Raw genomic sequence first — 70,957 nt, forward strand, 5'->3', positions numbered from 1 at the left:
CAAGATCTCTCCCTACAGCCTCCAGGGAGAGCACAGCCCTGTGGGCACCCTGATTTCAGCCTTGGGAACCCCTTTCTGGCTTCTGACCCCAAAACTGATTGATAATCAGTTTATATGGTCACAAAATCTGTCATAATTTGTTACAAACTAACATATAAAGCATTATAATTGGTCTCTCATTACAGTAAATATCTGATATCTCTTCCACTCTTAAATGAAAACCATATATAACATCATTTATTAGCTCCTACCTTAAAACTAGCTGGGTGCTGGTGGCTCAATGCCTGTAATCCTACCTGCTCAGGAGATCTGAGGATCCAGGTTTGAAGCCAGCCTGGGCAAGAAAGTCCATGAGACTCATCTCCAATCAACCACCAAAAAGTAGAAGTAGAGATGTGGCTCAACTGATAGAAAACTAGCTTTGAGCACTAAAGCTCGGAATAGTGCCCAGACTCTGAGTTCAAGCCCTAATGCTAGCATGTGCATACGCTCTTGTGCATACGCATTCACGCATGCGTGCACGCGCACACACACAAACTATTAGTCTACTCTGATAAGGAAAAATACAATAGAAATTATAAGTAAATATATTAATTGTAATTAAGTATATAAATACAAATATGCTTGGGTACAAGGACAGTGAAGGTCATAGTAAAGTGGTCAGACATATGCACTTCTACACAGAATCATTATGACAGTGAAGGTCAAAAATGCAAGTTGATTTGGACAACACCAGCACTTCACAAAGCACTGTGGCCTGGGATATGATCTTCTCAAATGGTAAATGTCTCAGTGGAGGTTTGAACAACACAAAGTGTAATCTTTTATATGTCAACCAGAAGTCATATTCCTAGAAAATCAGAAAATATTAAAATACTACAAAATCTACTCTCTAGTGATAATTAAGTTTTTCACTCACCTGAAATGCACATGTGGATACTTGAACTGATATAAAAGAGGCTTCTTAGGACACTTAGCATCTGTGTTCCGTATTAATCAGACAGGAAGAACTAGTTCCCAGGCTATGGGTAAGGAAGGAGACACAAGGCCCTATCATTGTGTATCAGCAGAGATCTGCCCTTTTTAGCACCTCCTTCTGCATCTCTGAGTTTGTTTTGTTTTTCTTTCCCTGGGATCCAAACCTTTCTTGGTGGCCCTGGCCTTGACCATGTGCCACCAACATGCCCTCATTCATTATGACAACCTGAAGTTCTACCCACATTTCTGAAATGCCTGCTACATAGAGGAATTGAGAACCTCCACTGAGAAACTGCTGTCTCTCAGGAAAAGCATCTCTAATTTTGAAAAGATTTCTTACTGCCCTAATGGAGATGTTGAGTGAAGAAGAGAAACGACTCAGAAGGACATGAGCGCTTTCTTCAATAGCCTACATCTTGAAGGATTAAGGAATGGAGTCATTCTGTGTTTCCTAAGAGGTCTAAGTAGGCATCGGTGTGGGTATCATTTCAGGGCAATATGGAATCACAGTTAAGACCATCAACTTGATTTCACAATCTTCATGATCATATTGCTATAGTGGGTCCTTTTCCACTCCAAGAAGTTGGAAAACGTTTCCATTGTTAATGGATCTAGTAGGGATCTAGTAGCTTTCATTTGTGTGTCTAAATAAAGAAGTGTGATAAGAAAGGGAAAGTAATAAGATCACTCAAGTCAAAGGGCACTCAGTCCAAGACAGAAGTTTGAGCTGGGAGATTCCAGACAAGGGAACAACAAGAATGACCACCATGGAACAGCATGTTCATGCTTTCACTGGGTCTACCTATGCATACCCAAGTTACCAATGGCTTCCCCATACTCCCATGCCACCAAACAAGTTCAAGTTCAAGTTCAAGGCAATTGTTACAGGATAGTCTAAGCAAAAATAATGGAGAGAGGAAGTATCGCTGTGGCTCAAGTGGTAGAATGCAAGCCTTGAGCTGAGGAGCTTAGGGACAGCACCCAGGTCCAGAGTTCAAGCCACACTACCGACAAAAAAAAAGAAAAAGAAAGAAAAGAATAGTGGAGAGAACTAATAGAATGTTACAAAACTAGGCGTAGGCTTCAAATACACTTTTTGTTTTGTTTTCCTTTATTGTCAAAGTGAAGTACAGAGGGGTCACAGTTTCATATGTAAGGCAATTATTTATCCAACTTGTTACCTCCTCCCTCATTTCCCCCCTTCCCCTCCCCCCACTTTTGTTTTTTGAGACAGGGTCTCACTATATACTCCAGGCTGCTGCCATGCAGGATTTTCCTGTCTGAGCCTCCCAAGTTTCTGGCATTATAGGTATTCATCACCACACATGACCAAATGGCTTGTTCATGTAAGAGGGCCCCCCCTCCACCCTGCTAACCTCCATCTTGGGTAGAATCTGTTTCTAGATTCCATGTTGCACCTCGCGCCCCCTTCTCCTCTCTCTCTCTCTCTCTCTCTCTCTCTCTCTCTCTCTCTCTCTCTCTCTCTCTCTCTCTTAGAGTTTGTATGCAGGGTCTCATTTGTTAGATTGGCATAATACCACTGAGCCATGCCCCCATACTGTTTTCCACTGGTTATTTTTAGGATAGGGTTTCATTCACACATACCCATCTCCAGGTGTGTGCCTATTGCATTCCAACGACTTTCATGCTTCCCATCATGGCAGGAACCACAGTCTCATACCATTGCATCCAGCTTCCCTTTCATGGTGACAGAATCCCAAGAACTTTCCTGTCTACTACCATGGCCTGCCGTCGTCCCAATCTCAGCCTCCTATGGAGTTGGGAATAACACATTCACAGCACCATGGTGTGCCCAGCTGTGGGTTGAAAAGGGTCTCACAAACTTTTTCTGCCTAGGCTGCCATTGACCCATGATCCTCCTGTTCTCAGCCTCCCAAGCAGCTAGGGGATTAGAGGGGTAAGCCAACTGAAACCTGGCTTGCAACTCCCAAATTTTTAGTTGTATCTATAATATTGTCCTAGACTTTGAGCTGCTAACCTCAGAGACCTTGAGAGAGTCACTGTGGTCCCTCAGATAGATATGTTACATTTCAGGGAATATATACAAGTAGGAAAGTTAAACAATCCCATAGTTTGTGATAAGTATTGACACTTTGGTAAGTTCATGAACCTATATGAATACTTCAGGTACTCTAAGCCTTTGCTGAGAAACTTCCATGCTGAGTCTCGTGGCTACAGGGACCACCACCTAATGGCAAATGAAAGGAGTTGCAAAATTGTGTATCTTTTCTAAGTCCCACATCCCTTTATCCCTAAATTCCACCTCCTTTCTTCCTGGATACGAACCTTTATGTTCATTTAGGACAAGGGTCTATTAGGGTCTTTCCAGCCTATGAATTAATAATGTTTTGTTTCATAATGGTTAGAAAAAAATATTTTGTGACACATGGAAATTACACAACATTTATATTTCAACTAGTACAAATAAAAGTGTATTAGAGGGCTGGGGATATAGCCTAGTGGCAAGAGTGCCTGCCTCGTATACATGAGGCCCTGGGTTCGATTCCCCAGCACCACATATACAGAAAACGACCAGAAGTGGCACTGTGGCTCAAGTGGCAGAGTGCTAGCCTTGAGCAAAAAGGAAGCCAGGGACAGTGCTCAGGCCCTGAGTCCAAGGCCCAGGACTGGCCAAAAAACAAAACAAAAAAAAAAGTGTATTAGAAAACAGCTACATTCACATGTTTACATACTTCTTGGCCTACATTCATACTGTAACAGCAGAGCTTAATTATCACTGTAGAGAACACAGGGCCCACAAAGCCAAAAGCATTTATGCTTTTGCTCTGACCTTTTACACAAAATGTTTGCCAACTCTTGTTGAGACTAATAATAACTGAATGCTTGGCAATATTAAATAGGCCTGGAAGGGCTCATTTCTTCAAAGTACATTCACTGGCTCGTTCATCCATTCATTTCATAAGCAATGTGAAAGAGACAATCAAAGAAATCGTGTGTTCATTTCATCTCACATTCACAATCCAGGATAAGACAAGAATATTCCCTCCTTCATAAATACATAATTACAAAACTTCATCCTCTTACTAAAATAACATGGTGCTAGAGATACAATTCAGTGACAGAGGCCCTGAGTTTGACCTCCTACCCTGAAAAATAAAATAGCATGCTCATTTCTCTCTCCCTCTAGCTCTAAGAAAGATTTAGCTGTAAAATGTTTTTCTACTAAGAATTTTTTTATTGCAAAGGTGATGTACAAAGGAGTTACATAAGTCAGGTAATGAGTACATTTCTTTGTGAACAGTGTCCCCTCTCATTTTCTCCCAGTTTTTCCCCTCCCAGCCCCGCAACCTCCCAAGTTGTATAGTTCATTTCCAACATAACATCTAGTGAGTATCACTGCTGAATTGGTTCCCCCTCTGTCACACCATTAAAAATATGGAACGTTTCACGAAGTTGCATGTCATCCTTATGAAGAGGCCATGCTAATCTTCTCTGCTGCATGGTATTTTAGTACATGTGCTGCCGAAGCAAGCACCTAAGAATTCTTTTTTTTTTTTTTCTTTTTTTGTTGTCAGTCATTGGGCTTGAACTCTGGGCCTGGGCGCTGTCCCTGAGCTCTTCAGCTCAAGGCTAGTACTCTACCACTTTGAGCCACAGCGCCACTTCCAGTTTTCTGGTGGTTAATTGGAGATAAGAGTCTCATGGACTTTCCTGCCTGGGCTGGCTTTGAACAGCAAATCTCAGAAATCAGCTTACCGAGTAGCTAGAATTACAGGCATGAGCCACCAGTGCCCGGCCTAAGAATTCTTAAATTCACTTATTCCATATGCATCTATCAGAATATGTATCAAAATACCAAAAAAAAATGGAGGCCCTGTTTTCATGACATTGGTCATGCAAAGGGGATTATGGGCAGCCTGTAACCATAGATGAAGAGTATTAAAGGCAAAGAGGAAATCTAGGGCAACCTAAGGTTTGGGAGCAAGTTTCAAAAGAAGTATCTGAGAGGGCCAGGAATGTGACTTAGTGGTAGAATGTTTGCCTAGCATGCATGAAGCCCTGGGTTGGATTCCTCTGTACCACATAAACATGGTGCTGTGGCTCAAGTGGTAGCCTTGAGCAAAAGGAAGCTCAGGAGCAGTGCCCAGGCCCACAGTTCAAGCCCCAGGACTGGCAAAAAAAAAAAAAGTAAAGAAAGGAAAACTCTCTGAGAAATAAAAGGAGGTGGGCAATCAGAACTGGGCAAGACCATCTCAGCCTTAAGAACACAACATGAGCAGAGATGTAGAGGTTAAAACACACACACACACACACACACACACACACACACACACACAATGACATGTGTAAGCAACTACAACTGTGTGGGAAATGTAAGGTCGGCTACCTACTTCAATAAGCCTAACATGAACTAATGGAGCACACATACTATACTTTTCTTTACTAAGCCTGCCTAAGGCCTTCTACTTAACACATCTCCTAAATATGAACTCCTGAGAATCTCCTAGTCATCTGTAGAAAGGATGTTAAAGCAGCACTATCCGTAAGAGTGAAGCTGGGAAAAATGCTCAATGTCTATGAAGAATATCTACAAAACAGCTAACTCATAGTAGATTTACATAATGGAACACAACTGAAACCTTGCTATCCAGTATGAATTAAAGGGTGGTATTAATATAAAAGATGATAAAAGACAAATTGTAAAGCATGTATAAAAATCATTTATGTAAGGGCTGGGAATATGGCCTAGTGGCAAGAGTGCTTGCCTCATATTCATGAAGCCCTAGGTTTGATTCCCCAGCACCACACATATAGAAAACGGCCAGAAGTGGCGCTGTGGCTCAAGTGGCAGAGTGCTCGCCTTGAGCAAAAAGAAACCAGGGACAGTGCTCAGGCCCTGAGTCCAAGGCCCAGGAATGGCCAAAAAAAAAAAAAAAAAAAAAAAAGACCTAGGCCAGTCACACACACACAATAAAAAGGCTGCATTTATTTTTTTAAAAAATCATTTATGTAGTTTTAAATCATGTAAAGCAATATTCTGTTACCTAGGAAAACACATGCAATAAAAGTATGAAGCAATGCCTAAGAATGAGAAATGCTGAAACCAGGATAGGATTTAGTTCTGTAGGAAAAAGTTTTAGGAAGAGAGGGGGAGAGGATATCCTAGGAGAAGGAACAAATACAATATACTGAACTATACAATAACATGTGTAAGCCCAAAAGCCTCCTCTCCCATAGCTAGTATGCTCCTTTCCTAAGTAACACTAGGCCCATCTAGTAAGGGCAGTAAATAATCGGCTTCCATCCCCCTTTACCTTGAGATGGCATTCCTTTAGGGCAATTACAACCATATAAGGCAAGTGACCTTTAGGCCTGGGCAGTTGCAAGGCCCCTTATCTACCATTTGGGCAGCAGCCATAAATCCTAGGCTACCATGATAAAGCCCCAGGTCCACAAGTCCACACAGAGGCCCCCCACCCCCACCCCAGACCTCCTAGGTGATATATGTCACTCCAGACAATAGGCACTTCTCACTTCTCCCTTGCCAGAAGGGGTCTTGCCAGTCCATTTGCTGGCAATAAACCTTTCCTTTGTTCTTTTGTACCTGGATGTCTGTGAGGTTTCTGGCAATGTCTAATATATTCTAACAATGTGGTATTTGAGAAAATGAGTATAGATTTAATGTTGTTGAATCATAAGGTCAAAGTAGTGTAGGGAGGTAAGAGCTTGGGAACATAGGAACTTGGAGTTGCACTGAAGCTGGTAGGCTCACTTTAGCTTTTTCCAATAGACAATGAGAGTAATGACTTCTGGATAGAATCCTTGGTAGAAATGTAAAGAAGATGGGCATTGGTGGTTGATAGCTGTAATTCTGGCTAGTCAGGAGGCTGAGATCTGAGGTATACAGTTGGAAGCCAGCCCCACTCTTACCTCCAATTAACTAGAAAAAAAGCTGGAAGTGGAGCTATGGTTCAAATGGCAGAGCAACAGTCATGAGTGGAAAAAACTAAGTGAGAGTGGAAGTTCAGGCCCCAGTACCAGAGAAGAGGGGGAAGGGGAGGACAGGAAGGAGGGAACAGAGGAAGGAGGAGATGTAGAGGGTGTCAGCTTCACATGCTCCTTTCCCCAGGTTGGCCTACAAAGGGCCCTTTTGGTGCAGCAACTGATGACTAGCCTCCATGCTCTCACCTTGATATTCCAACAGCAGGACCCCTCATCTATTCAGGCAGCTGGCATAAATCTTAGCCCACCATAACAGAGTCCTCTGCTCTCACATCCCACCCTGGTGGGTGAAATCCCACCCTTAGCGGCCCTAGATTATAAGCAGCTCCCTAGACAATGACAAGCACTTTTTCTCTCCCTCCAGTGAGAGAACTAGCCTTCTCAGCTCTTCTGCTGGCAATAAACCCTGTGGTTTTCTTGGATTGTGCTTTCAGAAGGTAGTTTGGAGCAGTTCAAGAGGAAGAGACATCTTTGCATGTACGAAGCAGGACATGCTTAGAATCCAAAATAAGACCTATCAGTATGACAGAAATGTGGAGGATACCCACTAGACACTTTTGCCGCGTGCCTAAGAAAACATACCCGTAACAGGAAAATATACCCATAAACAAGAAAATAGGTGGAATACTGTACATAAATGAATTTGAAAGATTACAGTTATTTCCAACAGTTTATGAGAATCTTGATGTTAAGTGAAATAAATCCTAAAATGTTGTAAAGAGGAAATTAAATAAACCCTACAGCCTGGTGTGGTGGTACACACCGGTAATCCCAGAACTAGGATGCAAATTCCAGGCCAGCCTGGGCTACAAAGTGAGATCCTGTCTCAAAGCCCAAACTACTCTAAAGCAGTGTATGTTTGCTGGGGGGGGGGGGGGGGGGGGGAGGGAGGGAGGGCAAGGAAGAATTGAGGAAAGATGGAAAGGAGGAAAGAACGGAATACAAACCCTGAAATAAGTGAAGTCTACACAAATACTGCTTATAAATGTTATGCATACATAACACATATGCTTAACATACATATGACCTGGAAAAGAGAAGGATTAAGGTAAAGGTCATCTATGAACCCATAATGACAATGTATCATGACCAAGAACTGTGTATACCATACTTTGTTGGCAGCCATAAGCACGGAAAGGAAGAGAAATGAAGAGGCAAGTGAATGGATGTCTTCTGAGAGCATCTGCCTCGGTTTTAAACCCACTCTTTGTTCTTTCTCGGGTCCCAGCGCGGAGGAGGCTGGAACTCGAGGCCTCCAGCTCCATCCAGCTCCCCACGTTTTCGCTCACAGACGGCGCTCCACCGCAGGAGCCACGCCCCCGATCCGGCATTTTGCTGGTTAACTGGTCTCGCAGACTGTTCGGCCCGAGCTGCTTTTCAAAAAGTTGAGGCCGTCTCCGACCCCACAGCAGCTCGGGCTTACAGGTTTCAGCGAACGCGGCCGCCGGCCCTTCCTTAACTTTAACTTCACCGTGAAGCGCTGGACACGCCCGGAACCACCCGCCGGGCCCGCCGGATTAGCGCGGAGCCCGGAAATGGCGGGAGGACGGGGGCGGAGCAAACAGGAAGGCGGGACTAAGCGCCGCGCCGCCTACTGCGCAGGCGCCGCAGCGCGCCAGGCCGCCATGGCGCCGGCGCAGTCCTATCGGCCGCTGACGGTGGCGGTGACTTCCCCTCAGGAAGCCGGGTCTCCGCCCCTCCTCCCACCCCGCCTGCTCTGCGGCGGAGGCGGCGGCGGCGGCGGCGGTGTTCTCTGCCTCTCCGCCACCTCCACCGCAGCCTCTCCCCCGGCCGGCGGCGTTGGCGGGGAGGGGGACTGTAGTGTAGACGCCCGCCCCTGCCTCAGCGAAGGTGAGTTCCCGCCCCGGCGGCGGGGGCGGCCCGGCCTTCAGCCTCCAGCGCGGCCCGGCCCGGCCCGGCCGAGGCCCCGCCAAGGCCCCTGCGCGCTCGCCGGGCCGCGCCCCGCCCTGCCCCGAGCCGGCGACATGGCCGACCGGGGCGCGGCCCGGAGTCCTGCGCGCCCCCTCGGCGCCCGCCGCCTCGGAACCGGGGCGCCTGCAGAGCCCTCAGCGTGGAGTGTGAAGGGCCGAGGGACGCCTCGGCTGGGCCGGGGGACCAAGTGAAGCGGCCAAAGCCGAGGGCGTCGGACCTGAGCGCCCGGGACGGGGACGGGCCGGTGAGGGGACACCAGGAGGAGACACGGCCAGGGAGGGCAGAGCCCGAGCCGGGAGGAGAGGGGGCCTCCGTGGAGGTGAAACGCAACATGGAGAGCAGACACCACACCGTAGGTCCACTTAGCAGAAGCGGGGTGAGCGAGGGAGGTGGATCCCGGACGTTACAGGGGAGCTCGGAAAGTTACAGATGTTTTCCAAGGCAAAAGAAGAGGTGAGGGCTTTTTTTTTGTTCGTGTTGTCGGGGCTGGAGGGGGCGTCCCCTCCCTGAAGCTTTTCTAGGCTTTTTTTTGAAGTTATGACCCTGTAGAACAAAGTCGGTAGTGATCTGGGATCGAGTGTGGTAGCTACCCAAGTCACAGATGAAAAGCTGGCGTGTGTTAGATCGGCGCAGACATTTTATTCCGTAACCGCGTATCCAATCGGATCAGTTGGAACAGATTCCCGTCCCATAACCACTTTCCCAAAAGTTGAGCTGTGTATTTATTTGCTCAGAGGTGACTGGGCGTTTTCGCCGGACCACGTGTAAGTATGGAGGGGGAGGGGAGCCCTCCACAATTACAAAGGGTTAGTCATTGTAAATGCAAGTAGGTCAGCTGAGTCTGCTAGCTGGGAATTATCAGTTAGGTTACTGTCCTCATTCCCGCCCCCCACTGGGAGGCGGGGCCCTGTCCCTGTTACATTTCAAAGGAATGCCTTTGGTCCTAAGAAAGAATTCCTGAGCTGCCGGAAATACACGTGCATCTCTAATGGATGTTGGGAAGATTCACAATTGTAAACTCTTTACTATTGAGTGCTTTCTAAAAGCGAAGTCAGTCCGAGTAGTTGAGTTCCATCCCCCAGCACCACTAGATGTGAGCAAAAGAGATCAATGTCACGCGGATGTCGGCTGGAACAAAACCTTGACAGCCCAGAGCTTTTCCACAGAGTGGACCTGGTTTTTCCCAGGGACTTGGCCCTAATCTGCTAGCAGCCATGTTGGGTTTTAGCTCTTTGTACAGGGATTTAGAGTGTTTTTAATAGTTCAACACATTTCCCCAAAATGGAAACGTGCTTTTTTTTTTTCTTTTTTGCTGGTATTGGAGCTCAAACTTCTGGACTCTGTCCTTTATTTTGCACAAGGCTGGCACTCTACCACTTGAACCAGCTCCATTTTAACTTTTTGATAGTTATTGCAGATATGAGTCTCATAGACTTTCCTCCCAGATCTGGCTTAGAACAGCTATCCTCAGATCTCAGCCTTCTGAGTAGCTAGGATGACAGGCTTGAACAACTGAAACCCAGCAAAAAGCTATTTTTTTTTCCAACCTCAGTCTTAGAGACTGTAGAGTTTAGTTTACAAGTGCTACCCTCTGCAAACTTGGTAACTGTGAGATAAGGCTTTAAAGCAGTAATGGGAATTACTTTAAAACATGGAAGGCCATCCAGCTGTAGAAGCTCTCAGTAATACATTCAGACATAATCTTATTTTTAGTGTCTGATGTGTTGCCTTATTCTTGAGAGTGAAAAACAGTAGGAGTCAGAATAGTACAGATTTAGATTCCTTTTTTCCAGGACACCCATTAATATAATAACCGTAAAAGTAATATATACATGTCTCTATATGAGTGTGTATATACACATTACCTATGTATATATGTATTTTGTAGGCCAGTGCATAATCACACATTTCACTTTGGAGAAGTGACCAAGGAATCAAAAAGTAACTCCTTAAAAGATTTTTGTAAGCACAGTATATACATCCCACTCATTAAGAATATTTAATTAGAAATTTATTGTAACCAAATAAGCATCTTCTCTTAGTCTGGATTGCTAATCTTGTTCTGAGACTTGAGATAAAAAATCTGAACGTCTTTGCATTTAGTACCAAACTTTCTGCCTGTAACCAACAAGTATTCCTAAATAAGCCTATTGCTGTCAAGACTACAGTTTTTGGTTCCTATAGCCAGATCGCAGAAAGATTTAGAAACAAGTTCCAAATTTCTTCATGGAAAAACAACTTTTTGGCAGATGTAACATGTGAAGGTTTCCTCTCCCCCCCCGCCCCATGCCTTTGAATATGGGCAAAACACTTTATAAACTTTCTGTAGTATTTCAAAGTGGTAAGATGTAAACATAAAGAGGGGATTCTTGGCTAGTATTAGGTTCTAGCTCTATGATGCTGGGTAGGTCCCAAACTTGCTGGACTTGAATTTGTCATTATGAGGTATAAGTGGACTGGCCTCATGGTTTATCAATACTGGTCAGAAAGGGACATACATGGTAAACATGTATAGGTACATCCCAGGGATTCTATAAACATCCTAAAATGCCTTTGGCAACTCCACATAAACAACTTCAGATTGTCCTCCCCCAAACGGCAGTAGTATTAAGGTTGGAGACCATGCATTAACCAGCCTCTTAAGATCTTGGATAGTTAGAGTTGTGAATTGGTGTAGCAGTTCTCTACTGCTCTTTTCCATGGTATGTCCGTGTACTAGAACAGTAATTCATAAGAACCTGCAACTTCAGCCTATAATGGCCATCAGATAACATTCAAGGAATAATGAAATGGCTACCAAGTTAAGGTTGAGTTCATTAATTAGAATTTGAAAATTACTTGAATTACCTCTTGTCACTTCAGTTTAGTCAATAACCTTCATTAGAAGTTAAGGTAACTGGTAGATATTGGGCATATTACATTATTTTTAAACATTAAAACAGTATTTCATTTTAAACAGTTATAAAAAGCCCTATTGTCCATTATGTCAGATAAGAATATGATACTTAAACAGTGAAACACCATGTTAGGGGATTTTTCCAAAAGTTACCAGATTTTTCATGCTGCTAGTTATACGGTTCCATTCTCACTTTCCAGTCCTCATAGGACTATTAGAACTGATTTCAGACAGGAAACTGAGGCAATATGATCGATCACAGGCTGGAAGTTCAGGACTAGACTGAGCCATATAATGAGACACTATCAAAAAAAGTGCCACATAACTATGGTCAGTCTCCCTTATACCAAGAGAAGTTCTAAAAAACACTATGAAATTAATCTTTTTACTTTGCTAACTGACTAAAATGTAAGTACATGTGTATTTGAATTATTAGCAGGGCCTTGCATTTAGTAGGCAAGTGTTCTACATGCTTCCAGCATGTAGTCATCTTTAATATAAATATGTATTTTAGTTAAGGTCCTACCTAAAATGTTTAGTTTATCATTGTTTGGGACACTTTTTAAGTGAACATTCTAATCTATACACTGAAATTAAGCTTCTTTTGAAGATACACAATAATTTTAAATTTCAAAGTAACTTGGGTGTGCTGATACTGGGGCTTGAACTTACAGCCCAGGAGCTTGTTCCTTAGCTTTTTCACTCAAGGCAGTCACTGTACCAGTTTGGCCACAGCTCTGCTTCTGGCTGTTTACTAGTTAATTGGAGATAAGGGTCTCAAAAACTTCCCTGCCTGGGCTGGCTTAGAACCTTGATCCTCAGATCTCAGCCTCCTGAATACCTGTCAAAGTCATGGGTTTTGTTTTATGTTTTGCAGAAATTAAAACACATTGACATGACAGCAAATGTTAAATGATCTTCCCTACTTGCTTAACCTTATTTCCCAACCCCATTAAATTTTAGTGTATTATCTTTTCCAAGATACACTGCAAGATTAACTACCAAATGACTTCATAGGGGTAGCAGCACAGGCCACTAAGGCTCCGGTGAAGCAGAGCATTATCTGGTCCATGAACGCTGGCTTCCCACACTAAACATGTAGAAGAAAAGAGTTCTGGGACTCGAAATGAGGACCTGGGCACTGTCACTGACCTTTTATGCTCAAGGCTAGTGTGCTACCACTTGAGCAATGGCTCCAATTACTAGAATTCTTCCTGAGTAGTTAGAATTACAGGCATGAGCCACCAGTGACTTGACTAGAAACGTTTTCCAAGTGGATTTTAAAGTGACACTTCACATTAAACCAAAGAGATTTGTGTAGCGTATATAGAAATCAGGGAACTATGCCTCATAGGTTTAAGGCTTGCTTACTATCAGTAATAAGTAATCCTTATCTGGGGATATCCTACTAAGGGAATTTGAGAGAGGTCTCAGCAAATACCATTAGGCTTTCTACTCAGAGGTGCAGATTATCACCTACTCTTCTCCAGAAAAAGAAGTGAATAGAAGATGGGCCAGCTACAGTAACTTCCTCCCTGAATTTAATAATATGTACATAATTTAGTTTTACATGATCATGGACATTTCCTCAGAAAAGACTGCATAAAATTAGTTTTGGTAATTGGCATCTACATTCATCCCTTTGTTACTATGTCACAATTGGGGGATTTGCAAAGAGCTTTCTCAAAGGCTGGAGCATTTTATATAGCAAGGTACTGGCATCTGGTAAGGACCTTGTTTTTGTTTTGAGGGGGTAGTGAAAGCCTTCATTTCATGGCAAAAAGGGAGGGATAGGAGGGGAGATCTCAAGATCAAACTCATTGCCTTAAGCTCTCATAATTAATCAATCCACCTATTAAGGTGATCCTCATTACCTAAACACCTCCCATTAGGCTTTATCCCCAACACTATTGCACTGGGGACAAAGTTTCCGACAGATGAGTTTGTGGGGCATTATTCAAATCATAAAAGCATTTACAAACTAAAAAATCATGTATAAAATTTTAAAAATTGGGGGGGTGTCATTCATGGGGCTTCAACTCAGGGTCTGGGCACTGTCCCTAAGCTTTTTCACTTAAGGGTAGTGTTCTACCACTTTGAACCACAGCACCACTTCCTAAAACAAATTTTAACTGTTAGGAAGAAGTACAGACTTCTGGGGTAGGTGTAGTAATTTTGGTATAGATTGTATGAGAAAAACTTTTAACAAAAACTCTAGAATTTATAAATAGCTTTAGCTGGGTGCAGGTGGCTCACACCTGTAATCTTAGCTACTCAGGAGGCCAAGATCAGCAATCTGAGAATTGCGGTTCTAAACCAGCCCTGGCAGAAAAGTCCTTGAGACTTACCTCCAATAAACTACTCAGAAAAAGCCAGAAGTGGCGCTGTGGCTCAAGTAGTAGAGCACTATCCTTGAGCACCAAGAAACCTAGGCACAGTGCCCAAGCCCTGAGTTCAAGTCCTTTAACTGGCATATACCAAGAAGCCCAGGCGCAGGTGCCCAAGCCTGGCACATATATATATATATATATATATATATATATATATATATATATATATATATATATATATATAGCTTGAACTCGACCTGGGCACTGCGCCTGGGCTTCTTGGTGCTCAAGGCTAGTGCTCTACCACTTGAGCCACAGCGCCACTTCTGTCTTTTTCTGTGTATGTGGTACTGAGGAATTGAACCTAGGGCTTCATATAGTAGGCATGTACTCTACCACAAAGCTACAATCCCAGCCCTATTTTTTTCAATAACATTTACTTGGCTAGCTTTGAGGAATTTATATAGCTTTGTTTAGTGAAAATCCAGAGGTCAAACATTTGTATCAACTGGGAAAAGGTTGCCTATCACAGGTAAAGGTGGTTTGTGGTTCCTCAGTAATGTGTAGTCATCTTTTAGTATCTGCAAGAGATTGGTTCCAAGCCCCCACTGCAAGTTCCAAACCCCACAGATGCCAGGTTCCTTCTGTAGTTGCATATAATTCACACACATTGTCTCATACAATTTAATCACCTCTAGATTAAAATACCTAATACCATGAATAGTTTTTACATGGCATTACTTACAGAAAAGCGACAGAAAAAGATATGTGTTCAGTCCAGACATGATTTTAAGTATTTTCTTTCTGTAATTGGTTGAGACGAAGTATGTGGAACACAGAGGGCTTACTGTAGCTAGAATCGTGTATTTCATATAGACTGCATTTCTTGACATTATGCACAAAAAGATTGGATTTCTTGGGCTGGGAATATGGCCTAGTGGTAAAGTGCTCACCTTGAATACATGAAGCCCTGGGTTCGATTCCTCAGCCCCACATATATAGAACAAGCCAGGGACAGTGCTCAGGCCCTGAGTTCAAGCCCCAGGACTGACAAAAGACAAAAACAAGATTGGATTTCTTGGCCCACCTTACAATATTGGTACCCAGATCATTTCTGTAGAGCCCAGTCTTCTGTGGACACCCCTTCCTTCATTGGTATTTTTTGGACCAAATAAAAGCTACAACCAGCCATGGTAATAAACACTTGTAATCCCAGCTACTTGTGCATCTGAAACAAGAAGATGGCAAACTTGAAGCCTACTGAGCAACTTCGTGAAATGCTATCTCAGACTTTTAAAAGGGATTGAGCATGTAGCTTAGTAATAGAGAGAGCACAAGCATTCTATAGATTCCATTCCCAGAGCTACAGAAGAAAAAAATTTAACTTAAATAGTAAACACTTCTAGATATTTTCATGTTCAAATTTCCAGTCTAAACAGAAAGCTATTACTGTAGAACCTTTGTAATACAGCACTTGGCAAATTAAGGTTTGAGATAATTTATGCAATGATAGTAATGATTAAGTATTGAGGATATTAAATGCCTAATATGATCGTGTCTTACCTTTATTTTCCTCCATAGATACCATATTGAGTAAACAAAGACTGAGCTTTGTATCGAAGGCATCTGTGGAATAGTGCTACAATTTGAATAGTAAAGATTTCACATTATGAGGTAGGTTGAAATAGAGTATGTCTTACAGAAGCTTTTAAATGTAGCAGGTAAACGTCATACATGACATGTTATTTAATCCTTATAGGAACCTCCCAAAGTATGGTATTGTCCTTTTGATGAATGAAACTAGATCAGGGAGGAAGAACTTGACTCCCCTTTGAATTTAAACTTCAGCCTTTATAGCTCTAAGTTCATTTTCTTTTCCCCACATCTTTCACTATGTCCAGAAAGCCCCTATATCTATCCTTAGTTGTAGTAAATAGAAGATAGGTGAAATAAAGCTTGATTGAACAGGAAACAGTAAGAATCAAGATATACACACAGACATTTTTTGCAGGAGTTGAATACCATATATAGCAATCTTAATCTTGGCTTAGCTCTTTTACATTTTTTAAGGCTGAGAATTTGAGGGTTTTTTTTTTTTTTACACTTATTGTTATTACTAAGGAGTTGTATAGATGGATTACAATTCCATAAGTCAGATAATGAGCACAGTTCTTGGACAATGTCACCCCTTCTTTTTCTTTCCCCGTATCCCTCCTGTCCTTTCTGACAAGTTGCATAGTGTACATTGAATACTGCAACTAACTGCTTTTGTTCACCCTTCATTCCTATGCCCTCCTTTTTGTCCTAAAAATACACAAAAAGCCATTAAAAAACAACAACAATAACAACACAAAAGAAAAATTAAGTGTGACTCAAGCAGAGAAAAAGGAAGTGATAAACTCAAGTGGCATTTGAAAAAAAAAGAATTAGAGAATGCAAAGTTTCTAGCTACTATTTCTAAAATCATAGTATAAATGAAACTTGATTCTCTGTCCAATGTTCTTGTCCTGTATATGGTATGGCTTCTCATTCCATATCTTTCCCATATACTGGTATTCTGAGAAAGATTGATTATTATTACTATTGCCAGTCTTGGCACTTGGACTCAGCCTGAGCATTGCCCCTGGCTTTTTCTTTTGCTCAAGGCTAGCACTCTGCCACTTGAGCCACAGCGCCTCTTCTGGCCTTTTACATATATATGTGGTGCTGAAGGAATCAAACCTAAGGCTTCATTTATATTGCCACTAGGCCATATTCCCATCCCTTGAACCTTGCTATTGTCTACACTACCTTAGTCTCTTCCCACTCTGCACCCTTCATATTATGAGACCAGAGCTATTGGGTCTCAAGTCTGGTATTTCTAACTCTGATATCTGGGCTATCAGAAGTGCTAGATACATTAAATGAAACAAAGCCGGATGTGCTGTTTTGTTGTTTGTTTGTTTTTTATGGTGTGTGTGTGTGTTTTTCTGTCTGTCTATCTGTCCATGTGTCCATGCATACCAGTCCTGGGGCTTGAACTCAGGGCCTGGGTGCCATCTCTAAGCTTCTTTGCCCAAGGCTAGCTCTCCCACTTGAACTGCAGCTCTGCTTCCAGCTTTTTGTAATTAATTGGAGATGTGAGTCTCCCACTTTCCTCCCTAGGCTGTTTTAAACCACAATCCTCAGCTCTCAGCCTCCTGAACAGCTAGGATTATAAGCATGAGCTACTGGCACCTAGCCCAGCTATCCTGTTCTAAAGAGCTTGTCTACTTTTACCCATTTGTTAATCTTCACAAAAACTGAATTTTAGTTCTTGTAAGTATAATATTAACATAATTACAGTCAGATTTTGGCCTCTGATTGAGTGGATTCAATTGTCAACTTATTGGACCTCACTTTTCCAACCTAAGATTAGTGAGAATTGATATTTGTAGGGTTCTTTGATATGTTCCACTGAAATTTTTTTTTTTTTTTTTTTTTTTTTTTTTTTGGCCAGTCCTGGGCCTTGGACTCAGGGCCTGAGCACTGTCCCTGGCTTCTTCCCGCTCAAGGCTAGCACTCTGCCACTTGAGCCACAGCGCCGCTTCTGGCCGTTTTCTGTATATGTGGTGCTGGGGAATCGAACCTAGGGCCTCGTGTATCCGAGGCAGGCACTCTTGCCACTAGGCTATATCCCCAGCCCCTCAGACATTATTTTTTGATCGGTCTTATAACCACTGAGGTTTATTCATTTTCTTGCTGTAAGTTTGAAGATAAACTACAAGGCTATTGTGACAGTTCTACAATGTCAACAGAAAGAGCCAGGCATCTTGGGACTTACCTCTGAAGCAGTGGCTTGCTTCTTGTTCCTTGTTGAATGAATGAACTCCAATCACGGGCATTCTCACAGTAGGATGGGACCTCTTGGTATCCTACATAGCTTTCTTTACTTAACCATAAGTCATTCACATGGCCACATACTGCTGCTTTAAAGATAGTAAAAAAGGGCTGGGGATATAGCCTAGTGGCAAGAGTGCCTGCCTCAGATACACAAGGCCCTAGGTTCGATTCCCCAGCCAGCACCACATATACAGAAAACGGCCAGAAGCGGCGCTGTGGCTCAAGTGGCAGAGTGCTAGCCTTGAGCGGGAAGAAGCCAGGGACAGTGCTCAGGCCCTGAGTCCAAGGCCCAGGACTGGCCAAAAAAAAAAAAAAGATAGTAAAAAAATGTAGTCTTTTTTTTTTAAAGCCAGTCCTGTGGGGCCTGGGCACTGGCCCTGTCTTCCTTTTTGCTCAAGGTTATCACTCTACCACTTGAGCCACAGCACCACGCTCGGCTTTTTCTGTTTATGTGGTGCTGAGGAATCGAACCCAGGGCTTCACGCTTGCTAGCCAAGCACGCTACCACTAAGCCACGTTCCCAGCAGAAAATGTAGTCTTTTAACTAGATAACGCATAGGTATTTTACCAAAGCAGAAAAACAGTATGTCGGAAGATGGTAGTTTCTATCACAAATAGGAACATAAAAATTGCTGGCTTCTAAAGCAGGCTGTGGGCACTTATAATCCCAATAACTCTGGAGCTGGAAGCTAATGTAGATAGTTGTTTGAGCCTAGATGTTCGGGGCAGTCTGAACAGTACAGTGAGAGTTCCCATCTTTAAGGAAAAAAAAAAAGCCAGGCCTGCAAGCCCAGCTATTCAGGCAACCAGGATTTGAGGAATTGTCATTTGAGGCTACCCCCAAGAAAAGAATTACTTACGGCCTATGTCAGCAAATAAACTAGCCTGGTGGTACACACCCGAGGGCCCAACGTGACAAGCCATGGGTACGAGGCTCACACACACAAAAAATTTTTTTTGATACTTTCTCAAATAGGTAAAAAATAGCTAAAGCCAAAACAGCTAGTGGCATATTTCAAATGGGAGATCACTGGCCTAACAAGAATAAGACTTTGAATTCAAACTCCAGTACCACCAAAAGAAAAAAGAAAACTTAGGTTTCTTGGTTGTAGCGTTTCTGCTAAAGCTGATATTCAAAAGAGCAAAACTGTATGCTTAAACTCTTAGTGCAGACCAAACATTAAAATTCACTAGTTCTGGGGCTGGGAATATGGCCTAGTGGTAAAGTGCTCGCCTCATATACTTGAGACCCTGGGTTTGATTCCTCAGCACCACATACACAGAAAAAAAAACCAGAAGTGGCACTGTGGCTCAAGTGGTAGAGTGCTAGCCTTGAGCAAAAAGAAGCCAGGTAGAGACCAGGTCTGCGAAACCAAAAACTTCTTGTCAAATGGTATTTCCCACAGGTTTGGGTCAGCGACCTTACATTATGTATCTAAAACCAAACAACTACTATACATAAAAAGGTCTAAAATAGACCTCTCAATAGATCACAATAGCTCAAAAGCTATGTATGTATGATCATATAAGACAACAATAAGCAAACTCTATTGTTGACATTATATTTAAAGTTCTAGGTGAATTTCCTTTGGCCTATGTCACGTGGCTATTGTATATGTCTTTGGTTCACTGGGTATTGTATATATGCCTACCTGATCTAGGGAAGGGAAAGAAAACGAGGGTGTAAGATATCACAAGAAATGTACTCACTGCCCTATTATGTAACTGTACCCCTTTTGCACAACACCTTGTCAACAAAATTAATTAATAAAAAAAATTTTTTTTAAGCCAGGACGGTGCCCAGGCTCTGAGTTCAAGCCCCAGGACTGGCAAAAAACAAAAATAAATCATTCTGTTTTTAAACTCAGAGGTATAAATTTATTTTTAAATGAAATATACTTAGTTTAAGTATAAAATAAGGGTAGAAAAATACTCAAAAAGTTAGGTTTTGTTTTTGGATCTATAGGAAGCAAAAGGAAAATGAAACTGGGTTTTGTGAATTTTGAGATGATTGGCCTATGTTGATTGTGTAGTTATAAAATTAGAATTATTTAATCCTTGTAACAAGATTGTGCTTGGTTTCAGGTGAATAGAATATTGGACAAAAATAGATGTTGTAGTCTCTACATCATGATATTTTAGCTCCCTGGTGGTCACCCGGGGTCACTATTTATACAAAGTTCATGTAGAAAATCGGAAGCAGTTAATGGGTGAATATGATCAGATTTCTCCACCACGCTCTTGGCCTGATAAGGGTAAGGTTTCATTTCCCTTTCATACCTGTGCCAGCTGTGGTCATTTGGGATTGGCTTCTTTCATCTAGCATAATGTCAAGGTTCATCCATGTTATGCTATATGTCAATACTTTATATCTTTTTATTGCTAAATAATATTCCATTGCATGAATATGATTTTTTGTTTGCCAGTTATCAGTGAATGGACATTAGGATTGTTTTCACTTTTTATCACTGATAATGTTTTTATTTTGCCATTTGGCTTATCAATTCATCTACTGATTGACATTTCAGTTTTTCTTCTTTACGGGGTGGGAGAGCATTACAAATAAAGTTAGTATGAACTAGGCAAATACCTAGGAGTGGTATAAGTAGATCATTTGGTAAATGATCTGCCTAGCTGTTTTCTAAAGTGTTGTACCATTTTACATTCCCACCCGTAATATATGAGAGTTGCAGGTGCTACATACTACCTCACTAAGTATTGTCTTTCTTAATTTCATTCATTCCAGGGAGTTTGTGATGATACCTCTTTTGTCTTTAATTGACATTTGCTTGATAACTAGTCTTAAACATTTTTTTATTTTTATTTTTTGGCCAGTTCTGGGGCTTGATGAACCTCAGGGCCTGTGCACTGTCTCTGAGCTTCTCTAGCTCAAGGCTAGCACTCTACCACTTGAGCCACAGCACCACTTCCAGCTTTTTCTGTTTATGTGGTGCTGAGGAATTGAACCCAGGGCTTCATGCATACTAGGCAAGCACTTTACCACTTAGCCACGTTCCCAGCCTCTTCAACATCTTTTAATGTGCTTTTGGGGCATTTGTATGTGTTTTGTGTGTATAATTTGCACGTGTGGGGAGTGGGGTGTGGGTTTGTGTGGGTATGTAGTAGGGTTTGAATTTAGGGCTGAGCATTGTCTCTTGGCTTTTGCACTTATGGCTGGTACTCTACTTCTTAAGCCACGCTTGTGTTTTACTTGCTGGTTAATTGGAGACAAGAGTCCCAGGGACTTTGCCTCCCCAGGCTGGTTTCAAACTGTGATTCTCAGATCTCAGCCTCCTGAGAAACTCGGAATACAGACATGAATCACCAGCACCCAGCTTTTTTCTGAAGTATTTGTTAAAATACTTCTGCCCAGATTTTAATCAAGTATTTGTTATACTATTTGTAATTATCCTACTTGTAATTTTATGCTATTTAAGTTGAATAGATCTAGTTTTTCTAATTCATCAAATTGGGCTTCATTTAGGCTTTTCATCTCAAATTTCTAGAAAAGTAACTGGTCGTTCATGACTTGAGTGCTTTGTCAGGGTTGTTTTTGTTAAAGGAAAGCAATACTCAGTTCTGTATGGATTTTGCTGAGTTTTGGAGATAAAACATATCACCAGAATTCAGGACATTATCTGATAGTAAATATAATTTTTAGTTATTTAGGATTTGGTGTAGAGGAAAGAGAATCAGGCATAGTGCTTCCTCCCGCTCCTAAGTGAAAATATGTACTCTTTTTTTTTTTTTTTTTGCCAGTCCTGGCCTTGGACTCAGGGCCTGAGCACTGTCCCTGGCTTTTTGCTCGCGGCTAGCACTCTGCCACTTGAGCCACAGCGCCACTTCTGGCCGTTTTCTATATATGTGGTGCTGGGGAATCGAACCCAGGGTTTCATGTATGTGAGGCAAGCACTCTTGCCACTAGGCCATATTCCCAGCCCCTTGTATATGTACTCTTGAGTTTCTTTTCTACATTGGTTCTATCTTCATTGCATTCATTTTCTTCTCCATTTCCTCCTTTAGCCCTCTCACAGTACTTTGACAGAACAAACCATAAACATTCTAGAATGCTTTTCACCAATCAGAAATAATGGAATGAAAGCCAAGTGCTGTACAGTAGATACACAACTCCTTTCTCTCATCTTTCCTCGTGCCCTAAATCTGAGAGTAGTTTCTGTCTCGTAGCTGAATTTCTCATTTCTAGGATTCCAAATCATTTTACAAACATCTTTTCATTATTAAGCCTTAAAAGTACTGTAGTCAGGTAAGTATGTTTAGTTTGCTTGAGTAAAGTGAAGATTCTAAATATCAAATTACTTTGCCATGGTTGTTACTTCTCTTAGAAAAGAATATTACAGGGCTGGGGATATGGCCTAGTGGTAAAGTACTCACCTCGTACATGAAGCCCTGGGTTCCATTCCTCAGCACCAGATATAGAGAAAAAAGCCGGAAGTGGCGCTGTCGCTCAAGAGGTAGAGTGCTAGCCTTCAGCAAAAAGCAGCCAGGGACAGTGCCCAGGCTCTGAGTCCATGCCCCAGGACTGGCAACAAAAACAAAACAAAGAAAACAATATACAGGGAATGGATTTATCAGAACTTCAGATATTAAACACTCAGGTCCAGACACAGATGTGTGACTTGTATTCATACATCGCTGCGTACACCACAAGCATCCTCCATGTTAGCTCCTTTGTGCATGTTTTTTCCTACTTCCGAAGGGTAAAAGTTACTTAGGGATGACCTGGGAAATGTTTGACCATCCCCATTCTACCTTATGCAATATATTACAATAACAACTTTATACTGAAGTAGGTTTTAATTTGTTTAATTTGTTTTCTGAAAACCTTGTTAGGAGCAAAAGAATGACTCAGAACCAAATAATTTAGTAACTAGGATTTCCTCCCGTCTTCTCTACAGAGAATCCCTTTTTGTCAACCTAATGAAGCATTCAATGAAGTCTTCTGACTCTTTTCAAGATGAACTTGAAGATTATATTAAAGTACAGAAAGCCAGAGGCTTAGAGCCAAAGACTTGTTTCAGAAAGATGAGAGAGGACTATTTGGATACCTGTGGGTACAGAGAAGAGATCGAGTCCAGGCACAAGTACAGAATGTATGATCAGAGATTCCCAGCTGGAACTATGCAGTCATATCCAAGATCATGCAATACTTCACAGAAAGTGGAAAACCAGTTACCTCAGTGGTTGCCAGCGCAGGACAGCAGGCTGAGACTAGATTCTCTGAGCTACTGTCAATTCACCAGGGACTGTTTCTCAGAAAAACAAGTACCCCTGAACCTTAGTCAGCAAGAATATAATTGTGGTCTATACAATGTAGAATCTGGAGTTCCCAGGCACCTCTCCTTAGGACACAATACTAGTGCCCCTCAACCCAGTCATAAACAGATACATCACAACAGACAAAGGCACCCAGAGGAAGGCAGAGAAAAACCAGAGGAAGAACGGCCTAAGCATAAGAGGAAAAGAAGTTCTGAGGAAATGGATTTAGACAAACACAAGAGCATCCAAAGAAAGAAAACAAAAGTGGAAGCAGAAATGGGACAGGTCAGTACAGAAAAGCTTAAGAATCGAAAGGAGAAAAAGAACCGAGATGGAGCCTCTAAGAAAGAGGACCGTAAGCGTAGAAAAGAGAAAAAGGAACAAGGCGAAGAAAGGACAGAGGAGGAAATGCTGTGGGACCAGTCAATCCTTGGATTTTGAAAGTCTGGTTGGTTCTCCTGAGGTTTCATGGAAAGCACTGGAGGAACTTGGTTCTTTGATATTCATATCACTTACCTTTTTTGGACACATAACTGTAACTAAGGCCATATGAACAAGAATATTTAGTATGCTTGGTCTCCAACATGGAAATACTTTTCCTCATTTTCCAAAAGCATTTGAATGGTTTTCTTACATGCAATGTCCCTTTTTGAGTGTGGCTCTGCTTGTATTCATCTAATTGCTGTGAGGGTGGAATTATTTTCCCTGATAGATGATTTATTTTACATTGGAGGATTAATAGACTGCAGAATGTTTCTTGGTTGGGTTTGTTTTCATTTTGAATTGGACATTTTTATGTTCATTGGTTTTCTCTATGAAGCAAATTAGATTTTTTTTTCTTTGTTAGATCTAATTTGCAGTGTATTTTGTAGACTGGAAAGTGAGAAGTGAAATATATAATAAAAAATAATAAGCTTATCTTGCATAGAGTTTTAAAAGTTTAAAAATATCCTCATACAAAATCAGTTTATATTCTGGAAATGTTTATAATAAAGTGTTCTAATTTCTGCATATTATTTTGTGTCAATCTGTTCCCACCACCAATATTTTTCTTTTGGAAGGAGAATGATAACTGGGCAGTTATACTCTTGTGTGAAGATCTTCTAAGTTGGTTGCACTTTAAATTTGTAACATTTCCTTGTTTAGGCTGGGCACTAGTGGCTCATGCCTGTAATCCTAGCTACTCAGGAGATGAAGATCTGAGGATCACAGTTTGAAGCCATCCCAGGCAGGAAAGTCCAGTTATCCACCAGAAAACCAGAAGTGGCCCTGTGGCTCAAAATGATAGAGCACTAGCCTTGAGTGAAAAAGCTCAAGGACAGTGCCTAGGCCCTGAGTTCAAGTCCCAGGATGACCAAAACAAAAAATTCCTTGTCTACTATTACGAGACTTACTCATATTTGAATGCAGTTTGGGTTTTGTTTGCTTTTTATTGTAAAGGTGATGTTCAGAGGGGTTATAGTTACATCAGGCAGGTAATGAATAGATTTCTTTTTGAACAGTCACCTCTTTCCTCATTTTCAGTTTTCCCCCTCAAAACCCACCTCCCTCACAAGTTGTATAGTTCATTTTCAGTGTATCTAGTGTATTGCTGCTACATTTGTTCACCCTTTGTCCCACCATTTCTGTGCTCCCCCTTACTCTCCCCATACAGATAAACTTACATACAAGACAAAAGGTACAGAATTCAAAAACCAAGGAGTGGGGGGGAGAGGGAATGACATAAAACCTCTTGTTTCCATTTCTTGCAGTTCAGTACACATTTTGTGTGATCATATGCACATAGCTATTGAACCTTTCGATCTTCTCCTAAGAATATCCTTTGGTCTCACTGTGAGTCTAGAGTCCTGTAATGTCTCATGTCCACGTGTTATTTTTTTTTCTTTGTGTTTACTTGTAGATTTATAGGCACTTTCTAAGTACAGTTGAGGGAAACCATGCAACCTGTGTTGCTTTGGATCTGCCTTCATATAATTTTTACCAAGTCTATTTCCTTACGAATGAATGGGCAGTATCATTCTTTCTGATGGAAGCATACACATTCCATTGTGTATATGTACCAAATTTTCTTCATCAATTTGCTGAGGGGAGTCTGGGTTGGTTGCATATCTTGGCTGTGGTTAACAATGCTGAATACAATTTTTTTTATTGTCAAAGTGATATACAGAGGGTTACAGTTAATACCTAAGGCAGTGAGTACATTTCTTATCCAACTTGTTACCTCCTCCCTCATTTTTCTCCCACTTTCCTCCCTCCCTACTTTCCTCCCCCCCATGAATGCAATTTCTTAAGATAGAATTATGGCTGACCCAAATTTTTCCAGATAATTTAAACTAAAAAGGAATTTATAAGAAATAAAATTTCATTGCATTGTTCTGTCATGGCAACACTGTAAGAATATTCAACAAGATACCAAGCTCCTGTTATTTCTTCAAGCCAGCAGTTACCAGCATAGAACATTAGTCTGTACTGAATATATCATGAATATATGAATAGGTCATTTTTATTAAAGTCATAGAAATTGACAGAAATACTATATGTGATACTGATGAGAATCTTGGGTAAGCTACATAACTTCAAAAACTTTAGGACAAACTTTTTGCCCTAAAATGTGAGAAGAGCTCTGTTCCCCAACTCCATTCAGTATTCAGATTAAGGTATGTAAAGGTGGTTGAAGCTGAGCCTTCGTTTGGTACTTGAGTCACATTTTTACCTGTAAGGTCCTTTGAAAGATGGCACTTCCAAGAGAGCAGAAGCTAAACCAAAAGGAAAACAGGACAAATTCTGGCTACACTTGAAGGAAAAAAAAAAAAGTGAGAAACTAGAGCTTGAAGTCACCTAGGCTCCAGTGACTCTAATCGTAGCTACTCGGGAGGCTAAGATCTAAGAATGGAGATTTGGAGCAGCCCAAGCAGACAAATCTGAGGACTCATCTCCAAACCAACAAAAAGCCAGGAGTTGGAGCTATGGCTCAAGTGGTAGAGTCATGAGCAAAAAAGCAGAATACCCTGAGAATACAAGACCCCAGAATTGGAAGAAAAAAACCCACCCTCGATCTTGAAAAAATTAAATTGGTCTAAGTATAAACAAACATTGAGAGCATTGTGCTTATACCATTCCAGGAAGGAACGGGGGGCGGGGGTGGGGGAACCTTGAACAGTCCAGGTAGTTTGCTGATCAACAGATGAAGCCCACCCATCAAAGGACAATCTCAGCTCAGCACAGAGCACCTGTCTAGCAAACTATAAGACCCAGAATGCCAAAAAGATAAGGGTGGGAAGGGCTTCAACCATAGCGGCATGTGATGGGAATTTCTTTGGGTGCAGCTGATCCATAGGAACCTTTGGGGAAAAGATTCACAAAACCAGAAACATCTACAAGGATCAGCCCCTGGGAAATCTGTTGCTAGTGGAGAAACCAGTAGGTGCAAAAGTCCATAAGTAAGAAAACAGTACCCATTTGGCAGAAAGGGGTGCAGGCACATGTGGGCATGCCAGTACTAGGGCTTGAATTCAGACTTCCATGCTCCTGGCTTTTCCACTCAAGGCTGGTGCTCTACCATTTGAGCCATACCTCATTTCCTTAGGCAGATATTTTAATATGTGGCATTGGAGAATGGTGACTGGTGAAACAAGTAGGATGCCCTCCTCAGCTTGCACAAAATCAATTCCAGGTGAACCATACACCTATGAAGCGTTTGTAAAGCAGCATATAAGTTTACACTTAGGGTCTACATCACTGGTTTTTGTTTATTTGTTTTGTTTTTGTTACCAGTCCTAGGGCGTGGACTCAGGGCCTGAGCACTGTCCCTGGCTTCTTTTTGCTCAAGGCTAGCACTCTACCTCTTGAGCCACAGCACCACTTCTGGCTTTTTTTCCTATTTATGTGGTGCTGAGGAACCAAACCCAGGGCTTCATGTATACGAGGCGAGGACTTTACTACTAGGCCATATTCCCAGCCCATCACTGGTTTTTGTTTATGTTTTGGTGGTAGTGATTGAACCCAGGGCCTTAGACATGCAAAGCACAAGCTCTCACATTGAGCTGTACCCCAACTCCTATGGAAGTAGTTACTAAACAGAGTCAATATTGCCTCCCAGGGGACACTGGGCAATTTCGGGAGACATTTTTTGGTTATCATAACTGACAATGGGATCACTACTGACACCTAGTGTTTGATGTAGGGGTGCTGCTGATCATCCTACAGATCAACCTCTACCACAAAGAAATGTGTGGCCCCAAATGTCTGACTAGGTGGAGAATTCTGATCTAAAGTGAGGGAACATGTCTTCGATATTTTAAAAATAACCCTCGGAGCAAGATTGGCAAGATAGAATTACCCCTTTTGTGAGTCTTCAGAGTGAGCAGAGTCAAGGTAACAAACGATAAACTATCCTGAGGAACTCTGGGAATCAATAAATCAATGACAAACCTAAACACCGTGAAGAAGTGGAAAGTCAACTCAGAAAACGCAAGGCAGTTTGAGACTTCAACCTTGGCTCCTGTTGAAAGGCCTGGGGTGCTCTGAGGCTCTGGGTTGAGGTAAGAGGCAAGTCTAAGCCCCTCACAGTGGCACCAGATATACAGTCCTGATTACAGGAGAAACCCACAGTTCTTAGGTGCTTTAAATCCATTCAAAGGACTTGGGCTGTCTACTGTCCGACAAACCAGCTCTAGAGAGGAAAGCTGCTGGGCGTCAGCAGCTCACGCCTGTCATCCTAGCTATTCAGGAGGCTGCGATCTGAAGGTCACAGTTCAAAGCCAGTCTGTGAGACTCTCATCTCCAATGAACTACCAAAAAGCCAGAAATGGTGCTGTGGCTCAAAGTGGTAGAGCACTAGCCTAGCAAAAAAGCTCAGAGACAGTGCCCAGGCCCCAAGTTCAATCCTCCCAACTGGTTAGAAAGAAAGAAAAGGGAAAAAATTGGAGAAGTTGTCATCACTCATCATTTAAGGGGGACAATCTGGTTCCTTGCGGTGATGAATCCTGCTCTAGGATGCAGCCTCGTTCATTATAGCTCATTGTCCTCGGATGTCCTGCTGTTCCTTTTTTTTGAGGGAGGGGCAGTTTCAGTCCATCATAAAGATATTACTAGGCCAGTGACTGTTGGTTCACACACGTAATCCTGGCTACTTAAGAGACTGAGATCTAAGGATCACAGTTCAAAGCCAGCCCAGGCAGGAAGTCTGTGAAACTATTAACTCCAATTAACTGGCAAAAAGCCAGTAGTGGAGTTGTGGCTTAAGTGGTAGAGTGCTAGCCTTGAGCATACAGGCTGTCATTTCACAGGGGGCCTTAAGATAAATACCAAAACCAAAGCTAACCAATGACTTGCTTCCTATAGAACCCTCCAGCACCTTACTCGATGTTTTGATTTCCTCCCCAATGATCAGAAGCATCTGGGATATGCAGACTCAGGGCCTTTGAAGGAGGGCACATCTTCCTGTCTGGCCCAAAAAGTGTTCTAACTTAATCCAGGCAGGTGGCTCACGCCTGTAATCCTAGCTACTCAGGAGGCTGAGATCTGAGGAGGATCGTAGTTCAAAGCTAGCCAGGGCAGGAAAGTGTGTGAGACTTTTATCTCCAATTAACCACCAGAAAACCAGAAGTGGTGCTGTGGTTCAAGTGGTAGAGCTCTAGCCTTGAGCTGAAGAGTTCAGGGACAGCGGCCAGGCCCAGAGTTCAAGCCCCATGACAGACAAAAAAAAAAGTGTTCTTTCACCATTCCCCAAGATGTGCATACGTAAAACCTCCCAAGAGTACAACCCCACTGCTAAGGGCATGCCCTTAACCTTCCTGGCAGGAAATGGGCAGGGAGCAACCCCAATGTGCTCCCAACTCCGGGTAGGAGCTGAGAGGGCACAGCTGGCGTCTGTGGGCAACCCTCATGGACCTGGGCTAGGAGGAACTTTGGGGTATTTATTTTAGATGTTTACATGTCATTTCTCCATTGCTTTTAGTGCTTTTATCGATTCTTTCTTTCTTTCTTTCTTTCTTTCTTTCTTTCTTTCTTTCTTTCTTTCTTTCTTTCTTTTTTTTTGCCAACCTGGGGCTTGGGACTCAGGGGCTGAGCACTGTCCCTAGCTTCTTTTTCTTTTTCTTTTTCTTTTTTTCTTTGCTCAAGGCTAGCACTCTACCTCTTGAGCCACAGCGCCACTTCTGGCTTTTTCTGCTTATGTGGTGCTGAGGAATCAAACCCGGGGCTTCATGCATGCTAGGCAAGCACTCTACCACTAGGCCATATTCCCAGCCCTCCAGCATGATTTTCTGATAGCTAATTGGAGATAAGCATCTCAAAGGCTTTCCTGCCCAGGCTGGCTTTGAACTACTGTGCTGAGCATCCTGAGTAGCTAGAATTACCGGCATGAGCCACCAGTGCCCAGCCTCTCCTTTCTTTCTTTCTTTCTTTCTTTCTTTCTTTATTTATTTAGGCCAGTCCTGGGCCTTGGACTCAGGGCCTGAGCACTGTCCTTGGCTTCTTTTTGTTCAAGGCTAGCACTATACCTCTTGAGCCACAGCGCCACTTCCGGCTTTTTTCTCTCTATGTGGTGCTGAGGAATCAAACCCAGGGCTTCATGTATACGAGGCGAGTACTTTACCACTAGGCCATATTCCCAGCCCCCCCCCCCCTCCTTTTTTAAAAAAAACAACTGATCTTTTTTCTCATCTCTCTTGTCGTTCCCTTTTTGTTCAGTTCTTTCCTCTTTTCTCCCTTTTTCTTTTCTTCTGTTATCTTTATTACTTTTTTTTTTTTTTGCCAGTCCTGGGCTTGAACTCAGGGCTTGGGTGCTGCCTCTGGCTTATTTTGCTCAAGTCTAGCACTCTACTACTCTGAGCCAGTGCACCACTTACGGCTTTTTCTGTTTATGTGGTACAGAGGAATCGAACCCAGGGCTTCATGCGTGCTAGACCAGCACTCTACCACGAAGCCACATTCCCAACCCATCATTACTTCCTTAACTTTTTTGTTTATTCACCTTTTATTTGCTAATGCTATTGGTGGTGGTGTTATTAGTCTTTTTGCTGGGTTTATTGTTGATTCTTTGTGAGCGGTGCTGGAGAGGAGGCCTGGCTTCTGGTGTGTGCTAGGTGATGCTTTGCTACACCCACAAGCCCAGGTAAGAGGAATTGCACCTTACTCCCAGCTACAGTGTAGTCCCACTCAGACCTGGGTGAAAACTTGAACTTAAAGAATAGGGCATGGGCTGGGAATGTGGCTTAGTGGTAGAGTGCTTGCCCAGCATGCATGAAGCCCTGGGTTCAATTCCTTAGTACCACATAAACAGAAAGGCCAGAAGTGGTGCACTGGCTCAGAGTAGTAGAATGCTAGCCTTGAGCAAAAGCAGCTCAGGGACAGTGCCCAGGCCCTGAGTTCAAGCCCCAGGACTGGCAAAAACTAAATAAATAAATAAAAGGCAGAGCCAGACCCAGTGGCTCAAACCTGTAATCCTAGCTACTCAAAAAGCTGAGATCCAGAGTACCCAAAATTTGAATCCAGCCTGGGAAAAAAAAAATGTCTGCAAGACTTCATCACCATTATCAAGCAGAATGTCCAGCTGAGAGGAATAGTTTAAGAGGTAGAAAAGAAAGCAACCCTGGCATTTCCAAGTGCTGCAAAATGAATGAACAGATGTGGAGTCTTCCAGTATTGCTAGAGAGGATGTCAACTACTAGATTGTTTTCTGAGATGTTTGACATAACTGTGTCTGTTAAGCTGAATGGAGTATGCTGTGGAACATAAAAATTCCAGTCCTCTATAGAGATAAGCCCTTTAGTAGGAGGAGATGTACACAAGAATATTCATGGGCTGGGGATAGAGCTCTGTGTAAATGCCTAGAATGCTTGAGACTGAATTCCCTTCCTAGGAGAGAGAGAGAGAGAGAGAGAGAGAGAGAGAGAGAGAGAGAGAGAAAGGATGGGAAGGAGGGAAGAAGAGAGGAGGACTTTCATGTTTAAAATGGCCTCAGATGGGAAATACAGTACCTGTGAATAACGTGGTGGTCTACATCAATGTCTACGTGAGCGCATATACATACATACACACGTAGTCCATACAACTGGGAAAATGAACACGTTGTAGGCAAATTCAAAAAGTATATTGAACAAACGAAGTATAAGTATATACTGCGCAAAACAAAACAACAAACAGTGGCTCATGTGTGTAATACTAGCTACTCAGGAGGCTGAGATCTGAAAATTGAGGTTCAAAGCCAGCCCAGGGACTCTGTCTCCACTAAGAAAAAAGCTGGGCTGAAGGTCCGGTGCAGGTGGTAGGGTTCCAGGCATGAGGTGAAAAGCTGAGGGAAAGTTGATGGCCCTGAGTTCTGGCACAAGAAAAAGGAAAGCAGATGAATGGGTCTGTAGCTACAATTTAGTGAGTCATGCCAAGGAAAAACAGAAGACCTTAATCCTTAACTTCCCTACAAGCACACTGAAATGCCCAGAATTCGAGACCCCCCCCAAAGACCACCTAGAAGCCGATTCCGATGCAAAAGCAAAGAGTCATTTATTAGCAAGCTCGAGCTCGGACCTACACCCACAAGGACACAGCCAAGATGGACAAAGGCCCCAAGCACAGGTTACACTGGGTTTTTCTAGTAAACAAGTCTAGGGGATTCCCAGTTAAAATGACATGTAATTGGTTAACCTTTAGTGTGTTATCTGTTCCTGATGAGCTGGGGCATTGTTGCTTAAGAGCAAGACAGTCAAAGTTTGCAAAAGACACCTGTTATCGACCTTGAGACTGTTAGTGGAGGGTGCTGCAAGGGACTTTTGTCACCAGCCCCCTCCTGCTATGTATATATTAGTTACTTATTGGGGCAGTAACTTGTCAGGGGCTAAATTGCCTGGTGGAGCACCTGGCACTTCAAATATTTATCCGTTGATATTCCAGTACACAGCACAATTATCAAACAAGGCAGTGAAGCGTCTTACAAACAATGGCTAAAGCATCCTAACTTTAATTGACCTCTGGTCAAATGAAGTCTCTCTGGCTACCTTGATTATTTTAGACTGCATTTTGTTCATGCTTCACACTGACACGTTCTGCAGTTATTCCAGGAAGCTTCAGGGCCCGGCAGGCCCAAGCTACGATATAGAGGTGCACCGGCTGCTCAGGCTCCTCAGGCTCCTCAACACCACGTATTTTACTGGAAAAATGGAGAGCAGCCCAACAACCTAGGTTGTATGTAGACATGCCCCAGGGAAGATGGCAGCTTACCTAGGTGTGCCATCCGGGCCTTGGGTGAATTAGTGGGAACTGGCCAGGCGCTGGTGGCTCACACCTGTAATCCTAGCTACTTTGGAGGCTGAGTTCTGAGGATCACAAGTCCAATCTGGGCAGGAAAATTCAAGAGACTTAGCTCCAATCCAACTACCTAGCAAAAAGCTGGAAGTAGAGTCTTCAGAGTGCTAGCCTTGAGCAAAAAGCTTAGGGTCACTACGTAGGCCGTGAAGTCAAGCCCAAGAATCAACATCAACACACACACACACACACACACACACACACACACACACACAGAGCCAGGATGACTTTCTGATTCCAGGGTCTCCAGCAAGATTTAGGGCTAGGTCCTGATTTCCTCATTCTTCCCCCCACTTGTTGTAGACCCTGGTAAGGTCTGTTTATCCTGCTCTAGGCTATAAATTCCCAAACTCTGTTCTGACCACTTTTCCTTGCTTTTGTCCTTGCTCAACTTCCTCTAAGTCCTTGTTCTCTTTTGTAACCCTCTGTACCTATTCCCAAGTTTCAGAGTTTTTCTCTTTCCTGGTTTATCGGGCCAAATTTTCTGCCAGCTTATCTAGTGAACTATATCTTAATTACTTGGTTCTAGTAAATGCTCTAGGTTCAATCACCACACCAAAAGGGGGTGGGGGCAGCAAAAGAAAAGTATTTGAAGACCTACTTAAGCAGTAACAGTCTAGAAGAGCTAAAACAAGATTACCATTAAAACAAGATTGGCTCACACCTGAAATCCTAGCTACTCAGGAGGCTGAGATCTGAGGCTCAAAGTTGGAAAGCAGGGTAGGCAGACAAGTCTGAGAGTTTGTTTTATTTTTGTTTGGGGGGAGGGGCTGGTCTTGGGGCTTGAACTAAGGGCCTGGGCTCTGTCCCTGAACTTCTTTTTGCTAGCGCTCTACCACTTGACCCACAGGGCCACTTCCTGCTTTTTCAGTTTATATGGCACTGAGGAACCGAACCCAGGGCTTCATGCATAGCTAGGCAAGCACTCTACCACTAAGCCACATTCCCAGCCTCTGTTATTGTCTTCAATAATAAATGTCAAATGAGATCTAATAACTGATGAGATTATAGACTACCTCCGTCCCCGGTGCTGACCTTGGGCCTTCCTAAATTGCCTTAGGTGATGGGATTTCTTTTCTCTAGGGAGGCTGAAACACCAGAGCAAAACAAAAGGAGGGCGTGACTTCCTGCTTGTGGGAGGGAGCTGGAGGTCTGGCCCGGAAGTGTGGTGTGATGCTAGGAGCAGCTAGGAACGAGGGATTCCTGAGCTCAGGCACCTTGAGTAGTGGGCTCCCCTGGTGCAACTCGTCTTGTGCACTCTGTGGCACCCACGGGACTGCCATGGACACAACCCCAAACACTTGTAGGCTTGAGGAGGTGAGAGTCTCACCTGTGTGGGGAAATTTTCTCTCAGTATGGTGGTGATTCCAGGTAAGAGCTGAACCACTCATTCTCATTTGCTCAAGTCGCAGCTGTGTTTGGGTGATTGGAGAAAACAAAGATGGCCGATGGGCCATGGGAAGCTTGGAACAGCACGAAGGGCCCTGGGATCAGTTTCGGGGGACCTGAGCATGTAGAGACAGGTCTGTTCCTTTCTCCCATGGCTTATGGATGACCTGTTAGGCATCTACTTGCTGCAGGCCCCTTTGGATAAGACGAGGAAACACTGACTGAGGAATCTGCTCCTGATATGCGCTTACTTTCAAGATGGCAAGGAAGCAAATAGGCTGGATTTGAAAACTGAATTCTCTCTTAGCTCTTTGCTCCTCGTACTGTGTTTTGAGTTGAAGCTGAGTAGAAAGGCAAGGTCAGAGTGCCAACTTTTTTGTGGGACTCAGGACCTGAACACTTCTGTAGCTTTTCCCCCCCATGGCTGGTACTCTGTATCACTTGAGCCAGAGCTCTACTTCAGCTTTTTGCTGGTTAATTGAAGACGAGTCTCATGACTTTCTTGCCCAGGCTGTCTTCAAACTGATTCTCAGATCTCAGCCTCCCGAGTAGCTAGAATTATCGGTGTGAGCCACCAGTGCTCAGCTTAAGTCCCAATTTTCTTTTTCTTTTGTCTTGGAGCTTGAAGTTAAGACCTGGGCATTGTCCCCAAGCTTCTTTAACTCAAGGCTAGCGCTTTGCCACTTGAGCCACAATGCTACTTCCAGCTTTTTCTGAGTAGTTTATTGGAGATAAAGTCCTCATAGACTTTTCCTGCCAGGCTGGCTTTGAACCCCAATCCTCAGATCTCAGCCTCCTGGGTAGCTAGGATTATAGACATGAGCCATTAGTGCCTGGCTTTTAATTCTCTCTCTCTTTTTTTTTTTAAACCTTTATCTGGAAGCAGGGAATAGGGGGTAGGGACATCAGCAAAGAGGAAAGCAGAGGGTGTCTGGTGGAGCCTTAAAGCTAACGTGCCATCTCACTTGAGCCTGAGAAGGCTAGAGACTTCTGGTATGGACCAAGTAGGGAAAAGATCCGTGGGCTTAGGGACTGTTCTCTTCCATGCAGGCCCCCGTGTAGCGGGAAGGCAGGACCAGGGAGGCTGTCCGGAAAACCAGGGCCGCCCCCCCCACACACAGCAGTGTCAGGTCCTGTGGGTACTGTGGGCTTGTGGGTTCCTGTGTGAAAGAGGAGAGGAAGCTTCTGCTGGGTCTATGCAGAGGAAGCTAGTTGGGGAATGGACTGAGCGAGCCGGAGTGGACAGAGGAGTTCAGAGGTGAGGGTTCGGGACTGGCTGGATGTGGTGGTGTGACTCAGGCCGGAGCAACTGGGGTGGAGAAAGCAGCTGCTTCTCCCACGGTGCCGGTGCAGCTGGGCGCTCTGGCTCTGGACCCTGGAGAATGCCCAGATTTGGAGAGTGAGGAAAGGCTCCGATGGCTCCCTATATGAAGGCAGGAAAGGCGTTCATGGGATGGCGAGCCTGCGGGAAGACCCCCGCATTTCTCCAGCTTCCCTCGACGAGTACCAGTAGGTCATGCCTGCCTGGGTCTAGAGCGCTCTAAGCAGAAGGATGCCTCAGAGAGCCTGGTCTCAATGGAGCTTTTTTTTTCCCCTCTCTACAAATTCTGCTTTCCAGTCTAGATAACTTCAGCCAAGTGATCTAAGACCCCAGAAGGCTGTGCGAGAAGACTGGAGTAGGCAGGGGATGACACCCCAACTCCGGTGTGCAGGAAGGGCAGGTGTTGCCTGACTAAGGGTCAGGAACCGGGAGCCCTCAGGAGCTGGGGTCTTAGAGAAAGGCGGGAAATGATGGGCTCTGGAAGCCTGAGGGCAGGATAGAGCTTAAGGTTGGTTGCCCTGGGATCTTGTTAAGGGTGTATCTTAACCTAGGGAGGTCAGCTTAAGAAGACTCTTAAGCCAGTTCTCCTGATTGCTACCTTTAGAAAGGCCTCTAAGGGTCAAAGGGTGGAGCCGACTTGTACAGCAGCCAGAGGCCCTGAGCTGTGAAATGGAGAGAGCTAGATAAACGTTGGAGCTCCTGCTGCACACTTTTCTGCCAATATATAAGTCTTACTGAGAACCAATAGAGGGAAAAAAAATAGTCACTCTCTCCAATGTCCCCTTCCTACCCTCCTCCCAGGAAAACCGCCTTTCTACCAACACTTGGCAGAGTCGTTTTGTATTTGAGGGGAAGAGAAGAGGGTGCTGGGTGGGGCTGTAGCCTCTGGCTTCACACGGACACCGCACCATTGAGCTACAGTCCAGCCCTTGTTTTGCCATTTTGAAGTAGGAGATTGCTTATCAAACAAGATTGGAAGCTGTCCTAAGGACAAAGATTGAGTTTCTCTCTCTCTCTCTTCTCTGTCTCTCTCCCTCCCCCTCTCCCTCTCTAGTTCTGGGCTTGAGCTCAGGACTTGAACTCAGGACCTGAGGTGCCCTTGAGCTTCTTTGCTCAAGGCTAGCACTCTACCACTTGAGCCACAGCGCCACCACTTCCGGCTTTTTCTGTTTATGTAGTACTGGGGACTCAACCCAGGGCTCCATATATGCTAACCAAGCACTCTCCCAGCCTGCTTTGTGTTCTCGATGTGAAGTACAGAGCCTGGCCAATGTAGCTAGGTCATGTTCTCCATGGAGACACCGAGACTGCGGTTTTTGATCCCTACCTAAACTCCAGGAGTCTCTCCCCATGTCAGGTCCCGCCATTCACCTGTATATGCCAAATAAAGAGACATGAAGGAGGGCAGAGATTTAGTACATCACACAGGCATGCTGCAGGGGGAGAGAACTTCAGCTTGTCTTCAGGTGTATTTGGGGCGCAAACCTTGGCGTTTACCTTAAAGCATGTTCGAATCACAGGTGTGGTCAGCGGTGGTTAGGGAGCCAAGGGGTCAGGGATGACCGAAGGTGGCATCAGAGGTGGGCTGACAGCCCACTGTCTCAGGACTGATCCAGAGGGACCTTGACACGTGGCAGGTGTCCCAGCTCCTCTCTGTTCCTGACTTCCAAGATGGCGGCAGAGTGACTGCGGAGAGAATGGCTCAGGAAATGACACTAAGTGGAGGAGTGGAGAAGCATGGCATGCTCCTGTCTGTTCATGGCCCAAGTGAGAAGTCAGTGGTCCTCAGCAAAAAGTAGTTTAAGTGCCTTTTTTTTTTTTTAAAGGAAAAGTATGTTTACAAGAGTTGCATGATGATCCATAGTGGGTTTTTGTTTGTTTGTTTTGGTGTTGTTTTTGCCAGTCCCGAGGCTCGAACTCAGGGCCTGAGCACTGTCCCTGGCTTCTTTTTGCTCAAGGCTGGCACTCTATACCTCTTGAGGCACAGCACCACTTCCGGCTTTTTCTGGTTATCTGGTGCCAAGGAATCAAACCCGGGCTTCATGCATGCTAGGCAAGCACCCTACCGCTAAGCCACATTCCCAGCCCCACTTGATCCACACTTGCTTTCAACCAGTCTAGCAATCCGAACATCATTTACATTAGGAAATCCATTTCGAAGGTTCTTATAAACAGCGATCACAGGAGGAGGCTCTGTTAACTCATGAGCTCTAGGTACTCGTACTACACGGCCTCTCCTGCTGTGCCAGGGGCTTTCAAATGGGTCCCCCAGTTGAAGACAAACCTGGATGGACTTCAGGGTGCTCACCTCCACGGGCACCCGTTAGAGTGCCTCTTATCAGATCCTGCCAGTTGGACACTTGTGCCATAGAGTTCACTACACATGAGGAAACTGAGACCCTAGAAGATAGGACAGTGGTGCAGTTCAGCACATGAGGAGTGACCAGACTGCCTCTCAAGTCCAGTCCTCGAGTTGAGACCAGCTCAAAGATGCTCAGACTAGGATAGGGGGTGCCATCTCAGCATCCCACACCTATTCCCTCAGCATACATCCCCCCATCTTGGCACCTTTCCCTCCCTCTTTCCCTCTCTCCCTCTCTACCCCTAACCCTGGGCTGGTACTGAGGCTTGAACTCAGGGCCTCACACTTTCACTTGCCTTTTTCCCCTCAAGGCTAGTACTCTCACTTGAGCCACAGTGCCACTTCTGGCTTTTTCTATATATGTGGTACTGAGGAATTGAACCCAGGACTTCATGTATACAATGAAAGCACTCTACCACTAGGCCATATTCCCAGCCCTCTTCCTATATCTTAAAGCAGCCAGGCATGGCACTGATGGCTCACGCCTGTATTCCTAGCTACTCAAAAGGCTGAGATCTGAGGATCACAGCTCAAAGCTAGCCCAGGCAGGAAAGTCTGTGAGACTTTTATCTCCAACCACCACAAAAGCCAGAAGTGGAGGTATGGCTCAGTGGTAGAGCGCTAGCTTTCGACATAAAAGCTCAGGGACAGAGCCCAAGCCCTGAGTTCAAGCCCAGGACTGGAACAAAAACAAAAACAAAAAAGAAACAAAAGAAAAAAGTCGTTGACCCATTAAGCACTAAAGTAGAAAATGAACTTAAATACAATTGTGCGTTGCTTTATCATTGTTATATTTTGTTTGTTTTTGGTATTTTTTGCCAGTCGTGGGGCCTGAACTCAGGGCCTGGGCACTGTCCGTAAGATGCTGTTGCTCAAGGCTAGCACTCTACCACTTGAGCAACAGCACCACTTCAGTCATTTTCTATTTATGTGGTGCTGAGGAACCAAACCCAGGGCTTCATGCAGGCTAGATAAGCACTCTACCACTAAGCCACATTCCCAGCCTTAACATTATTTTTATACACAGTTAATAGTATTTACAAAAATTTACAACAAAGAAGTCCAAAATTGTTTGCAACTTTCAAACCAAAAAGGTAACCACTGAAAATTTTTATTTAGTTAATTCATTAATTAAATTTTGCTTGTTATGGGGCTTGAACTCAGGATCTGGGCCCTGAGCACTGAGTCTGAGCTTTTTTTACTCAAGGCTAGCACTTTACCACTTGGAGCCACAGCTCCACTTCTGGTTTTCAAGTAGTTAATTGGAGATGAGAGTTGCATGGCCTTTCTTCAGGCTGGCCTTGAACCATGATCCTCACATCTCAGCCTTCAGAGTAGGATTACAGGTGTGAGCCATCAGCCCCAGCTTTAATTTTATTCTATAATCTATAGATCTTTAAATGTACAGCTTTTTAGTCATATTTCATGCTCAACATCAAAGACTGCATATTACTTAGAGTATGTGATATAATAACCTCCCCTAGAAATATGAGCCTGATTCTCTTTTTAAAAAACAAAGAGAGGGGCTGGGAACATGGCCTAGTGGCAAGAGTGCTCGCCTCCTATACATGAAGCCCTGGGTTCGATTCCTCAGCACCACATAGATAAAAAATGGCCAGAAGTGGCGCTGTGGCTCAAGTGGTAGAGCCTTGAGCAAAAAGAAGCCAGGGACAGTGCTCAGGCCCTGAGTCCAAGCCCAGGACTGGCAAAAAAAAAAAAAAAGAGAGCGTCCCGTGGAAAATAATATATCAAATAGAAAGTTGCCTTCCATTTTCCCTTGCAGAAATTTATTCACCTTCAGTATAATGGCAGATCCTCAGACGGATGATTCTTTCCAACATGAACTTGAAGATTATATTAGACAGCAGAGAGCCAGAGGATTGCAGCCAAAGGTTTGCTTTAGAAAAGAACCTGAGGTCTCTGTACCCCGAGAAGGAGGCCACAACCACTTCACATCTCCAGTGCTTGAGCAAGAACTCTCCTTCGGTGGACACTTCTCCAACTTCCCCACTGCCCACGAGAGGCTGAGCATGGAGGAAGGCCAGGTCCCTCCCTTACCTGAAAGCCATCACTCCAGACAAAGGCTGGAATCGCCCAACAACTACCAAAACGATCGCCACTATTTTCCCCAAAGCCCCTGGATTCGAAGTCACAACCTCTCCTGGGAGCACGGCCGCAGGGTCTGCCCAGCAGGCGGTGAAGACAGATGCCAAAGGAGGCGGCGGGAGGAGGAAGAAGATGCTGCCACCGAAGAGCCAGTGCCGGTCAAGAGAAAGTACCCTGCCGAGAGAGGCTCCCCCAAAGAACACCAGGGCCTCAGCACGAAGAAAACCAAGAGAGAGTCAGAGAGATCGCAGAAGACCCCAGACAGGATGGACCACCAGTATGCAGCAGATGACTCCAAAGGGAAAAGCCAGTCCCACAGGAAGAAAAAGGGACACGGCAGGAAAAGTCCAGAGGAGAGGGACTTGTGGGATGAGGCTATTTTGGGCAGTTGTTTTTGATGCTTGGACATTTGAGGTCCCAAATGGATGAATGAAATGACTTTGAAACAGTTAATTAACCACCCACTTTTGTTATCAATCAGCTGTTTGCACTCCCTTTGTTTTGCTGTATCTGGATACTTAAAAAAAAAAAATTCCAGTCCTGGGACTTGAACTCGGGTTTGGGCACTCTCCCTTAGCTTTATCACTCAAGACTAGTGCTCTACCACAGAAGCCACAGCTCGACTTCCAGTTTGCTGCTGGTTAATTGGCAATAGGAGTCTCATGAACTTTCCTGCCCAGGCTGGCTTTGAACCAGGACCCTCAGCTCTCAATCTCCTGAATAGCTAGGATTATAGACATGAGCCACTGGTACCTGGCTAGAAATTATGACTGAACAAGAAGCTCTTCTAGTATTGGCTGACCTGGCTCTTGAGTGCCCAAGGCCTCAGGGCTGAACTGGCAAGCCCGGAAGCTCCCATACCCAAACCCTGGCAACTCAAGGCCTATTTCTCCAGAATTTAGAAGCCAGAGACTTATGGCTTTTCTTATTCAGGTTCTGGGCCTTAACCACAAGCAACCCTGAAATTCTGCAGTTTTAATATTGGCTTCAAAGTCTTTGTTTTGTGCTGGTACTAGGCTTGAACTGGGGACCTAGGTGCAATTCCTTAGAGGTTTACACTCAAGGCTGGGGCTCTGTCACTAGAGCCATACCTCCACTTGTAGATTTTTGCTGGTTAATCAGAGATGAGAGTCTCTCAGATTTTTCTGCCTTGTCTGGCTTCAAAGAGTGATCCTCAGATCCCAGCCTTTTGAGTAGCTAGGATTACAAGGGTGAGCCACTGGTTCCCAGCTTTGGCTTAGGTTGAAGAGAGCTGAGAAGTATACTACTTTCCTTTCTCTGTCTTTCTTTCTTTCTTTTTTTTCCTGGTCGATCATGAGACTTGAACTCTGGGCCTGGGTTCTGTCCCTGAGTTCTTCAGCTCAAGGCTAGTGCTCTACCACTTGAGCCACAGCACCACTTCCGGTTTTCTGGTGGTTAATTGGAGATAAGAGTTTCACAGACTTTTCCACCTGGGCTGGCTTTGAACTGTGATCCTCCTACCTCAGCCTCCTAAATAGGTAGGATTACAGGCATGAGCCACCAGCGCCTGGCAAAGTGTTGTTTCTGTTTTGAATTTGGTATCACATGAGACTTTTCAGTAACTTCCTAAAGGCAATCATCAGAGTGGAGAAGAGTCATTTGCATCCCTCTATATTATGATGTTGCCAAAGTATTGCCTCTTAGATCCAGTTTGTGAACCAACCTGTTAGAGTTGTTTGCCAGTTGGCTGGATGCTAGTCTCTGCCAGTAGAGGGCGCAGGAGGATCAGTGTAAGGTGGAAGCAGGCAAAGAAAACTTCCTCTCCCCAGAGTTGCCCTGGTCTATGCCAGCAAGTCAGCCAACAGGGAGAGACTGTTGAAACACAGGAGGCAAACTCTCACCTGCAGGTCATGTCCAACCACCATCTGCTTTTGTATTGCTCTTAAGCTACCAATATTTTTCACATTTGAACCTCAACTGAAAAAATATTATGCAAACAAAATGGATCCTTGCCTTCTCATTCATTAAATCGTATCCCAATTATTTTATCATAGTTGTTGGTTGTTGTTTTTTTTTTAGTAAAGAGGTGGTGAATATTTGTTTTCTGTATTCTAGCAATGCCCACATAGTATCACTGACCAGGCCTCTTGCCCACAAAGCCCCAACTTACCCACATCCTTGCTACCTGATCCTTTCCAGAAAGAACCTGTACGCTTGCTTCAGAGTCTTCTGTGCGCCTTTTGGCCGTTAGCTACCTTTCCCTCACAAACAACACTTTGTATTAATTTCCTTTGTTTAAATTTTTGGTGTGTTTTTTGGTCTCCAGAATTGGGCCTCACAGAGTTCTAGTAGACAAACAACTTCTACCAACAAATCAAAAAATAAAAACCTAATAGGAAAAGTAAGAGATCATCCATTCATTTAGGCAATAGATATTGAATTAGTCATTGTTCTAAACATCGAGCTATAACAGAATAATATATATTATATAAAGTGGGTTTGTGTTGTATTGCATCACTATGATAGGAATTATAGGTTAATTTATCACAAGAGCAAGCACTTCCTTGACTGCCGCATCCCGGAGTTCCCCATCTGGGATTTCAAAAGACATCAGAACAAAACAGCAAGTAACTCCTCAGGAGGCTGAGAGATCGGAGGATCAAACTTCCACACTAGCCCAGGCAGAGAAGTCTGAAACTCCAGTTCCAAACACATCAACAGCTGCTCCTGGGTACAGTCGGTGGAACTATGACAATGGGGAGGAGGTTCCGGCTGAGCCCCCAGGCCCTCCATCCCTCGGCCCCCAGCACAGGGAAGCCTATTGCCAGTAACCAGCAGTACTGGAGGAGAAAGCGCATTGGGTTAGGAGGCTGGGGATTACGACGTTCTCACCCTGCTGCCTGCTCTAGCCTTCTAGTGACCCATCATCCCCCTCTTCACACTGCACATTCTCCAGCTTGCCTTGGTCACTCTTTGCGTGTGTTGAGCTGGCACTAGGGCTTGAACTCAGGGCCTCGCTCAGCTTTCATGCTTGCAGCTGGTGCTCTACCACTTGAGCCATGCCTCCAGTCGGCATTTGTGCTGGCTAATTAGTAAATAGAGTCTTTAGCACTTTCCTGCCCCCTGGCTGGCTTCGAGTCCTTGATATGCTGGATCTCAGTCCTCCAGAGCAGCTGGGCTTATAATAGGTGTAAGCCACTGGCAAGTAGCATGTAGTTACCATTTGTGACTTCCCCAGGGCCTCTCTGCAACGCCCTCCCCGTCCTCCCTCCCCCTTGAGATCATCAAGTTCCCCCTTCTGCCTATGCAGGCCTCTGCAACTCACCAAAACCCTCCTCTCTTACCCACCTTGGCTAAGCCAGTTCTCCCTAACGAGGGCCCCTGACTGCACAGGTAGAGAAGCCAGGGAACAGCTACAGAGAAAGAAAGCAGGCATACGAGCCTGCCTGTCCCCCTCATCTCCATCCTTCCAGACCCAGGGAGGCTGGCTCCACCCTACTCTCACTAGGGTTGGGGACCCCTCTCCAGAGCCCAAGCGGCTTCTCATCCCAGCGTGCATCACGGGTCAGTTCATTTTCCTTCTTCCCTCAGGAGGGGCCCACATCTCCATACTCCGGGCTCAGCCCACCTCTGGGGACCCAGCAGGCGCTCCATCGCTGCTCACCAGGAGCAGCGGCCTGGCTCACACCTGTAATCCTAGCTGCGCGAGAGGCCGCCGAGATCGGAGGATCCAGCCAGGGCAGGAAAGTCCTTGAGCTACTTAGCTCCAATTAGCCATCGAAAAGGCTGTGGCTCGGGTGGGAGAGCACTTAGCCTTGAGCGATGAAGTCCAGGGGGGACGGTGCCCAGGCCCTGGGGCCTGCTGACCTCTGGGCCTCAGCTGACCCGGCGTCACGGGGGTCACAGCTCGGCCCTGATTCCTGGAGGGCAGGAATCACCACCCCCCCCCCCCCCCGCACGCCCGGCTTGGCAGGGTTCAGGCACTGTCAGGCCTTGCACGGGGACCTGGGGGATCTGCAGAGGGCAGCCCTGACCTCCGATCTGCCAGGAAGCTGTGGGCGGAGGCCTAGCGATCCCCACACACCGAGGCCCCGCCCCTACCCATCGGCCCCGCCCACCCAGGCCCCACCCTCCCCGCCCCGAGCCGGCCCGGTGGGAACCAGGTGCCCCGGGCGGGCCGTGCGCCAAGATGAAGCCCTGGCTTTGGCTCGTCCTGGCAGGTAAGCTGGGCTGGTCTGAGGTAGACCAGGGGACAAGGGCCCGTTTGGAAATGGTTGTCTCACAGGCAGAAGAGCCCAGAGCCGCGCTGTGGGGAGGGGGAGGGGGGTCAGGGGGAGGGGGCGCTGGACGGGCACAGCCTCGGAGAGTGGAGAGGACCAGAAATCCTTCCCTGAGCGCATCGCATCACCGGCCCTGGCATCGGAGGGCCTCCCGACCTAGACCTCTGCCCCAAAGCCTGGAGGTGGGGCAGGCAGAGGGGAAGAGTGAAGGCAGACCGGTGTGAACCGGAGGGCCTCCCCGGATGGCCCTAGGAAGGTGCCAGGGATGCAGTCTGGCCCGGGCAGGGAGTGCCGCAGACACATCCTCATTACTTCCCGGAAGCAGTGGTGCAGCAGGTGGACGGAAGCCGCCTGGCGCTGCCAGTCCGTGGACAGCTCTAGGGGGCACTTCCTCTCCTGGCTCCTTCCGGCATTAGGGGTCCTGTGTACTTCGGCTCCTCAAAGAAGTTGCACTGAAGTGGAAATTTGGGAGTTGGCAGATTTGGCTAGGGTTGAGACTCACGCCCAGTGAGACTGAACCCCAAAATACCTACTAATCTGTGGTCCCCAGCACCCCACCCCCTCCAAAACTAACATCCTACCAGAGAGACCAGACCCTGACCTAGAGACCTGACCTGGAAAGACGGTTGCTGATGGTTCTAGAAATATCAGGTTCCTTTGGGAATGGAATTTGTGGGTTACCGAGAGGCTTTGAAACCTGCCTTTGTATCCACAATGCAGCAGGTCGCAGTCACAGCCAGCTAAGGTCCCCAGAAGCCAGGAAAACAAGCGAGCCCAGGGAGAGCTGGGGAGCCAGGGGGCAGGCTATGCCTTAGCCAGAAGGGGGGAAACGCATAGCCTTCCACCAACGAGCCACTTCTGGGCTTTTCTGGAAGGACTTCTGTCATCTGTGTATTCGTAAACCCACTACGGAGTCCTAGGAGTGGATCACAGGCTTCTTTAATTCAGGGGCTTTGCCCTCAAGTCTTGGACTCCTATGACCAAGGTTTAAGTGTGGGTTCACTAATATACAGGCTGTGTAACTTGTGTAACAAGCACTCTTACCTTTCCTGGGCCTCTGTTTGCTCATGTGTAAAATGTGTGTAAAGCAGTCTCTTCCCCCATAGGACTAGTTGAGAGTCAAGCAAGAGAATGCCTGACCATGCCTTCTGTAGCACTGTAAACACTACATTATTGACCTATTTCTCCAAAGGCACCACTGGAAAAGGTAGTCTGGCCTTTGAGGAGAAAAGAGAGCCCAGTAGCTATTTAGCACCAAGTGTGAAAGTCAAAGCTTCAGGGGTAGAGCGCCAGTCAATGAGCAAAACCATCAGGTACCAAGTTCAAGTCCCAGTCTCAGACCTTAAAAAGAAAAGAAGAGGAGGTTGAAGCTTCAAGTGGTGTGAAGGTGCAGTCCGTTTAAGTTGAGTTTAAGTTAATCTCATCTGTCCTAGCATGGAGTATCAGCCACAGGCACCGACAGAAACACCGGCCGCTAACTCAGGAGATGGCTTCTCTGTGGCTCACCTGTGCATGCACACACACACACACACACGCCTCCTCTCCTCACCCAGGTTTGTGTCATCTTGGTGCTTCTCCATGTGACACAGAGTCACCTTCTGTCCCAAGCCAAAATGGAAGGTCAAATGGGGTTTGTTGGAACTGTGAGTGGCCTCCTGTTTCTTTCCACTGCTCTTTGGCAAGCAGAGCAGGAGCACCAGACCAGTGCTCTGTGACTCCCCTACGGTCTCACGTGGATGCAGAGCGGGTGCTGGCTTTCCAGCCAGGGCTGTGAGTCCCACCTTTTCCTCATGAACAAGCCCCCGCCTGCGTGGCCCTCCCTTCGAACACCAAAGTGAACTCCCAGTTCTGCTTCTGGGGGTGCCTGTCCTTTTGCTGGAGTTGGGATCTGATGACCTACCAGCCTCTGGATTGGAGAGAAATGTCTACAATTGGGCCTCCTAGAGACAGTTGCCCAGAAATGGTGGCTGGTCCTGTTTTTGGCAGCACAGATCAGCCATGTGCTTGGCCTAAGTCTAGTCTCCCATCATGCCTGGGTCTTCAGCTGCTGGGAGCCTCTGGAAGGCCTTTGTGTCAGCTGGCAGCCAGGGAAGCTAAAGATGACCAATCTCAGCTTCAAATTTTGGGTTCCAGGTAAACTAGTAGCTATAATTGTGACTTGAATCAAGAAGCTTTTCTAGAATTTCTCATCTGCATAATGGGGATAAAAATCCCCAAACCAGCCCGGCACTGGTGGCTCATGCCTATAATTCTAGCTCCTCGAGAGGCTGAGATCTGAGTCACATGGTTCTAAGCCAACCCAGGCAGGAAAGTCCATGAGATTCTAATCTCCAGTGAACCACCAAAAAGCTAGAACAGCTCCAGTGGTGAAGTTCCAGCCTTGAGTGAAAAGCTATGGGGCATCACCTGACCCTGATTTCAAGCTTAGTACCGGCACTCACATATACATGCAAAAAGATCCCAAAGCCAGTTTGAGACTTGACTGAAATAATTCATGGCGAGGGCCAGATATTTAGCCTTTTATCACCAAATGGCCACACTGTCCCTGTAGCAATTGCCTACCTGGCCACTGAGTCCTATCAGGCTTGAATCCCAGAGGCCCCGCAGCGTTTAATACCCTAAGCCCTGTCACTGGCAGGATTTCCCCTGGATTGGCCTTTGATCCATGGCTTGGTCTGACTCCGAGACACCCCCACAACTTTGTCCAGGACAATGTGCTGAAGGTGTCTGTCCTTCTGCCCTCTTGCAGCTCTCTGTGGCGTCCTTGCCTCCCAGCAAGCCCCTGAACTGGTGCAGGTTCTGAGCAACGAATCAGTGTCGCTGGACTGCCGGTTGAAATCCAGCCATAGCAATACGAACACCTACTGGCTGAAATGGCAGCAGGCCCCCAGCGATGGCCCTCACTATGAGGCCCTGGCTTCCTGGAAGACCGGAAAAGTTACGATTCACAGCTCAGGGGCAACAAAGGAGAAGCTAACTTTGTCTCAGGAGCCAGCCAAGTCCACTCTGAGACTCAGGGATGTGACGCCTGCAGACAGTGGCATCTACTTGTGCATGACCGTGGGGCACCCCGAGCTGACCTTCAGTCAGAGCATTCGGCTGAACGTGGGTAAGAACGAGCTAGCACTATGTAAATGAGCGTCGTGTGCCTACAGGGTGTTGGCCACGTGCCAGGCCCTGGGGCCGCCCTGCTCTCAGTGAACTCTCCTCAGCAACCAGGACTAACAGCACTGCTTCTAATAGTAACCAGGAAATGTGTATTGAGCGTTCCCCAGGCCATTCACCCAAGCACCATGATCTCCTTGGTCTTGGCACTTCCTGCTGCTACCTGCCAGCTGATGATGTACTGAGAGCCTTGTTTTGGTGAAATTAGATAGACTGGAAGAGGTAGGTCAGAGACAGGCACTGTGCTCTTTGATTTTTATTGACTTATTCCTATTGTCCTGGGTTTGAATTTGGATCGTATTTCCTAAGCAAGTACTCTAGCACTTGAGCCATGGCCCCAGCCTTTCTTTGGCTTTAGTTATTTTTCAGCTAGGCTCTGGTACTTTTGGCCTGGGACAGCCTCCACTGCTCACAGAGCTGGGATTGCAGGCTTGTGTCGCCACCTCCAGCGTGTTGAGATGGAGGTTTTGCCTGCTAACTTTGTGCCTTAGGCTGGCCTCCAACCCCAATCCTCCTACCCCTGCCCCCAAGTAGCTGGAATTACAGACATTAGTTACCTGGCCCAACAGCATTGTGCTTTTTTTATGGAGACAAGATGTTGTGCTTTTTATGCCCTTCAAGTCACATCAGAGCTGGGTCCCTGCTCAGATGGGGGTCTCAGAAATGCTGACTATGCACCAGGAAAGGAGGTTCTTTTTATCTGGGCTTACCCAATGAGAGCATTCCCCGGGTAATGGAGGGGCAGATGCCTTCAATCCTCCTTGTGCATTAAAGCCTACCATTGGGAGTAAGCAAACTGGATGTCAAGCCCAGCTCTGCAGAGAATTTGCCACATTTAGGCAGGCCCTTCCCCTCCTGGCAGCCTCAGATTTCTCGTCTTCTTCACGGGGACTCTTGACCTCTCCAGTCCTGGGAAGGTTTGGTTCTAGGAGTTCCGTTAGTATAGCCAGTAGAAATATATTGTAAGCCAAAGACGTAATTTTAAATATTCTTTTTCTTTCTTTCTTTCTGTCAGCCCTGGGGTGTGAACTCAGAGCCTGAGCTCTGTCCCTGAGCTTCTTCTTGCTCAAGGCTAGCACGCTACCACTTGAGCCACAGCACCATCTCCAGCTTTTTCTGCTCATGTGGTACTGAGGAATCCAATCCAGGGCTTCATGCATGCTAGGCAAGCACTCTACCACCAAGCCCCTTTCCCAGCCCCTAATTTTAAATTTTTGAATAGTTTTTTTTAATGAAAAAGAAACAAGAGGAATTGATTTTCATAGTACATTTGAGTCAACTTATCGACACTTATCATTTCAGTAGGTAACCAGTATGAAAGTTTTTGCTGAACTCTTTTTGCCTACAGATGGACCACATCGTGCAAGCTCAGCTGCACATGTGGCCAGTGGCTGCCATGTTGGACAAATTCAGCCACCAAGAATGGGGAGGGATTGTGGCAGATTCCCCCTTGTGTGGCTGTAGTGAGCCCCAGTTTCCCAGCTCAGCCTATGGCGAGGGCTCCTATGTCCCTGTCTCCTGCCCCTCTAGGGGGCACCAAGAGGGACAGGGGGACCAAGAAGTGGAGAGGCAGAGACAACTAGGAACAGAAGCACAACTAGAAAGACAAGAAGCAGGTAGGGGGGTGAACACCTGTAATCCCAGGACTTGGGAAGCTGAGACAAGAGGACCATGAGTTCCGGGGCAGCCTGAGCTCAAAGTGAGACCTTGCCATAAAAGCAAACCAAACAAGCCTGCACTCTGGGGTGGGCGTGGGGTTCTGAGGAAGTGTGGGCCCCCACTGGAGGTGGGGTGGAGCTGCGCACGGATTCCTGTACACACACCTGGGCTTTGAGGGACTTCAGGTTTTGGTTTGGTTTATTGTTTTTGTCTGTCTGTGTTCCGGGGTCCGGGAGAGGGGGTTCCACGCCCCTCCAAGAGCCCACCACACAGAGATGGTCTCAAGCAAAAAGATGGATTTATTAGGGAAGTAAAAAAGTGAACTGATAGGTCAGGAACGCAGCACAGACTTGGGAGCTGTAACTGCAACGCCTAACAGTCCTCAAACTGGGGTTTATATAGGTAGAAGCTGTGCATTTTACAGCAGGTGGTCACATAGCACTGATGCAGGGGGTTAGCCAGGGGGTAGAGCAAGTCACAAATGGGTTAAGCAAACCGTTTACAGAGGCAGAATTTTGAGGTCAGGCTGACCTAGTACCAACTTTATTTTAACAATTGTTACCATGTTTCCCTATTACCACTAAGCAAGCTTGGGCGGGCTAAAACAATCCAGTACTCAATCATAAGTAAACTGACCCAACAGTTACCATGGCATTCCTATAACTACTATTATGATTATTTCTACAGTCTATGACTATGATCATTTTTTACTGTCTGTTACCATGGTTGCTTCCTAGGTACAGAGGGGAACAAGGGCTCCCTATATTTTTAAATGTCAAACTACAAGGAACTGGTCTCACTGGTGGGGGTGCAGCCCTCTAGCATGGAGTCATCACCAGGGTTTAGAAGCTGTTACAATTTTAACACTAAAACTTACTATATTTCCAACTCTAAAACTCCAGGCACCTAGTTCTAAGAAAACTTAGGCAACCAGGCTCACTATGTTCATACTTTGTTTCATTTCGGGGGTGGGGGGGACTTAGCACATTCAAGATGGAGTCAGCTCTGCTCCCCCCTACATCTTTACCACACATCTTCCCACTCATGAGATTTAGGGGTTTGAGAAAGGTAGATGGTGAAGAAGCCTAATAGATTTGCAGAAACCTCTAGAAACTTCACGGAAGCACCAACTTCACTCACCACTACCTGGCTTCCTGGCTGCATACGCTGCCCAGTAACCCAGAAATGGCAACACCTCCCCAAAGCTTGTTCGCTCCAGTCTACCCTCAGCCTGAATACCCAGAACCAGAGCCCACCTGTTTGGCCAAAAGGATCTGTGCTGGAGAGAAGCCAGGTGATAGAGTCAGTGTCCGGGAAAAGATGGGACCTGGTTCTGGCCCATTAAGCACACCATGGGCCCAAAGGGCGGTCCATTGCAAGGACACAGAGAGCGGTTGAAACTAGAGAGTCAGGAGCGATCAAGGGGAACTTGACCGTGGGCCAGAGGAAATTAAAACAGAACAGCTCTTGGTGCCCCCGAGAACCCCCACATCAGACCCAGGCTTCTGGGCCCAGCCAAGGTACTAAGAGCCCTGTAGAGCCAACTCCCTTCACCAGTGGGGGCTGAGAAGCCCCTGCCTTCTTGAGGTGGATGGAATCACCTCTGGGGCCATGAGCAGTAAGGAAATGACACCCCAGCAGGGAGCCATGAGGTCCTTGTCACCTCACAGCCACTCTTCAGTACTGATGACCAAAGGCCTTGGGCTGAGTTTGACGTGTGTGTGTGTGTGTGTGTGTGTGTGTGTGTGTGTGTGTTACAGGCATGCATGAGCCACCAGCACCTAGCTTATATTATATTATTTCTAAGGACTTCTAAGAGAAGGAAAACAGATCTCAAACTAGGCAGCCTTCATGATGTAATGTGTGCAGAATAGAGCGGCCATCTCCTTGGGGGCTTCCTCACTGGCTTCGGGATTGGGAAGGAGGGTCAAGAGCCCCTTTCTCCATGACACCACACTGATCCTCAGTCCAAGGTCCTAGACATGGCTGCGAGCCGATGAGAAGCTTTCCTGCTGTGTGACTGGAAGTCCGTGTAGCATCCCAGGGTTGCACGGTGAGGACTTCGGTGCCTGCACATAAGGTACACGGTTGTCTCTAAGTCTGCCTGCTCTTTACCCGGCTGATGTGTGCTTTGCTTCCTGTCGTAGTGGATGCTCTTCCCACCACTATCCAACCCACCAGGAGGACCCCCAGGAAGAAAATGTGCAGGTTCCCCAACCCAGGACCCCAGAAGGGTGAGTTCCACACACACCCTTCCCACTCCCTCTCCCTTTATTCCTCCCTCTCTTCCTCCCTCCTCCTCTTCATCCTCTTCTCCTTTCATCCTTCTGCAAGCACTTTGGAAAGTGGTGAGTCTGTACCCTGTTTCTCCAGCTCCCAACAGGGGTTAAAAGCGATCCCAAGTATAATAGTGGATCCCAGTGTAGAGGGGACGGACTCAGATCCTCACAGTGCCAAGCAGACATAAGGATAGATCCGCTAAAACATCTGCACAGCAGCTTTGTTCATGACAGCTCAAAAGCAGAACCCACCCAAATGTCTACCAGCTAATGAATCCTGGTTGCCAGGATGCGATGGCCAGGCATGGTGGCACACATCTATACTCTCAGCTCTCGGGAGGCTGATGGGGGAGGATTGCAAGTTTAAGGCCAGCCTAGGCTACATAACAAGATCCTGTCTCTAAATAAATAACTCTTGGATAAACTCTGGAAATATTATGCAGGGAAAGGAGGCTTGTTAGAAAAGACCTCATATCTCATAATTCCACAGATATGGAATATCCAGAGTATGATAGTTCATAGAGATAGAAAATGGATGAAGAGCCAGGAGCCATTGGCTCATGCCTATAATTCTAGCTACTCAGGAGGCTGAGATCTGAAGATGGAGGTTCAAAGCCAGCTCAGGCAGAAAACTCTGTGAGTCTCTTATCTCCAGTTAACCACCAGAAAACTGGAAGTGGCACCATGGCTCAAGTGGTAGAGTGTTAGCCTTGAGCTGAAGAGCTCAGGGATAACACCCAGGCCCAGAGTTCAAGCCCCATGACTGACATTGAGAGAGAGAGAGAGAGAGAGAGAGAGAGAGAGAGAGAGAGAGAGAGAGAGAGAGAGAGAGAGAGAGAGGAGAAAGGAAGGAAGGAAGGAAAGAAAGAAAGTATAGGAGCTTCTTTCCAGGCAGATGAAAATGTTCTCAAGTTACATTATACTGATGGTTGCACAATTCTCTGAAGATTTTTTGTGTGGAGGTTGGTCCTGGGGTTTGGACTCTGGGTCTGGGCCTTGTCCCTAAGCTTTTGTACTCAAGGCTAGTGCTCTACCACTTGAACCACAGCTCCACTTTTGGCTTTTCTTTTGAGTTTAGCGAACATTGTTATGGGGTTCGAGGGAAGGGATTCCCTGTCCCTCCAAGAGTTCACCACTCAGAGACAGTCTCAAGCGAAAGGATGAACTTACTGGGGAAGCAAAAAGCGAACTGACCAGCCAGGGACACATCACAGACTCAGGAGCTGAAGCGACAGCAAAAAGCGGGCTGACCCAGGGACACAGGGCAGACTCGGGAGCTGCCACCGTGACCCCGAGCAGTCCTCAAGTTGGGGTTTATAAGGGTGAAAGCGTAGCACAGATGTAGGGGCTTGATGCAGGGAGTAGAGCAAGCAACAAATAAGTTAAGCAAGCCATTTACAGAAGCAGAATTTTTGGGTCAGGTTGACCTAATAATCAAGATGGAGTCAGTTTTACTCCCCCCAACATTTCCTACCATGTTTCCCTAGTCAAAATGGATTCAGCTCTGCTCCCTACAACAGACATGAGTCTCATGAACTTCCCTGCCCAGGCTGGCTTCAAACCACAATCCTCAGATCTCAGCCTCCTACGTAGCGAGGATTACAGATGTGAGCCACTGGCACTCAGTTCTCGGAAGATTGTAAACGTTGTTTAAATCAAATTGTACACCTGAAATGGATGGACTTCATGATGTGCAAGTTATATCCTAATAAAGCTGCTAACTAACAAAATGACCCAACTCAAACTTCCAGCACTTGAACACTTTCCAGTTTTGATACCTAACAGGATGTAACACACAAGATGAGCTTAATATGCATTTGCTAATAAGCAAGTAAACGTGCCTTTCTGCATCAGACGTCTCTTTGCCAGGATGGAAGTGAGAGGGAGAGCGGAGGATATACACTTTCCTTGAACCCATCGGCCCAAATGTGTTTCTGGAAAACTACTGACTTCGCCTTCAACCTCCCCTGCCCCCAAGGTTACCGCTGTCACACAGAAATTGCCATCTGGTGTCACCCAGTGAAGAAACCACAAGGGACACACACCCCATCCACAGCACTGCCTTGTGTTACTTGGGTTCTTTGTTTTTAAATATGAAAGCTCCTGAGGGAGGCACTGAATAGGACCTGGGGCTGAGGACAGGAGCGGCCGCAGGAGGTCTCAATGTAAAGCAAAATCAACACCCAAGAAAGGCCAAGTCGCACAGAATGGAGGTGAGGACAGAATGGCCTTGTCTTGTAGCAGATTGTGCCCAGACAACTTCCTCTGGAGACCAGGCAGGCTGCAGGACAAATGGTGCAGCACACAAACATGGTGCCTGTCATCTCAGCTACGCAGGAAGCCAAGAACAGGTCACCTGAGCCCACACGTTTGACACTAGCCTGGGCAGCACGATGAGACTCCATCTCAAAAGAGCCAGGAGCTGATAGCTCATGCCCATAATCCTAGCGACTCAAGTGGTTGAGATCTGAGGACTGAGGTTGCAAGCTAGCCCAGGGAAGCAAAATCCATGAGACTCTTACCTCGAATAAACTATGCAGAAAAGTCCAGAAGGGGCAGTGTGAGTTAAGTGGTAGAGCATTAGCCTTGAGCAAAAGAAGCCCAACAGTGCTCAAGCCCATGCGTTCAAGCCCTAAGGCAGGCCCAGGAAAAAAAGGAAAAGATGTGGAAGTAGGAGTAGCCAGGTGACATAAAGGAGCTACATGTAGTCTATTGCTGACTTCCGTTCAGTCAGTCCACACCCCAGGACGCCTCCCATGTCTGTTACGTTTTAAAACGTCCTTCAGATGTAATCGCCATACCATATACTTCCCATTGTAAACACACAGACTCAATGAATTTACAAAGTTGCTTAGTTACACAACCATCTGCACAATCTAGTTTATAATGTCTCCACCATCTAAATAAAATTATGTGTCCAATACGTAAAAATAAGTCAAATTTCACACATAATCACAGCTTAAAGTGAAATACTGCTCCCCTCTTTCCACTGAATTGATAAAAACTAAAAACCAGGACTGGAGACATAGTTCAAGGAGTAGAGCACCAGCTATAAGTGAAAAAGCCAAATGAGAACACAAGGTCATGGGTTCAACCACAGTACCATCACAGAAAAACAAACACAAAAACTCAATGATACTAAGGGTGAGCAGGGTGCACTATTCATGGGTGGGAAGGAAGATAAAACATTGGACAGTACCTCGTACACCTAAAAATAGACAAAAATCTATGGATTTGGACTTCTCATTTTTGTTTGCTTATTTGTTTTGCCAGTCCTGGCACTGTTCCTGGGCTTCTTTTGTTCAAGGCTAGCACTCTACCACGAAGCTACATTCCAAGCCCTAGGATCATGGTTTTGAAGCCAGCGCAAGCAGTCCTGGGAGCTTGAACTCAGGACCTGAGCACTGTCCCTGAGCCTCTCTGTGCTCAAGGCTAGCACTCTACCACTTGAGCCACAGCACCACTTGTGGCTTTTTCTGTTTATGTGGTACTGAGGAATTGAACCCAGGGCTTCATGCATGCTAGGCAAGCTCTCTACTGCTAAGCCACCTTCACAGTCCAGGCAGTTCTTGCTTGCATATCCACTTCAGGAAATAAAACACCTACCAGGAAGTTCTCTGCTGGGTAATTTGTAAGAGTAAAACAGGAAAGCTATCCAAATGCCACATGTGACTTTACTAGGGGAAATGTGCTGGCATGATGAAGGGAAGGGGAATAAGTAGTTCCAGGATCAATTCTACAGGATGGTCCACTGTGCAAATTTGAAAAGCAACTTATCTATCCATGGAAATTACAAACATGTAAATTCAGAAAGGAAAATTATCAAAATTTCAATGCCATTTGCTCCTTACCTGGAGTTTTGTTGTTGTGTGAATGCTGGTTCGCGCTGGGCATGAACTCAGGGCTCATAGGCTGTCGGCTAGCTTTTTTGCTCAAGACTAGTAGTGTACCATTTGAGTCACATCTCTACTTCTGGCTTTTTGCTGGTTAATTGTAGATAAGAGTCCTAAGGACTTTCTTGCACTAGCTGATTTTGAACTGAAATACTAAGCTTCCTGAGTAGTTAGGATTACAGATGTGAACCATTGGCACCTAGCTCTAGAGGTATTTTAACCATATACTAAACTTTTTACCATAAAAATATAGTCATTTGTGAAATTTAAATACAAAATTTTAAATAGTTTAAATAAAATCTCATTTCTAGGCATGAGAATTTTCTTTTCCCTTTGAACATAAATAGTTTCCAAGTTTAATTATTTTTAAAAAATGGAAAAGAGACTAGATAGATAGAAGATACATAGATGATAGATAGAAGATAGGTAGGTAGGTAGGTAGATAGATAGATAGATAGATAGATAGATAGATAGATAGATAGATGATAGATCTTGATGATGTTTGAAGTTTGTACAAGAAAATTTGGATGCCAGGCACCAGTGGCTCATGCCTATAATCCTAGCTACTCAGGAGGCTGGGATCTGAAGATCATGGTTTGAAGCCAGCCTGGGCAGAAAAATCCATGCAGCTCTTACCTCCAAGAAAGCTGGAAGCCGATCTAAGGCTCAAGTGGTAGAGCATTAGCCTTGAGCAAAAAAGCTCAAGGACAGCACCCAGGCTGAGTTCAAGCCCGAGGAGGAGGGGGAAGAGGAGGAGGAGGAGGGGGAAAAGGAGGAGGAGGAGGGGGAAGAGGAGGAGGAGGAGGGGGAAGAGGAGGAGGAGGAGGGGGAAGAGGAGGAGGAGGAAGAGGAAGAAGAGGAGGAGGGACTGGTAACACTCTCCTTAAAGTGTGCCCTGGGTGATTTTCCTCCTTCTGTATCTGTGGGCCTCAAATGTTATGTTGAACAAATGTCCTGTGTGTGTTTTCCAGGCCCAACATGTGGTCTCATCCCCCTCAGCCTGATGGGGGCTGGGATCCTGGTTCTGCTGGTGTCCCTGGGTGTGAGCATGCGCCTTTACTGTGAGTTGCCCTTTGCCAGCCCGTCTTGGTGCCCCCGGTTCCTGTGTGAAGGTCCCTGGAGGGAGGGGGAGTCTTTTCTCCAGAGCAGTAGACAACAGTCTGGTGGCCATGTGGCCCCGGAGACCCTCTGGTGGTTCAGGAAGTGATTCTTCGCTTTCTTCTTTGGGGCAGGGGGGTTTGAGGAGATTGAGGGGTGCCAGCACATCGTGCTTGCTGAGAATGGATGCTAGCACTTAGCCACATCTCCAGACTCCACATCTCAGATCCTTTGCTGCCAAAAGGAGAGCCCAGCCCTCCCTGGAGTCAGATGAACTTAGGTTGGGGCCCAGAGCTGCTGCCTCCTCATCTAGTGACCTTGACCTTATGCCCTGGCCTCTGGCCTCGGTGGGCCTAGCTGCCTCACACAGGGTTAAGACATTGTCCGCCTGCCAGGGGTACAGTCTGCAGAGTCCCAGAGCAGCTGGCGTGAAGCTTGTGGTAGGGCTGGCAACTCGCCATGGAGATGCGGGATGTGGGCCCAGGGCCTAGATGAGCTAGCCAATGGTATGAGCGGCGTTCCCGGAAGTCCCCCTTCCAAGAGACTGTGGGAAAGTCAGCTGCCCACTGTCCTTGGCCACTCCAGACCTGGGCTCATCTCTTCCCGTGGTCTCCCACTAACTGGCCTTATCAGCAGTGGAGGGGAGGCCAAGACTGCCCCTAGCTTTTCAGCTCACCCATGCCCCCTGGGTTTTTATAGGCTGAGCAGGTGGGTGGCTCTAAACTTTGGCAGGCCACAGGTCTCTATGACTACGTAGTGGCGTAGGTAGATCTGCTCCCCAGAGCGATGACCCGTGTGCGTGTACAGCTTCGACATCCCTTGCTCCCCATCCTGAGTTCCCTACTAAGTGCCCCTACTAAAGTTCCCTGATCTGCACACTTCTCTGACTAAGGACTTTTTCTGAGTGACTGGTGATTTTAAATTGCTAACACTAAATTATTAAAACTAGCTGTGTTTACTTATGTATTGTAGCTCGAAGACAAAGAGTAACCGAGGCTGAGACACACTTCTATGTCTTCCCTGCACCCTAGTGGGAAATCTTGCTTGTCCTTGGTCCCCCCTGTATGTTTGAGATGCCCCTCCATGGGATTTCTCGTTCCTGACCGGTTGTGAAGGACGAGAGAGAAGAGTTGAAGGACACAGAGTAGTGGAAATGCTTTTAATCCTGCCTCTCCCACTAGTTTAAGATAACTTGCTCATCATGCCTCAGTTTCCCCGTCTTGAGATGGACGCTGAAGTAGTCTCTAACTCCTAGGCTTCAGTGAGCATAAAGGGGGTGAACAGGTGTGGAGCGTTTGGGAGTGAGCCAGGCACAGGGAGGAGGGTGAGCTGGGGGTGGCGCTGTCCGCTCCTCCCTCCCCAGCCCTGGGCGTGGTCCGGGTGGTCCAGAACCCCCGCTGACTGGTGCGCTTGCTCTGTTCTTCCAGGCCTGCGAAGGAGAGCCCGGCTTCACTTCATGAAACAGTGAGTGGTCCTGGGTGGGGCCCCGTTCCTTAGCTTCTGTGCTGCGTGAAGCCCCCAGCCACAGCCAGGAGCCCAAGCTACACGCGTGCCACCTTCAGAGAACCAAAAACAGAAAGCGCTAACCTGAGTAAACAAAAATACAGAGTAACCACTGAACGGATGTCACAGGAAGCACGATGAATGCTCAGCTTTCCCAGGGATAGCAGTCAGCCTGCGTGGGCATCGGACACCAGCGAGAACTCCGTCCAGCCCCTCTCCACCGGTCTTTTCCTTCAGCCAGGCCTGCAGGAGAGAGGAAGTTCATTCCCCCATTTGCACATCATGGAGACAGTCCATTCTCTCCAAACCAGGCTTCCCCCCAGCAGTGGCGTCCTTTCCTACCCACCCCTGCCCTTGCCCTGGACGCCACCGGGTACCAGGAGTTGACAAGCCCCCGGGCTCAGCCTCACAAGGCAGCAGCAAACAAGGCCCGTTAGCCAAGCAGGAGGCTGCACATCTGTAATCCTAATAGTAAACCCAGGTCAACTTTGGCAATAGAGCAAGACTCTGTCCCAAGAGTAAATAAATAAACACAAACAAATAAGAACCATTCTGCCTGTCTTGGCAAAACTTGGCAAAAACAAAGGCTGTTAAAAGCTAGAGGCTGTAGCTGCTCCCCATCTCCAGGGTGAGGACCCCACTCTTGGATCTAGTCTTTCTTTCTCAACACAGAGACTGTGCCATGTCATATCGACCCACTTCACCAATTCATCCGATCCTCAGAACACCCCTTTCCCATGAGGCGGGGGAGAGGAGAGAAGTGGAAGAGAACCCCCAGGCCTTGTGCTCAGGGGTGCTGGCTCCCGACAGGGGCTGATCTGAGTTGAAGACCCATCTGCCACTCTACAGCTGTGTGGCAGCAGTTGGGTCCCTTCACCCCTCTGAGCCCCAGTTTCCCGTCTGTGAAATGGGATGGCAGTACCAATCTCATGGCTTCTGTCAGGCCTGCTAGAGAAATGCCCAGAAAATGTTCAGCCCCCAGTGCTAAGGAATTCCAGAACAAACTGACACAACTAAGTTCAACCCTATGGCTCTAACCACCGAGAAACAAAATGTGCTTTTCAATACTCGTAAAACGATCATGTCCACATTAGCTCGCGTTTTCACAAGCTTTACAGTGTCCGATATAAGACTTGCTTACCCATGCAGCTGTATTTTATGGACAATCTGCAATGATAATTTCACTTTATGGGTTGATTTGGAAACCACTCACCCCCAGCTCACCTAAGAGATAATCATTTGAGCAGAGCTGCCTAAGGCGAGACCCCCAGAAAGTTCTGTGCACAAGCTTCCCCACGATGACCTTTTATGGTGAGGGAGCCCACTCGAGGCGGTGCCTGTGGTCTGGGCCCCACATCCTCTCGTGTTGATCTGTTCCTGGTGATCTAAGGCCAGTTTTGGAGAAGCTGGAGGTAGGAGGATCTTAAGCTTGGGCAAACCAGGGTTTCTGAGGAGCCCCTGAGGCAAGGAGGAAGCACAGGGAAGTTTGGGGGGGGGTCCCTCATTCCCCACCCTGCCCCTCCTTCACTAGAAACAGCTCTGCTCTCTGTTGTCTGGGTTCACTTAGCAGATGTCATCAGAACAAGAGTTTGTGACATGAGAAAGTTTGAAAAGCCCTTCTGGGTTTGTTATCATGATCCACCTGAGGCCAAAACAGCTCCTGGGTCTCGAAGATCAGCGGTTCCAAACTCCAGCTGCAATCTGAAATAGATGCTCAGGGCCTCCGACTGTCCAGTGTACAGCATCTCTTGACTGCACCTTATTGTGCACATCACAGGACACTGCAGGAAGTAACAGTATTCAAAGCTAGAGATTTTTGTGCTGCCTTGTAACTTCTTTAAATGATTGAGATAACTTCCCCCCCCCCCAACTTTCTAGCACAAAACACTTAGTCCCTGGGTGCTAGAACCCTATACCCCTCATTTACCATATTTCTCCCTCTCTTTCTCTCCCTCCCCCAGTTTGGGGGCTTGAACTCAGGGCCTGCATGCTGTCCCTGAGCTTTTTCCACTCAAGGCTGGCTCTCTACCACTTGATATACTCTTCCACTTATGGCTTTTTTGGTAGTTAATTGGCAATAGGAGGCTCATGAACTTTCCCGCCTGGACTGGCTTTGAACCCATATCCTCAGATCTCAGCCTTCTGACTAGCTAGGATTACAGGTGTAAGCCTCCAGGACCCAGCTTGCCATTTGTGTCTTGCTACAGGAAACACAGTACCATTTTCTCAGAAAATAAGTGATCTTACAACTTGCTGTTGTCTTTAGGTTTCACAAATAATCAGAGACTGTGCTCTTGGCATCCGGCTACGAAAAGACTGTGGTCAGTAATGTGCGAGATCTGGGCAAACGAGAGAAAAGGACACCTGCAGTGACCATGGTCCCACCGCCCTGCTCAGGCTTCCTGCATCACACCGCTGCTAGCTCTTTCTATGGACCTCAAGCACAGGGCCACTTGTGGCTGAGCCGTGGGGAGTCTTAGAAAGGGGGCTCTAGGACACTTGCAAGTGAGCTGGAGAACTAAGAACAGCCTCCACGACAACACATTCAGCTCCTGTACTTGTCCTGGGTGGATGGGACCTTGAGTGGTGACTGTCAGGCCACCATCTGTGAAACTTGCTTTGTCCTGGTAGGGTAGTGCCATTGGCTCTTGGGTTACCTGTGGGATGCAATGGGGATAAGAGCCCCAGGACTTCCCAATCATACAGCCATGTGAGTCTCCCAGGTCTTCCTTTAGTGCTGGAAACCTATGGGGTTGAGGAAAGGAATGCCACTTTTTCTCCCAGCAGGAAATTTCCCAGCCTCCATTTCTTCCTTCCTTCTCTCACTCTCTGTGTAGCTGTGAATGGGTCAGCTATACAAATGAAAATAAAGTCTGAGTCAATCACATAAGTGGCTCCTGTGTTGAAAAAGAAGAAGAAAAAAAACTGTCTACAGTAAAGATGCTGATGCTCAGTTGAAATGACACAAGGATAAACTTGTATGACTTCATTTTGATTCCAAGATCCTTATTTGCCCCTCGAGCATGGCATAGCCTGCATGGTGGGTGTAGAGAAAGCTGGGAGGTTAGACATATCCAAGGTACCAGAGCCAGGCCAGCAGAATGTCCTCCAGGCTCTCTCCCAAGCACCCTACCCCCAAAAACCTGGCATCAAGGCAGTCTTGCACCAAAGAGAAGGTGTGAGACATCTGAGTCTGTGCATTCATTTGCTTATCACTTCTCAGCTTTGAGGGTCAGAGCAGGAACATGCAAGGAGAGCTGGAGTGGGTCTCAACCCCTGCCTTGAGCCTTGGTTGTCTAGAAACCATGGAGTTAAAGCCCAGTGCAACTTGGGTGCACAAAGAGAATGAAGTCCCATCTGTTTTCCCAACAAGCTCAGAGAAGAGCACGTGCGAACTAGGTTGTGTTCAAAGGCTCACAGGTTTTGTTCAGGGTGTAAAAATGTTACACAAAACAAGAAAGCTAGCCAGGCACTGGTGGCTCACGCCTCTAATCCTAGCTACTCGGGAAGCTGAGATCCAGAGGATGAAAGTTCCAAGCCAGCCCAAGTAGACACATCTGAGAGACTTTCATCTCCAATGAACCTGCAAAACTCCAGAAGCAATGTTGTGTGGCTCAAGTGATAGAGCTCCAATCTTGAGCTAAGGAACCACACCACGCTCTGAGTTTAACCTTAGTCCTGACACAAAAGAAAAGAAAAGATGGCCTCATGGAGAGGCAGCATGGCCACCGCCCAGCATCTGAGCTGGGGCTGACACAGAACTGGGCGTGGTTTTCTCCCCATCAGCGCTGCTGAGGGCAGAGATGGGAAGGGGAAGGGTCAGGGGCGGGTAGACCTGACTCCTCCAGCTTGCTAAGATGCTCTTCTAGCCTTGGCCGAGACCCAAGCCCTCCTGGGCTCAAACCCAGTCCGCAGCGGAAGTAAGCAGGGGCCTTGAGGCCCTGGTGCCTCTGCAGGCGCTGGCATTCAACGCGTCTCCTTGCTGTCCTCTTGCAATCGCTGCTTGACGAGTTCAAGTGGGGCTGGGGTGGGGATGAGGGGTGCTTTATGCTCCTCTGTCTGGCTTTTGCTTTTGGGGGGCGGGGAGTGGTTAAATCATGCAGCTGCTGAGGTTCAAGTTTAACTCCAAGCTGCCCAGGCAGCCAGCGGGAGCAACCTTGACCGCTAGAGGTAGGGGCCGTGGTGGGAACGTCTGCATCCAGCGCCCGCCTTTCGTACTGAAGAGAGAACTGAGCGGTTCCTGCTGTCTACAGGGCCATCCTGGCAATGTGTATAAACGTGCAAAAAATTAACCTAGCTATCTTCTGATAGCCACTCCACGTATAGGCATGGATGTTCAGTCAAATGACAAGCAAAAAGAAACCACATATCAAATTATTCTGTATGGTTCTGCTTATTAACCCTAGATGGGAAACACTCCAAAAGGAACCAGACTCCTAGCATGCACTAAGCCCTGGGTTTAACCTTCATGATAAAAAATGTAAAAGGGGTAACAATTAGGTACATTTAATGTACCCTTATAAAGGAATCATTGCAGCTGTTAAGGAATGTACTAGATCCTCTATATCAAATGACAGCCACTACATATACACAGATTTTCACAATGTTTGTATTGATTATTCTCATTTTAATACAAAACATGGGCCAGTACATGGTCACTGTTACAATTCAAGCGGAGATGGAAAACAAGATGGCAAGACAGGCATGAGTAGAAGTCCAGACATGGGGGCTTTGGCGCAGGGAAGTTATTAGCAGAGTGAAGGTCAAAGATGGCGCCTGCTCCTTCTGCCTCTGGGTGTGGTCACATCGATGCATTCAGTTCACAGAAAGTCACTGAGCTATACGTTGACTTCCATATAGAACTATTGTACTTCAATAAAGAGATACGGGTATATTTTTTTTAAATCCAAGTACACATATTGCAGAAACACATAAAATCAATATCTGGAAGTGCCTCATTTTCCTAGAATTCTGTGCCCTTAATTTTTAAGCAGAAAATTAAAATCTTATGAAAGATGATGTACAAAATATGTAAAGCATTAAGTATAAACTACAAACATTTTAGCATCTCAGTGTTCTTTTAACATCTCATTGTTTAACATCTCATTGTTCTTCAACTTTGATTTGTCTTAATGACGTATTGAGACATCTGGGTGTTTGTAGATGTGTGGAGGTGGGCCTCGGAGAATCTATTCTAAGCTAGTACTGGTTTAAAAAGGAGAATTGCAATTTCTGCTTTTAAAAATCCAAATATGGGACACTGCGATTATGTGTAACATCAGCATTTGGGGAAGAAAAAAATGTAACAACTGTTTTAAATGGCTCTGGTTGTTACTGTTAAGAGAAAACTGGAATTATCTTTACGACCCAAGTAGGGAAGATAGGAAGGGGCACTGTGGCTCCAGGGGTAGAGTACCAGCCTTGCGTGAAAAGCTAAGGAGCGTCCTGAGTCCAAGCCTCAGTACCCGAACAAAAACAATAACAAAAATCATTTAATAAAAAAATACATCAGCCTCATAAACTGATATCTTGAATTGAAACCCCTTTGTACAACAACTTGAAGATAATAAATAGATAAAACATAAATTAAAAAACAACAATAAATAAAGACAAATAGAAGAGCTAACTTGTTCATGAGTGATCATTTTAAAAATCCATACCGTGGAAACCATCATGACACCGCATGGAGACCCCAAGCACCAGGGCTGAACACCCTTGGTTGCCCTACCTAAGCTCTGTGAGCCTCAGTTCCCTCTTCTCAAAGAGAACACAAGAGGGTCTCCCTCTCTGCCCTGCTGTGCTACTCAACTGCCAGTAGTGGATAGAAGGATCTGGAAGCAGCGCTGGAGCCCCTAGAGGTTCAGAACCCATCAGGTCAGGCCTGTTCATAGGAGGGAGGGGACTCCAGCACCAGCCCTCCCTCCCATCCTCAGTGGTCTGTGGCCCCCACGGCCCTGCAGCTGGGTTTCTGCCTGTAGGAAGTGGGCAACTTGTTTTTAGAAAGCGGTCCTTGGCCCATGTGGGCTGTGGGGTTGATCCGAATCTACCACCTAGTCAAAGGGGAAGAGAGAAACAGCCCTGTGTTCACCAACCTTTCCAGGTGCTGGAAGACAAAGGGATTTCCTCTGTCACTTCTTGGGAAACCTCGTTGATGCATCACTGACAATCCGTGGGGACCGTGACTCACTGGTTCCCGGACACATGAAGGGATGCGTGGGCTGGCGCTCCACAGGAATATGAGAGACATCTGTGATTCTGAGCCACACTCTTAGCGTACGTGTGTGTGTGTGTGTGTGTGTGTGTGTGTGTGTATTGTGTGGGTGGGTGGGTGTGCACTGCTCCTGGGACTTGAACTCAGAACCTGGGACTGTTCCTAAGCTTTTATGCTCCAGGATAGCACTCTACCACTTGAGCTCCACGTCTGACTTTTTTAGATGATTCACTGGAGCTAAGATTCTCAGAGACTTTCCTGTCTGGACTGGTTCTGAGCCATAATCCTCAGATCTCAGTCTCCAGAGCAACTAGGATTCCAGACCTGAGCCACTGGTGCCTGGCTTTCCATGCCTGGCATTTTTCTCTTGCGGACCCATCTCCCAGATGGTCTCTCATGTAGGACCGAGCCATCGTGACTACGCCCCTGTCTCTGTACTTCGTTCTCTTCCTTGAGTGTCTGGACATCAGTTCAAATATACTTATTTGGGGCACCTTTTTGTGTATGGGTGGCCAGCCAGACACAGGGGCGATGGTTTTGCTTGGGGGACACTTCCCAACGAGTCCTCTCAGCCTCAGCTTCAGCTTCAGCCTTGGCCTTCGGAAGCCCACCCGCTCTTTCCTGTCATCTGCACGATCAGCCAATATTCCCAAACTGTGAACACTAAAAGAAACAAACAGAAAAGATAAGCTCAGCAAAGAAGTCCTCCGACTTCCACAAGCAGCTTCCACCCATGGCGCTGGTGAGCCAGAGGAGGACCCCACACGGCTTTCCTTCCTGCCCTGGGTTCCCCCACCTACCCATCCACCTACACGCTTCGCACCAGTCTCAAGTCGGCCAGGCCTCCATACAGGCAACAAGTCCATTAGACAACACGGGCCAGGCAACGTAGACTGTATGTGTTCCAGGCCCTGAAGATTTGACACAGACCCTGTTCACCCCACAAGCTGCCATTACCATGGGTCTTGCATGAGTCTTCCTCATCAGCACCTGCTCTGGAGCCATGACAGACAAGGAAACAGAAATACCCGGATGATGCCATCACACGCATGAGGCACGGACTGTCTTCTTACCAAAGGTTGCACTCCGCAGAGAGAAGTCTTAGCAAACTCTCACAGTAGATTGTGTAGAGGTCTTGCGGTTGGGTGGGGGCAAAGTCACAGGGGGAGGATTTGAGGTTGGTGCTGGCTGGGAGTGGAGGCCCACCTTCCCCAGCACTCCCCTCCCCAGCACCCTTCAGCATCCTGTGGCCCCGAATCAGCCTGTTGGGTTAGACCTGCTGGCCGAACAGACCAGGCAAGGCTAAAGCAAAACCGTGACTCCTGCCGTCCACCTTCATCCCCGCTGCAGGCCTCAGCCAAGCCCGGGGGAAGGGGGGGATGGTGGGAAAAGCAATGGAAACTTGACTAGCACAGAAGTTCTGCTTGGGGCTGGGAATATGGCCTAGTGCTACTAGAGTGCTTGCCTCACATACATGAAACCCTGGGTTCAATTCCTCTGTACTACATATGTCGAAAAAGCCGGAAATGGCACTGTGGCTCAAGTGGTAGAGTGCTAGCCTTGAGCAAAAAGGAAGCCCAAGCCCCAGTACTGGCAGAAAAATAAAATTAAAACAAAACAACAACAACAAAAACGTTCTGCTTGACTCTGCTCACAGAGTCTCTGGCCAGAGCAGAGGAAGAGTCCCTCCAGCCCAAGTGATCCATGCCACAGTGATGCCTCTGGTTCATCCATACACAGGCACACCTTCGTGAACCCCATTCAAAGCCTGGACCCCAGAAATTGAGTGTAGGGAGCTGAGGGAGGTGAGAAGCAAGGCTCAGGAGGAGGTCCTCATGACCTTTTCTTCCTCTCCAGGTCAATCAGAAAGTGGGGCCAGTCACCCCGCCACCCACACAACCCCCCCCCCCACACACACAGAGAAGCCATCAGCGGAAGGAGGAACGATGCCCTTGGGCTTTCGCTCATGTGATGAATGTCAGTGAGTTGTCTGTGTGGGCGGGCAGGGGAGAGGGTGCGGGGAATGCGTTCCTGGTGGTTGTAAACCTTGGACCTTTCCCTAGATGCCTCTTCTGTCTTGAGCTTTACCAGGCGGCTGATGCAAATCCCAAACCTACCTTCTCTCCCTTCATAGCTTGCAGTATTTTCAAGGTAGGACTCAATCTAGGTTCAGACCCTAACTGTGTCCGTGTCTAAGAGAGGAAGATGCTTCCCAGGTTCTCATTTCTTATATTATGTCCTCTACCAAACATCTCATTTTCATAGTATGAGTTATGCCCTGGACATGGGTAAATAATAGTTTTTGGAGAGACTGTGGCCAAGGGCACTGAGATGCCACTGAGGCAGGAGGAGGGCCGACAACCGTGTAGATAACAACTTAGTAACATCCAGTGACTTTTTAGCAAAAGTATTGTTATTATAAAGGTGAAGTACAAAGGGGTTACCATTACATAAAGTCAGGTAAAGAGCAGATTTCTTTTTGGACAATGTCACCCCTTCCCTTACTCTCTCCCAGGTTTTTCCTCCCATCTCCACCCACAACTTGTATAGTTGATTTTCAGCAGTGTCTGGTGAGTGCCACTGCTGCATTTGTCCACCGAGTCCAGTGATTTCTCACCTCAAGTCCATGATCTAACTCAGCATACCCCGGAACAGAGCTCTTATCATTCCATAAGAAAAATGGATAGAGAGGATTAGTTCAATATCACTTGAAAACTAAAAATAACCCCAACTTCATCCATAGGAAATCACATAATAAAATACGGACATGCCACACCCCAAAATATCAGATACTCATCAAAAGAATCACTTTAAAGAAATGATTTGACAGGTTTGTTGGAGCACACAATCTCCTATCTGCAATGGTTCCGTTTAAGATCATTTGACTTTGTGTTGTTGCCAAAGTCATATGCATTCAATAGAACTCTGACCTGTGAAGTTTGATCTTAGTGATATGTGGTATGCTAATCTGTTTTAGATGCTAAACAGCGACCAGTGGCTATGAGACCCTAAAGACTACAACCAACACTTTATGGCATATTGTGATGCTGAGCTGAGATGTTTGGTTGATTAGATTTTCAGGGCTTTCAGCTTGCAGTATTTTCAATTTGGAATGTATTTATTGGACATAGCCCCATTATTAGTCAAGGAATATCTGTACTAACAGGGTGGAAAATTGGGATCCAGGAAATATTTAAAACATGAATCAAGGGCTGGGAATATGGCCTAGTGGCAAGAGTGCTTGCCTCGTATACATGAAGCCCTGGGTTCGATTCCCTAGCACCAAATATATAGAAAATGATCAAAAGTGGTGCTGTGGCTCATGTGGCAGAGTGCTAGCCTTGAGCAAAAGGAAGCCAAGGACAGTGCTCAGGCCCTGAGTCCAAGCCCAGGACTGGCTAAAAAAAAAAGAAAGAAAGAAAAAAAGAAAAAGAAACATGAATCAAATAATCTCCAGAAACAAACAAACAAAAACAACCCTTAAATACAGCCAGGCACTGGTGGTTCATGCATGATACTAGCTACTTGGGATACCAAGGTCTGAAGACCGCAGTTCTAAAGCCAGCCTGGGTAGGAAAGTCCATGAAACTTTCTCCAATTAACCACCAAAAAGCCAGAAGTGGGACTGTGGCTCAAAAGGTAGAGCACTAGCCTTGAGCAGAAAAGCTCAGGGATAGTGCCAGGGCTTGAGTCCTAGAACTAGCGTGCATGGGCACACACACATACACACACACACACACACACACACACACCCCTAAATACATATCTGCAGGTGTGTGTAGGCCTTGCTGAGCATGGTATAAAAAGCAAAGTTTGCCCTGAAATAGAAACTAACTTTATCCTACTAGCAAGAGATTGAAACAAAAGTGGTCCTTCTTTGGTTTTTAATACCTTGATTTGAGGGCAGGGAATGTGGCTTAGCGGTAGAGTGCTTGTCTAGCATGCATGAAGCCCTGGGTTCGATTCCTCAGCACCACATAAACAGGAAAATCCAGAAGTGGCGCTGTGGCTCAAGTGGCAGAGTGCTAGCCTTGAGCAAAAGAAGCCAGGGACAGTGCTCAGGCCCTGAGTCCATGCCCCACAACTGGCAAAAAAACAAAACAACAACAACAATAACTTGATTTGAAATTTATTTTTTAGTACACTGAAAAGCTAAGGATGCTTTTACTTATTCTTCCACCAATTAATTCCAAAAACAGAACTGGGGCAGCCTACAGAGAGCTAGACACAGGGAGCAGGAAATGAGGGCAACCCAGAGAGAAAATGCAGGTGAGGAGAAAGGACAAGCACCACGTGGCCCACAGCCTCAGGGACCTGATTTGGCATAGCTGAGTCCTCTGTCTTATTTGACGTGACATCTCTTCTTTCCCTCTCTTTTTAAAAATTTTACAATCATTCAAAGTGATTCTTTTCTTCCCCACCGCCGTCCCTTATATTTGTCTAAACAAATACAATTCTGCCCCAGATACAGTGTGTTGCCCTGGCTGTGGTTTTGTGGTGTGAAGACCCAGAATGCTCAGAAACATAGTTATAGAGAGCAACCTCTCCCCCTCTTGCTCGCTCTCTCTCCCCCACTCTCTTATATTTAAAAAGATGGTTTTTTTCAGGCTGGGCATGTGGCTTAGTGGTAGAGTGCTTGCCTAGCATGCATGAAGCCCTGGGTTTGATTCCTTAGTACCACATAAATAGAAAAGCCAGAAGTGGTGCTGTGACTCAACAGGTAGAGTGCTAGCCTTGAGCAAAAAGAAGCCAGGGACAGCACTTTTCGAGCTTCAGTATAATGAACGGACTGACTTACTGAGGTTGACTTACTGGGTGGATCATTTCTTTCTTTCTTTTGCCAGTCCTGAGGTTTGAACTCAGGGCCTGGGCACTATCCCTGAGCTTCTTTTGCTCAAAGCTAGCACTCTACCACTTGAGCCACAGCGCCACTTCTTGCTTTTTCTGTGTATGTGGTACTAAAGAATCAAACCCAGGCTTCATGCATGCGAGGCAAGCACTCAACCACTAAGCCACACTCTCAGCCCTGGATCATTTCTTTAACTGTTTTTGTTGTTGTTGTGCTTTTATTTTTTTTCCTTAAAGGTTGAGGATATTATTTCTTCTCGTCCTAGTCTTAAGGAGTTCTGGGGTCTCCGAATTTAGCCAGTTTCTCATAAGAGTTTCTGAATCTGACCTTCAGTGTCTACCCTGATCAGCCCTGGGTCAGGGGAGCTGATGTTTTCCTATTATCTTTCCTTCCAGTGGGTCATGTTCTGGATTCTCACCTTCCTCATTTAATGTCTGATTTTCCCTATCAGTAGGTCCTAGCAGAGGGTAAAACTGCAGAGACTAAGAGTTAAACTCACCTACCTTTTTATTTATGCTTATAGTTCAAAATTTATTACCACCAGATATACATGTTGTGATTATATTGGAAACATGCTAAAAATACAATGTTCCCATCGTCCCTTTCAAAAGATTCCAATAGCATTCTTAACTGAAAGAAACACAATCCTATAATTTTGGTGGAGCCACAAAACAAATCTGAATGACCAGAGCAATACTGAAGAAGAAAACTTGATGGAAGAACCCAATCCGCAGGAGGAAACTCACTGCCAAGCATACCCAAGCAAAGGCGCGGCCAGGTGAGCGAGCTCAGCACCATTCACAGAAGAGGAAAGGAGTCCAACATGGCTGCCAACGCGCAGAAGAATGCAGCCTTCACTGATGGGTTTCCACGAAGGCAAGACAACCTGCACCCGTGGAACAAATCTGAGACAGGGTAAATCAGGGAACATGAGGAGGCACAGGGAGCGGGAGCCAGGAATTCAGAGACCAACAGTGGCTTGATGAAAAGCACACAAGCACTATCTTCTTTGTTTTCAAGCTTTGTAAGTCCTTCATAAGCCGCAATAGTTAGGGAAAAGAAAAGTAAGTGAAGAAGAATAGCTCTCTCCCTCTGACCTGGCCCACTTGCCCAAATTATTAATGTGCTCTGAAAACTGAGCATGGATGTCTTAAAGAAGACGGGGGTCAGTGGGCCTCGGAAAATGATTCCTCCGGGCACAAGATACATTTGAAAATCCCTGTCTCAAGTATGGATACCTGACATAAGGGAAACACGTAGCAGAATCATCTTGTGTTTGAAGAGAAGGAAATTTCAATCATCAGTGACAGAAGAAGGGAGAGGAGGAAGAGAAGAAGGAGGAGGGAAGAAAGAAGAAGAAGAGCAGGAGGAGGAAGAAGGGGAAATAATCTAATGGTTCATTTTCCCATTGTACTTCCTGGAAGATTTCTCTTGTGCCTTTTTCTTTAAAAATATTGAAAAGTCATTGTACTTCGGTTCAAAAAATGATAAATGTGTCATATAGTACATACTTTATCTGGGCGCTGGTGGCTTACTGCCTGTAATCCTTGCTACTCAGGAGACTGAGATCTGAGGATTGCAGTTCAAAGCCAGCTTGGTAGGAAAGTGTATGGGACTCTAATTTCCAATCAACCATGAAAAAGCCAGACATGGAGCTGTGACTCAATGGGTAGACTGCTAGCCTTGAGCAAAAACAACTCCGGAATAGTGGCCACACCCTGAGTTCAAACCTCAGAATCAGCGCGTACATACACACAAATTCTCTCTGAGAAAGACCAAGCATAGTGGCTCACACCTGTAATCCCAGCTACTTGGGAGGTAGAGATAGATCTAGGTTCAAGGCCATCCTAGGCAAAAATCAGCAGGACACACTAGCTGAAAAAAATGATTAAAATTTAAAAAAAGACTCAAGAGATGTTGTTCAAGTGGGGGGACAAGTACCAGGCCCTAAGTTCAAATCATATATATCTCCTTTTGTTTTTCTTTAACCTATCACTAAAGCTAAGCGGCATTCAGTGTTCTTAGCAGAGAATTCCTAGTGGCCTAGTGTCACTCTGGAAAGCCTCAGGGCTCACAATCACCGCAAATAGCACTGCCATCTTTCTCTCTTATTGGCTGAGCAGCAGAAACTACAACTGAAAATTTTAAATCTTCATATCTGGCCGAATCAGACCCACCAATCTAGATTATACATCTCTATGTTAGAAAAAAAGCTCAACGAATTCAGCTTCCAAAATAAGGCACAAGCCTCCTTTCCACTTCGTCTGCCATGTCCTTGCCGCACCATGAACTACCTCCTGCAATATACAGCTCACGCTG

The 70,957-nt window shown here is 46.0% G+C and overlaps 2 protein-coding genes and 1 non-coding gene across 8 annotated transcripts; 2 read left to right on the forward strand and 1 right to left on the reverse strand.

Moving 5' to 3' along the window:
* Positions 1-4,389: 4,389 nt before the first annotated feature.
* Positions 4,390-4,495, reverse strand: LOC125356995. The gene has a single exon (XR_007212028.1). It is a non-coding gene; the product is annotated as a U6 spliceosomal RNA (small nuclear RNA).
* A 4,087-nt stretch (positions 4,496-8,582) lies between these two features.
* On the forward strand, positions 8,583-40,334 carry Krcc1 (lysine rich coiled-coil 1). Of its 6 annotated transcripts, none has more exons than XM_048352532.1 (4): positions 8,601-8,814; positions 15,703-15,795; positions 20,068-20,237; positions 22,899-24,270. In XM_048352532.1, the coding sequence occupies exon 4, from the start codon at positions 22,921-22,923 to the stop codon at positions 23,698-23,700; it is 780 nt and encodes a 259-aa protein (XP_048208489.1). In that variant the 5' UTR covers positions 8,601-8,814; positions 15,703-15,795; positions 20,068-20,237; positions 22,899-22,920; the 3' UTR covers positions 23,701-24,270. The 6 variants fall into 6 exon arrangements, with proteins under 6 accessions (XP_048208491.1, XP_048208486.1, XP_048208489.1 ...); XM_048352533.1 differs by lacking the exon at positions 8,601-8,814 and adding an exon at positions 8,946-9,139; XM_048352534.1 differs by lacking the exons at positions 20,068-20,237; positions 22,899-24,270 and adding an exon at positions 39,418-40,334 and having other exon boundaries at positions 8,583-8,814.
* Positions 40,335-43,890: 3,556 nt separating this feature from the next.
* Cd8b (CD8b molecule) lies at positions 43,891-60,305 on the forward strand. The gene is made up of 6 exons (XM_048352203.1): positions 43,891-43,921; positions 46,731-47,090; positions 50,953-51,039; positions 55,949-56,038; positions 57,503-57,539; positions 59,845-60,305. Exons 1-6 carry the CDS (start codon positions 43,891-43,893, stop codon positions 59,855-59,857), a joined length of 618 nt encoding a protein of 205 aa, XP_048208160.1. The 3' UTR covers positions 59,858-60,305.
* Positions 60,306-70,957: the final 10,652 nt, after the last annotated feature.

Source organism: Perognathus longimembris, chromosome 8 (assembly GCF_023159225.1).
Source record: "Perognathus longimembris pacificus isolate PPM17 chromosome 8, ASM2315922v1, whole genome shotgun sequence".
Classification (NCBI taxonomy): domain Eukaryota; kingdom Metazoa; phylum Chordata; class Mammalia; order Rodentia; family Heteromyidae; genus Perognathus; species Perognathus longimembris.

Excerpts from the sequence above, each read along its gene's own strand:
- Cd8b (XM_048352203.1), top strand. The coding sequence starts at position 43,891 with ATGAAGCCCTGGCTTTGGCTCGTCCTGGCAG. Across the intron at positions 47,091-50,952 it reads GAGCATTCGGCTGAACGTGG|TGGATGCTCTTCCCACCACT; the intron begins GTAAGAACGAGC and ends TTCCTGTCGTAG. Across the intron at positions 56,039-57,502 it reads TGTGAGCATGCGCCTTTACT|GCCTGCGAAGGAGAGCCCGG; the intron begins GTGAGTTGCCCT and ends CTGTTCTTCCAG.